Source organism: Coturnix japonica, chromosome 7 (genome assembly GCF_054131305.1).
Source record: "Coturnix japonica strain WE chromosome 7, WE-NBRP24, whole genome shotgun sequence".
NCBI lineage: Eukaryota > Metazoa > Chordata > Aves > Galliformes > Phasianidae > Coturnix > Coturnix japonica.
Window position 1 is genome coordinate 18,721,531 of NC_140669.1, and position 72,089 is coordinate 18,793,619.

Consider the following 72,089-nt stretch of genomic DNA (forward strand, 5'->3'; position numbering starts at 1 on the left):
AGAGTGCATTACTGACTTGCAAGGCAAAAGACTTTGAATTTTTGATATGATTGAAAATAGCAAGATGACACAGTACACTTTGGTGAACCATTTATCATGGAATCATTAAAGTGGGAAAAGACTGCTAAGATCATCTCATGCAACCATCAATGAGTGCGATCAGACTGGGGAAAGCAGTTCACCCTTTTCTTACAGGCATCTAATACTAAAATCAGGTGGCCAGAGGAAGCCTATATTTTGCAAGTTCCCACAGACATGAGCTCAGCCAGTTTTGATTAATGAATCTGTGTCATGAACTGCCATCCCCTTTATATTCCCACTGCCACTATAATTATTACAATTCATATGCTTCTCCTATGCTTGTAAATACACGTGTGCTTTGTTTGCTCATCTAGCTAGGCACAGCTTGTCTTATGCTAGCTATTTCTCTTGGGAGGAGAATTGTCAACTGCAAAAAACTTCACAGTGTAATTAAGAAATGAAATGTTTTTTCCAACTCGTGATGCATTTTTTGTATCATAATTCATTTTCAGCTGAAAAGTACTGCTGTAGTGGCAGAGGTAGACTGAAATTCTGATTGTATTTCAATGAGTAAAGGCAAATACCACATACTAATTTACTTTAATTTTATTTTGATATATGTAGTGATAAGGGATAGAAGCAAAGGAAATAGTTAAAAAAAACCACCTTCTAATGTCATTCTTCAAGGTGTAGGTAAAAAAGTAGAGAAAAATGAGGAAGATGTCTATAATAGGAATAGATGTCATCAGGCCCATTTCTGAGGCAGGGTGTTCAGCATGGGATGTACCCACAGTTTGAAAATGTGTTGATATATCAAAAAACCTCTCAACAACAACAAAAAATCAACAAAAAAAAACCAAACAAAAACAAACCACCTGAGAAGTGGTAGCCTGGCTTTCCACAGGAATTTGGAGATCATGTTCTGCAGTTACCAACAAAAGAAGTTTGCTACTTATAAACCAGTTAAACCAGTGACACAGATGTAGGAAAAAATGAATGGAAAAAAGACTGAAGGTCTCAGGGAGAGAAGAATGTACAAAGGCTACTTAACCACCAGAACTATTTTCCACATGACAGACTTATCTGCATCTTAATACTCCATACCACCCTCCACCTCAGTCTAAAGAAACAAAGTAGCTCACCAAGCATTTAGAGGCTGGTTTCATGGATTGCCAGGCGAATTTCTACCACCCCCTTTCATTCAGGATCCAGGATACCTGATCAGTGTAGGGTTGCTGCAGATTGTGGTCATTGTTAAGCGTGAATTCCTAGGGAATTAATTGATGACTGTCCATCCATACTAAGATTTTTAGAATGCCTATTGGCTTTTCTGAATGAGGGGCTGAATGAGTTATAGACAGTAACGCTTCTTTTTGAATCAGGAACTGGGAGAAATTCTGATCTATTCTTAGCATCAGTGTGCAAGTCTATTGGCAGAAGATAACGTCCACAAATTGCACCATATGTCCATCAATACAATAACAAAAACAAACAAACACCCCAAAAGAAGCATCATCATCAAGAACAACACAAATAATTACTTATTTATCTTCAAAATGTCACCTCCTTGCTGCTTCTCTTGTTTGGATAGAGTTTCTCCAGAGTCATCTCCTGTGACAGCTGCTTCCATATGCTGAGCTCCTAATAAATGAAAACTAAATGAGCAACATTCATTCTGGAAGCAAAGTGCACACTGTCAATTTCCAGACCTCCTTCAGTCATCTTTTAAGGCAATTTTAAAATCTTTTAGAAAGAATTAAACGCTTTAGAAATGCCCCACAGTTTGTTATTTACATGGAACTTCTCTGGGTTTGACCATCCTGCAGTACTTCCTTTAGCTTCTAATTCTGCAGTAATTTTCTGTTGTACTCTAACCAGAGTGATCAGCTGCATCCAAATTGTGAGCACATCAAATGTCCAATTCATTCACTGTTTTGTTTGAAATATCTGTGAATTAATCTTGACAGTGTTTGCTTTATGGAATCGGAGGACAACCAGGTTCATGTTTTAATAAATATAACCAATCCAAACTCTCTTTCTAGAGTGGTAGTAGCTTGCTTAGAGCTGATTTTTCCATAAATTTATTTTCACGGTGTTATTTTACCTCAGCAATGTGAATATCTGTTACAATTTTATTACCCAGGCAGTTATTATGGGACTCATTGGCAATTTCTACTTATGGCTTCGGATTTGACTACCCTGCAAAATTTTATATCATCTTCAAACTTTGTCATTTGACATGATGCATCCTTTTCCAAATTCAAGCTTCACAGAGAAAAGATGGAGAAGGGGGAAAAAAAAAAAAAAAAAAAGGATTTTTCTAACATTAGAAATGCATACATTTAAAATAAAATTCATCCTCTACTTATCTTCTTTTCATTCCTCACAGATCTTTGCTGTTTTGTGTAATAAAATTTTCAGTCTGTGGGGAAAATTAGTGACATTAAGAGTATATCTTTAATCAAATTCAGAGCAATGGTAACACTGTTTTCTAAGGTATATGCTATCTAACAAATCTTGCATTTTATTGGCTGTCTCATTTTGTTCTCCTTCATATTTCACATTTATTATATGCTCAGACATACTCCTGTTTTGTTGAGTAGGAATCTGTGTGGTCTTTGATGTAAGACATTATTTATTTGACAAGGAAATATGAGATGGTGCCCTGAATCTGCATTTAATTGATGGATAGAGAATTTTTAGCATTTCAACAAGACAGATTCTCATCCAGTGTGTCAAGGAAACAGCATTCTTTTAATCTGTCCTCCCATGAATTAAAATACACGTATATACATTTTGAGGAGTCATTTAAAATATTTTTTAGGGTAGTTAGCAGGGTTTCCATGCACGCCTGACATCCAAATGCTAAAAGTGATTGATGCTATTATCTATTTTAAGGATATTTTCAAACCTATGAGAAGTAAACACTTGATTCTGACAAGTCTTTAGTGAATATGACTTACACTATGAATGAATACTGGCTCTTGGTAGTGCACAAAGGCAAGGTATAAATACAACCCTTTTTCATCAATGCCAACTTGCTTCAAATTTGCGATTGTAATTAAACCTCTTGCCATTTAAACATCAGACAATCATCCCCATTTAAAAAACTCAAGAGGTAACTACATTATTCTTACACAACGTTTTGCACAGGACAAATCACACTGAGAGCTTTCAGAGGCTTCAGCAAAGTGTGGAGTGCCTCAACCTGATGTCTTACTCCACCTTTTGCTTGCTAGTATTTCTGTTTATTACCTGCACAGATCTTCCAGCTTACAAAGTTACAGGACGCCCTCTGTCAGAGACAGCTTTCTTTCATCACTTGTTTATCTTTGAAATCCTATACAATACCTTCCTGCTGGTGGTCCTTGCAACATTTTCATATGGAAAATAAGGACACATTTTTGGTCGCCTTTTCTGCCAGAGTTTCTGCTTCTGAAGTCGTATATTAAAAAGTTATTTTAGAGCTACAAGAATGTTGGCAAATAACCAAGTCTCTAAACAGTGCATCCAGAATTTGCCTGCTTATTTTCTTAGCAAAAGGAAGCACTAAGCATGGGAATTACACAAATGCCAGCATTTAACCTATACTTCTGCTCCCCTGGATGTCAGTAAAACTTTATCAACTTTACTGGCAGCTGGATTAGGCCACAAAACCAAAACAGAATTACTGGCAATGAGCCTAATCCTCCACCACTGAAATGACTGGGAACTGTGCCACTCAAGGCCATAGAAAACAGACTGAGATATATTATCTTCAAGCTGATGCCCTTTCTGTTTCACAGAAACAATAAACCTAGGTTATAAACAACATAGGCAACTGTAACATTTCTTTTCCGCATCACAGCAACTTCAGTAAACTCCATACAGCAGCACACAGAGTCTATTTGTTCCCAAAATATTCATACATCCATGCGTATATACATGTATTAATTTAGGAGTACTTTGATATAATTTAATCTTAAATCAGGAGATAAACTAATTTAATTTGTGCAATTCAAGTCACTGACCACACAATTTTGCTTTTGGATTTGGCTGATTTACACACTATACACCAGGAACAAGATGTCATGGCTACAACACCAACAGTTTTAGAGGACAGGTGGTATAAGATACCTATGAAATAAGAAAATAGTCCCCCAAAACTTTTGATTTCTTTCTCCACCCAGTTCAGCTACTTCCTTTCCTTCAAGAATTCAGTATAACACTCACTGACTGCAGTGGCTTCCTTCATACTTTTGTTTTTGTCTTCATCCTCACTGAATTAAGCAAATTGGATTTTTCCTAAGTAACCCTATGGATCATCACACCATTCCAGCCACTCCCATTTGCCTTTAATTCCTGCTCGGGTGCTACAGCAGGAAGGATGGTTTGAAAACTATTTATCTTTTCCTAGGACAGACCCCAAAAGACACCTATACATGTAAGTCCCTGTAGAGGCATTGGTTAATTGTAATTACCTTCTTTTTTGGGCCCTTTAGCAACGAAGTGAAATAAAACACACTCTCTTTTGCTCTGATGCTGATAAATGCCTCAGTAATTTGAATTTGTAGTACATATATAATGATAAATTCTTTTACTCTTTCATTTTCCATAATCACAGCAAGACACAAAACAGTGAAGAAACACAACCAACAGCAGTTGTATTCCTCAGAGAGTACATCATGCCAACATCTGTGTAAAACAGAACAGATAGTGCCACAGCAGCATCACAGCAGTCCTCACATAGCTCTGCCACGCTTTTGTTCAATGTCTTGATGCTGCTTGGTGAGAAGGCAGTGCAGTGCCCTAGGCTGACAATTTCAAACTTCACGGTGAACAAACAGCCATCTCCACAAGCCTAGCAGAACAGCAGCTACAGCATGGAATCTTTTTACATAGGGCCCATTGACTGCTCATTAAATGGTTAAGGGCTTTTGCCCTGTACTGATTTCAGCTCCAGTAACCCATGGAGCAACACCGTCAATAGTCAACATCAAAAGGTGCTTACTGACCAAGTCCTGAAATGTTATCTCCCTCTTCCTCTGAGTTATCTGCTAGTGAAACAAAGGTTAACAAACTCTTCCAATAACCCCTAACAAAGGTAGCCTGCGTTACAACCAGTGTCAAGACTATGCTTGTACAACTGTCTGAGAAGCAAATTCTCTCCATTTCTATGATAACTTACAGAGCTTTCAGAGATCAGACTGGAAAACCTGCTAGTCTTCATATATGCAAAGGTTGCAAAATTACAGTCCTACTCCAAAATTAAAATAAAAACGGAGAGGTAATACACAGCAACAGCCTCCTTCTGTTCTAAACAACCTCCCTCTCATTTTTACCTTGCTTGCAAATTTATGCAATAAAGTAATTTACATTTTTTATCTCCGATGTCTTTATATCTTTCAGAAGAGAACTACTCTCCTTGTTATCTTTATTCACTGCTGCAGAATAAAAAACAAAAAAGGAAAGAAAAAAGATAATGTCCATTACTTCATAAAACAATGCTGTTTTAAAGCTTTCATTTCAGAGCTAGTGTTAGGCTGTGATGAATTGCTGAATGGCTGATTTCCTGACACTCTTTCTTACTAACCTTTCCTGACAGCTTCTGGATTGCTCTACCTGGTAATTTGTACTATAGTAATGGCTACAGTGAGATGTCTCTTAACTATTTCCCTTATTTTTAACAAGATTCTTAACACCCTCTGTAGGTGACAAAATGCAATTACAGACATGAAGTGTCCCCTCGAGGCCGGCTGCTCGCAGATGCCACCAGTACTTTAATAGTGTAACTGTTACAAAAAAATATATATGAAAACAAAGAATCAGATTCTCTAAACATCCACTTCAAATAAAAATTTAATTAAAAGTTATGAAGGCATTTTATTGATTAACAATCTTAGTAATTAAATAGTGTAGCTGACATTTTTTTTTTGGTTGGATTTGTTCTTCCTTGGAGATCTCTAATTGTTGTATGGCTTTACATTTATTGATAACTCTGTTTGATGAATACAGATGCCACCTTTTATGGTAGTCGTTGACAGAGTAATCATATTGTGAGAAACACCAGGCTTATGTAGTAACAGCTGTTGCAGTTATACATGCTGATATCCACTGGGAAAATGTGTTTGCTGCTATCATGGGTACACAATAAATGGAAGGTGCAATAAAGCACAAGCTAACATTTTGAAAATCCTTACAACTCTAGGAACTTTATTGCAGATTACAAGCACTTTGATCTCTGTCCAGTACTTAAGTCTTAATTATCAGACTAATTGCACAGACTATGTTCATTTTCAGTGGTAATCCTTTTGTGATTAGCTTCTGTGTTCAATAACTGACTTATCCTTTAATTAAAAGGACTATTAACCTTAAGGCTGCTGCTGTAGCTTGGGATTAAACCTATACAGAGTTAATATTTAATATCATTGTAAAAGCCTTTGGTGAAAGGTATAGAATGAAAACAGTAATTCCCTCCTTTACTGTAACTTGCTTTAAGAGAGAGCCTCATTATATATCAGTATAACGTATTTCACTTTGACATACTACTAGCTTAAATCCATTAAGGATATGCAGGAATATGTAAGCACTTTGAGCCCTTTCCTCATTTACAGGCAGGGCATACTCACATTGGACATTACACAGTCATGATCAGTGGCTGATCTGCAAAAGAAAGATGGGAACAAGCATTTAAGGTTCTGCTTTTTGTAGCATTAAAGTATGTCTGTATTACTGAAGTAGGCAGTTCTATTACTGCTTATGTGACAGTAGGAAATCAGTTCAGGAAAAGAGAAATGCTACGTGAAATGTGCTATGTGGGAAAGGGCTTTGTTGTTTTGTCCAGGGCTTCCGCAGTCCAACAGTTTGAAAAACTAAGAAGCAAATCCAGAGTCATCAGTGCCCAAATGCACAGACTGCCAAAAAGCCAGGTGCTGCTAGGGGAAGCACTTCGAGTGTTTTCTGGTTTGGCATCTGGGTCCTGATATGAACAGCCATGCCTAACGTCTGCCTGCAACTTAAGGTTTGATTGATGCAATTAATAACATCTTCCCTTTTGCCTCTATTTATTTATTCTCATAACGTCCCCCTCATACAGCTAGTAAAATACTGCATGCAGTTCAAAAGCAGGCTAAGTGCAAAGTCCTAACATCTGCTCTCCTCAGTATTCACATTGACTCATGTCATGGTGTGGAATCTTGTTACTAAGTGATCAAATTAGTAGCATTAGAATCAGTTTTCCACTAAACTTGTTTGCTTATTCTTTATACAGTTAATTTGTTGCTAAGATGTAACAACTGACTAGATGCTATTAACGAATGGTAAGAACGATTAACCAGCTGCTCAGACAAATTGAATGGGAAAATGCATCATCTCCCACCTATATTTAGGTCGGCAACAGTATCTCTATTATTTCAGTGGGACTTTGATTTAACTTTCTAGGAACATAAAGCAACATTGCCTGCATACAAGTATGTTACTTCATATTACATATTCTTTCAGTGGGTTATTTTTCTTGTACTACTCAAATGATATAATATACAGTGAGGGTGACACAACCATACTCTTGCCTGAATGGAGATAAAATAAACACTATCTGAAATCAGTAGAGGTAACTTCTGGCCTATGATGGGGAGCATCTGGCTCTAGAATAACTATCTGGTGTTAAGTGCTGACAGTGCAATTGGATCTTTACAAGACATAAATACAAGGGACCTCCAAGCCTAACATTAGCCTGAGAAGTGAGACAGTCCAGCCTGCCTGGATGGAGTGTGATGGCATGAGAAGCACATCCACCCTTTTCCTAAGACAACTGAAGAATACAAACAGAAATTTCTCCCATTAGATATAGAACAAGAAGCCAAAGTACTCTGCACTGGATTTCCATGTATGGAGTGGTCACATACTCTGTAGATTCCAAGCCATGTTTAAGGCTACTGCATTCCAGCAACTCAGTTAAAGAATTGTGGACAGAAATGGACACGGCCACTTCACAGAGGAATCATAAGTACCATAATGGATACAAATTACTGCCAAAGGTACCTGGTGCTGGAATTAGCTAGCCACAAGAGCAAAGAGACCCATTATATCCTTCAGCTACGTAACATGAAAATAAAGCACCAGGATGCTTGCAGTCAGGGAAGCAGATTCTATTCTTCCATCTTTTTGTGATGATAAAGACAGAGCATTAGGCTACCCAAAATAACTCATTCAGTCTTGCTAATGCCGCATACACAATCCACAAGTGAAATGGGAACACAGATCAAAATAATGCTACAAAAGTTTCTAATGTACAGACAATTAGGATGGTCCCAAATAATTGCTCCCCTAAAGTCACAATACACACTGAAGGATATGCACTTTATTATTACTTCCCAAGGCAAAGTTTTGACTGTGTGCACAATTGTGCCCAAGCTCCATCCATCAGCCTGAATCTTGAGGTTAACAACAACAACAAGCTATAATGTTTTTAAGTGTAAAGGAAAAACCTTGTTTTATTATAGTTTAATTTAATTTACAGGGCTATTTACCTGTCCATGAATGGTAAAAATTCATCATTTTCAGCAGGTGTAAGACCTCTGGAAAAACAAACATACAAACCTTTTGGTACTATTATTAAGAAAACCAAAATCTACTTTTTCACCTACAGTCATCACAACATCATGAAAACATCTGCTGCAACTGACTTGTCCTCAATTAACACAGTGTAGTCTAATCACTACCCAAGAAACACCTGATAATGGATAGGAAACAACTCTGCAAACAGAAAAGTCTCCAATTTTGTTGTGAGTTGGGTGTTGTTTTTTAAATTTGTTTTGTGTGAATAGTTATACGAGAAACAATTCAATATCATTTTCATTTCTATCATAGACAATGATATTATATAAGCATTCATCTGTATGTGACCTTTCATACCTCTAAACTAGCTGACATCCATTCAACTATTTTTATCAATCTATTGCTCTGTCCTACTACATCTCCATAGTTCTTTGGACAAAATTCCATGGCAGCATGATATTAAGAACACCTTTAACATTAAACACGTATGTACTGACTAAGTAAGCCTTCTACAGGCCTAGTAGCATTACTAGAGTGAGTCACAAAGACTCAGGAATACCGGTATATTTCAGATGATAGCACAAAAGTCCTACATGCTTATTAGAAGTTTAAAAGCATTGTGAAGTACAATTAGAGCATGTCAGGGCTTACTATAAACATAGAAGTGAATAAAAGAATTAAAACAAGTGGACAGGTTGTTATCTGGAAATCATTAAGTTCAAACTAGAAAATATTGATGAGCTCTACATTTGAAACAGGAGCTAGCTGTTGCAAATACATTGCTTATCTACCAAAGTTGTAAAATACTGGCTGTACAGTAGCTTTAACTGAATGTTTTAATAGATTATAATTGGGCATTTTCATCTAGATGCTTCCACATCAACAGCGGCTCTTGGGCAAGCAGCCTTATGTTGCTGAATTCTGATTGCCAGTTTCCACTGGCTGGGATGCAGTCCCTTCACATGTACTTAAAGCAGAATCAGTTGCCTGTCAATGTTCCAGTAGCTGCCAGTACTTAGCTTTTATACACTGATAAGCATCTATTTCCATTTTTCTGATAATCTTACTGTTTCTGTGATGTCATCAGAGCAAGTCAGAACAGAAAATGTCAGTGGTACAGTGATGTACTGTATGTAAAGTAAGCCATTAAAAGAAAAATAATAATTAAACATTCAAATGAGCAAGCTTGCCAAGGCATGGGAAGAGCTATTCAGCCATCTCCAGGGATAATTATTTTGCTATTCCCATCATAAATGATGAATTTCACCCCCACCGAATTGGCCCAGAGTGGTACAGCACGTATTGCACAAGGGAGCTTAGCCATGTTTGGACAGACCAGTGGGAGTTTGGTTGAATATAGATTTAATGACTAACACTAAGCATATCTTCTGAGTACCAAATCTTGCTTATTCTGCCTTCTAATTTATCTATCATCTGTTATATAGAAATATGTACAATTTAATTATAATCTTCAGATGTTTAAGACCTTCTGAGTGAAATAAATTAAATTGTCAAAAGCATTATAACAAAACCATCAAGTACCACAAATGAAACAAAGAATAGTCTCAAGATTCAGACAAATCTTCTGAAACCAAATTCCTATGACTATTCACAATGGAAAAGAAGGGAACAGGAAAAAGAGAGAGACAACAAAACAAGCAATGATGTACTCCCACTAATTAATCAGTTAGTCAGCTGCAGTTACTGCAGAATATACCTTTAGATTAAAAGAGAAAGTCAGAGACTGAATCAGGTGAGCTTCAGCAATGAGATCCACAGTTGGGCAGGTCAGCAAGTGTCCTCTGCAGAGCAAGAGAAACATCTCCTTGTCAGATCTTGCACTTTGCTTAGGAACAGAGCAATCAGAAGTCATCCAACACTACCAGCTATATTTTCTTACATTTTTCTCCAGCCCCCCTCTTTAAAAATATAACTAATGTCCCTTCAGGTAACTTCAGAGTGTGTCAAACTGCTTCACGTGGCCTGAAGCTCTTCACAAACCAGCAGAATCAGCAGGATTCAACACACTTAGCACAGACAAACATATTGTCAGTATTTTCATTTTGTGATCACCACAGTGATTTCTGTATTTCCATCTGTGATGCTTACAAAAATAGTGATAAGAAAAATCTGGAATTTCTGCATCTCCAGCCAATACTACTCATTTCTTCATCACTACATTTTTACAGAAGTTTGGTATCTCCAACAGGTGGGGTATCAAACAACTTGCTCTTTTCAACAGCTCGGTTCCCATTCTAAAACACTGTTAGTTTCATATCACCATTTGAATTTCACAAATATAATTTATTGTTTTCTTTTTAAAATAGAGGGCGGGGGGAAGTCACGTCATTTTTTTATTAAGTCTACAATGCTGCTCTACTTGCAGTGTATTCCTAGAGACATTGTATTGATTGAAAGTGAACTGGCTAACCCGAGATGTAAACAATGACCGGCATTGGCCTTAACCCATGTGGTTAATATCACTGATTTGTCATGCTGAGTGATGTGAAAAGAGAAACAATTGGTTGTTGATTATTGAACAGCTCAACACAGGGCACATTTGGCATGTCAGACAAGAGTCTATTCTAATGAGCTAGAGCTGCAGCCAATTACTTAAGAGTCAGTGCCTCTTCTACAAGCTATTCTGTACATCTTCAAGGTGTTTAACTAAATTCCAGATCAGTAACAGATTGCAAATAAGATGTTTAGTCTTAAGAACCTGTGCGTATACACTCCTTTAACATCATCTCACATGCACCTGTCTGCTAATGGAGCCTTTCACTCTCTGGTGATAAATAATTAACGTACAGTAGAGCAGACAGCTTAAGGAATGCTACACTCTTTGTAGAGTGTGACAGACTAGTGTAGTTGAAACATCCCCTAGTAGTTTTTATTTATGGGATTTAAGAATGAACATTATCAACTGATAGAGAAGAGGTCTCTGATCTTAGGTGCCCATTGTAATGGCACTTTTTCAGCTCATGGTTCAAAAGGCCGGGACTAACACCATTACCCTCAAAGATATATTTTCAGATTTTTAGTCACTGCTGCTCAAGAATTGTTTTAACTGTGAGTACATTAATAGAACAGTTTCACTTCAAATACGTTTAGGTCATTTCAAACTTTATACAGGTTGATCTAGAACATCTAACCTGCTCATGCAATTGTGGGATCCTTGGTGATAACAGCCTATATTTTGTGTCCAGACTACAGCAAGAGAATGTTTTCCAGTTGTCTATGCGTTTTGTTAGATCAAAACAAATAACATTCAGGGGTGAAGTCATCTGATAATTTCTGAGAGAAAAGACTAACTAGAAAAAAAAACTAACATCACATTGCTGTGGGGACACATACTTCTCATAACGTTGGTAGCTATGGATTATGTTCCAAATAGATATTGAAGTAAAGCTTTGACTATCAAAGCATTTTTGATTCTTATTCTTTGACATTACAGAGTGAGAACATTTGTTCTGGAAGCTCCTTTCCCTGTAGTTTTAGTATGCCTTCCAGAGAGTCAGCGATAACAGAAAACCTCATTCAATTTGAGAAACTTTTTACCAGAAATTCTTCCTCCGGCAGTTACATTGCTTTCCACCTTACAGTTAAATTCTATAAACAGTTCTTAAATTGAATGGTGAATAAATCTGAGCCTTTGTGAGCTAGATGGATCTAAATAGGCTCTGTGACTAGGAAATTAAGGGTACATCAGTATTGTTTCTGGTTTGGGCACATATGCAAAACAGCATGCTGCTACATACAAACATGCACAAAAAATACATATCTACTTTTGTCAAAGAGAGGAGGCAATCTATATATATTTTACAACTAAAAACCTACTTTAGTTCACTTGCTGCAAACAAGTTATTTAAGGTATGCCCACACTATAACCATGTGTATTAAATTTAACACTCTTCCAATTTTCCTATCCTTTCTCTACACAAACAGCACATGAAAGACTCTTTTAAAAAACACGTTTGTAATAATATGTTTTGCATTCTGTGGTTAAAGGACCTTTATACATTTCTCCTGATGAAATATTTGCTGCCTCCAATCACCTGGGGAACATTACCTTGATGAAGCCACTGAAATATGCTCCATCAGTCTCAAAGGGCTTCCCTAGCCAACTTTTCACCCTCTTCTTGCCAATTAAGCTGCCACATTATGTATGATAGTGAGGGTCACTTGTTTTTTCCAAGTGTTATTCTGAATTGGTGAAGATGACAGAAGCATAGCAGCCTAGTGAATAATTAGAATGGATCTTAGAGCCCCAAACCCCAATCCTACACTGCCACATAGTACCTGTTTTTTACCTCAGCTTTTCTTCTTCTGGTAGAGTGCATATATTTTTGTCAGGAAAACTACTTTGGTATTCTGCACTGACTGTCATTGTTTTATATTAAAAAGTTACCAGATAAAAATCAACTAGAGAGATTTTGTTGAAAAATATATAACTAGAAGGAAATTTGTTTTTGCAAGGCTTACTTCCACAGAGTAAACACGACATCTCTCCTGGATCCTGCAACGTTAACTACACTGTATCCAGCAACTACATATGATCCTTCAAATTGATAATTTACATACTTCAGTTTATGGACAAGTTAAAATATAAAAAAAATAACAATCCTTAATAGTTTAAGATCAAGAAGTGCTACTCTATCATTCTAAAGTAGTATTCCCCACTGCAGTCAATGACACCTAATAACTTATTAAAACTTTCTTTTTTTCTTTTAATTACCAGAATTTCTGTACAGTTTGACCACTGAACAATCTCAGAATAACCACAGAAAACACAGAACTTAGTGGGAGCAAGATTTAATAGTGGCAGGCAGTGACAAATAATTGCAATTGTAAAGACTTTCCAAGAAGAAGAAAGTTACCTTAAATGCTCAGGATTCATCCACCACCTAGGACATTTAACAAGAGGGCTCAAAGGGAAAATTACTAACACTGGATGAAATTCTTAATGAAAGAGCAGAGTGCCTCAGCTCGGCTAGCTTCCCTCATGCAGCTACTAACATCTTACTGCAGCAGTGATTGCCAGAAACAGAGGAGAAAGGGGACAGTGGTGGACACCTGGGAAAGACCTTTCTCTCTCCTTCCTTCCCCTCATCTTTCAGGTTGGGACAATGCCATACCTCATGACCAAAGCCCTTAGCTGCACCTTCATTCAGTACAGGGTGAACAAACCAGAATGTTTGTCACCAAGAGCTTGCAAAATAAAAAGTACAAAAATATCAAGTCTTCAGAAAACTCTCAAGTGCCTTCTACTTCTTTCTTTTAAGATTTATCCACGCAACTTTCCCCAGACTCACATTGTTCTTCCTTACATTCTTCCTTAACCCCTACCCAATAAGATTTCCAGCTATGAGCAAATTGCTTCTTCTCAACTCTGCTGGAAACAGCATGATTCATTATGTGCAGAAGTCGATGGGAAGCACAGAGTGGATGCTGCAGACCACACACAGAGGTTCTGGACAGATTACAGTTGAATCACAGCTTAGACCTCAGGTCCATACCTGCTTCAACCTGCTGAGAGCTGCACTGACTCACCCAGCCTAAAATATACAGGAAAAGGTCCTCTTGTTAGGTGTGCTACGCTAAGGCTATTTCATTCAGTGAGTTCTCCCTTTTCCCTAAAATTTTTGATCAGCATCCTTCTGACCAGGCCATTTCAGAACTGCTTTCCATGCAGCAGATCACCCTCTCCAACTCAGGTTGCAGTTTCATTTTTGTTTCCCTCCCTTCTTAATACAATTCAATGAAATGAATGACAGCAGTACAAAAACTCAGTGCAGACAAAAAAAAAAAAAAAAAAAAACAAACCCAAAACCACAAGAATTCCAGAGCAGTATTCATATACTGGTCCTTTAAGATACTCTGAAATGGCACAGTAAGGGCAGTAGGAAGCAGGTAACTTGGATATAATGTTTATTTTAGAGTTAGTGATAAATCACTGTGAGATAATAATGGGAGCATATGTCTCCAACAGCTTTTCAGAAAAGGTGTTCTATTCTAAATGTAAACTAGTGGACCAAAGAGATAGTGAAGATTTATTTCCACTTCCCTGGCAGAAATAGATTTCTTTCCTTAGCATATTAATGGCGATACATTAAAAATGTTTACAAAATACCATCACTTGAAATTATGGAACGAATGTAATTAAATTGCATACAGGCCCTTAGGGCTGCGAACACCAGCTTAAGCATTAGTGAGACAGATTGCAAGCTAGAAGTCTGGTTGTTTCTCTCATGCTGGGGAGAAATGGAAATAGTATCACAGCTGAGAGCTCTACCACTGCACTAAATGTAGCACTGGAGTATGGCAGAGAGGAAAACTCTCAGTGATAGTGAGAACCAACTGAAAATGCTGCCAACATGAGCAGCACTGCCAATTTGTATCTCCAACCAAGGTTATCCAGGAGAACATTTGCCATCATTTTCCAAGCAGCTTATGTTGTAGTTGCTAGGGTTAGACTGAAAATGGCCTTGCTTGAAAAGGAAACAAAACCAAGAGGGTAAAAAGGATCTTTGTCTGAAACTCTCCCAGTTTGGCACACTGGACTTGTAACTGCTGGAGTGCCCCTTGGATCAAGAAGCCTGACCAAGAGCTCATGGCTCACGTTCAGAACAAATAGCTGCCACTTGTAGGCTCAGAAGCTAAAAAACATGGAAACTGGGAGAGAGAAACTGTTTATACATGATATATCTACTTCTGCATAATGTTGTTGATGGCATCTAAATTTTCTTTTGAATTTTACAGTACCTGTAATTAATGTGGCAGTTCTTATTTTCTTCAGCTCCCACCTAGAGTCTTCTGGGGAATATCATTACAGAGAAAACCTGTGAAGCAGTGTCTGAGTCTATCTAAAAAAAATATGGAAGTGTGAATGCATATGTTCTTATAGACATGACCTCTGTTAGACATCTCTGCAGAACTAGATGGTGGGCAACATTTAGAGAATGACTTACTCATACAGAATAAAAAGAAGTTTTCTGCAGAGATATTGAAGAACATGCTCTCACAATTAAGACAAAGCCATCAAACTGAAACAAAGCAGCTCAGCAACAAGTAACTCATTAAAGAAAATGCTCTCCACAAGTAAACAAATTTCTGTTAATCATTTTTCATTCTTTATAGGTTGTGAATAATGCACATTCCAAAGGTGTCAGCTACACGTACAATTGGAGCCAAAAGATCTACAAGAAGGGCAGGACGTGCCGGGAATAGGAGGCCTCAGCTTTAACTTTGAGCTTTTTGCTGCACATCTATTGTGTACTTCTCAGTAAGTTGGTGCTTTTTTGTACTCATGTATAAACTGGGAAAAGTAATGCTTATGAGCCTGTACTTCTGGACTATCTTGCTGCTTAAATAATTAATGCTCAAGCAGTGCTTTAAACAGGATGTCTTTCCAAGGTTTGCCTAGAGAGAATTGTTCCATATTGCCTAAGAATGAGCTTTCTGAAGCATCCACAATTAATTCACATTTAATCTCTCTTTTTCTGTCTATCTGCACGTACAGTAAAAGGTAATTTCAAAGCTGAATGTTTTAATGGCAGTAATCTCTGCTGAACTCCAATGGCAGTGATTCCTTCATTAAGCACTTGTCCCACTTCCTGGGAAGAATCCACCCAATGGGATTAGGGTTCAGTGTGAACATTATGTGATAATGTAGTCAAAGTTTCTACAATATAGCGTGTACCCCAAAGTCCCTAAGGCAATGATGCTTTATTCAATTCAAGATATGAACACCAGGCAGACTGGCATTGACTCACACAGTGAGCAGTGAGGCTAAAAGCTGACATTAAGTATTTCCTTTGTTCCCTGGAAGCGTCCATCCAATGAAACTGGAGTTTCATATAAAAGGTACATAAGAAAGTGTTATGAAATATAATGCAATGCAAAATTCCCTGACACAGTACAGGCTAACAAAAGGTCAAGTTTACAGTTTCATCAACTCCCAGTTGCATACACTAATATCAGGTACACGTGAACAGCTGAGTACTGCAGGCAAACACTTTATAGAGAGTGTAGATAACACCATAAGAGTTTCATAATATATAATAGGCCTTTTTACAGCCAGCCCTCATCAAGCAGTCAGTGCCTTTCTGTTTCTTTGATAAAAAGTTGCAAGTGCCCTTTCCGCCTTCTTCCCATAAGCACCCATAAAGGGTTGCAACCATGGACTGCCTTCTCCTTGGGCTGATATTACCCATGGCCAACGGTGTAATGGGCATTTCAGTGTTTTACTTCCTGGTCTAAACTCAACTTCCAAGCTACAGTTCCCTTGATATTTAATTGCTTTCCAATATGGTCTGTCAGAGTCTTCATCAGGCCAGTATACACAGACCAAACTGCAGAGGCAACAAAGGAACGGTGTATGTGAGAAACTGATCTGCCAGCACCCCTTATTTAGGGAAAGAGTGGACATATGCAACTAAACACCACACCCCAAATTCCATCTTCTTGTATCAGAGCTTTCTATGCTTGTAACCATCATTGATTTTAAATAAGTTTGTGATCCAGAAGATGCATCATACACTCAATGTCCACCAGGACAACAAAGCTCCCATCTGAAGTTATGAGCATAGGGCAGAAAAGCCAAACAGAAACATTAAAGTATGTATAAACTGCATAATTAAATCATGACAGTTTACGTATTAGAAAAACTACTATAAAGACAAAAGCTGAATGCTTCACCAGGATCCACTGACTTAAGAGAGAATCTAAAATGCTCTCCTGGAACCCACACTACCAAGTGTCTTACCAACCACTGCTCTTCCTGGATCCACAGGGAAACCTTTTGGCATGGATCAGAGGATGAACACTGAAGACCAGAACACGCTGTTCTAGACTACTTATCACCACTTTCCTGAAATGCTTTTACACTTAATGCCTCAAAATCTTTTGTATCAAGGGCAACCAGTTGGCACTCAAGTGAGAATGAGCCCCAAAGGGCTCTTTTCAATTAACAGGGGCACTTATCACAGCACTCCAAGAGGGGTAGCTTCTACTTAATAACGAATACATCAGCATACAGCTACAGAAAAGAGAATGAGAGCAACGGTAGTACATAAGAGGTTTTCCACATAAACAGCAAAACTAAGGAGGGAAAAAATCACTTTACATTTTTATATGTTCAGTACTCTCCTTTAATTGTTGTTTAAAGACTTTTAAAATTGCACACTGCAAGATCACTTACTGTTAATAACAGTACTACTTTGATTTTCCTTGTTACAGCATCAGCACCTTGATGTTGAATAGTTTTTAATGATACATTCTCATACAAGCTCATTCTTGTTTCATGATATAGCTAGCATCTGTAAGATGATAGCAAAAAATGAATAACATTCTAATGTTTTTTTAAAAAGAATATTAGATTATTTGTGGAAGTAATAAAAAACCAAAAACACCCTTACCAGTCTTAGTCCTTGGTAAATAAAACGTTTTCAGGCTTCTCCAGGTATTTTAGAAAGACGCTTAAACGCTTTCCAGGATCCTTAGAAGAACACATTCTCTTTTCTGCATACTCAGCACTGCAGAAATTGAGCAGGAAAAAGACTACTTTACACTTTCACAGCACTACTATCTCACTTTAACAGGAGGACCAAACCCTCTGACCAGCTTTTCTTATATAAGACTTTAGGACTGCTGTTCCTCATTTAGCCTTATTTCAAGGACAAAAGGTGCTAGGTGAAGTCAGGTGGCAGCACTTAACTTCTAATTAACAGGGCTCCTTCCACACCCAGGTTTTACCTCCATCAAACAAATACAAAGTGCCAATGCACTAAGTTCCATAGAATGACCATAGAAGTAAATACTTCTGTCTGTTAAAAGTATGTGTCAAATTTAGGTGTTAAGTTCTGATGCTAATCAGAGTAAAAACAGAGATCATTAAGTAAGCCCTAGCATTTGTGCTTTACAGTGGCAGTGCAGTTCAACTGACTGGGACAGAAAAAACTTAAAAATTATGGCCTCTGAGCCAGGCCTTGGACAGGTCCAGAAAGAAGGTAGATTAGCTACTCCAAAAAAAAATGAAATAAGGTCCTCTTGCAGCAATAAAAATAGAGCTGATTTCAGATAAAATAGCTTTACATTTAGGGTCAGACCCTTCTGAATGAAGTTGGGACACTCAGGGTGCAAGCACTGGAGCACACACTTTCTTGTAGTGACTCATTTCCTCTAATTCACATTTCCCAGGTCTTAGTGATTCAGCCAAGGCAGTTCTAGAATTTCAAGACTCAGCCCTAAAGCCACAGGTGGTATCTAAGGTAGGTCAGTCCAACATAGGCCAGCTGGCTTTGGAAGTCATTGCCCCCATCTCCATATGGCTGGACATATTTGGCCATCTCTTCTACCCCCAAAGCATGTCCAGTGAGAAGGTCTGGTCTGGCTGTACTATGCTCCTTAGAGCTCTGTGCACCTTTGTTGTTCTGAGCATCCTTTGTCCTGCTTTGACTGTCATTCATATTTGTTCCCTGGAGTACAAGTAGTTGGACATTACCAAATGAAATGTGGAAACATCAGACAATACTTCACTCCTGTAAAGGATGTAAATATGCTATTTGGAGTATATCCGCAGCTATAGAAAACAGTTCATCCGAGTATAAACTCACAATGGTAGATGATGCATTTCCAAAAAACACTTCATTCTTGCATGCCAACAAGGAATCCTAACTTAATCTCCAGTGATAATTTTATCTACCAGTTTATAGAATTAAAAAAGTGGAAAAAGAACTTCCTCTTCCATTTTGTGACCTTAAAACAAAAAATATTGCCAATGAGAAGTACCAGAGTACTTAAAAACTGTCACACAGAATCACAGAATCACAGAATTGTAGGGTTGGAAGGGACCTCTAGAGATCATCGAGTCCAACCCCCCTGCCAAAGCAGGCTCCCTACACCAAAGCTTTGCAGGTCAACTGAAAATGCTATTTTGAAAATAAAATTGTTTACAACAGCATAAAATGTACCCTATTTTAAGTGAGTTACATGAAGTTATGATACATCTATATCACGCTTTGGAGACTCCATAGAGAGGTGTGTGTAAGAAGACTTGTGTATTTTCTGAACATTTGGATATCTAGTTTTGATCACTGTTGTACCTTTTCTCATTCTATGTTCCAGTGCTCCTTTGAGGCTACTCATGTACCATACTGGCTTCAAGTGGTACATCTGTTCCTTCATTATGCTCTGCTCAGGTCTTTAAATACCTGGAGCAAACCCCAGACTCCAGATTTACCTATTTTAATATAGCTAAACTATCTCTTCTCTACTTGGCAGTCACTGTTATTGCACAGACTTTGTAGTTGAAGGTCATAAATTTTATTTTGTGCCCAATAAATGCACTCTTTCAATAGGTTAATGCTTGTGTGCTGCAATTATTTCAAACAGGTGGGCACTCTGACACTCTCCATTAGCCAGTCTGCAACACACAAATGTATTGATCAGGCCCAAGATGCACTCCTGACTTGTGCTAATCAATGTATCAGTTCTCCAAGGGTTTTTACAGTGTAATGAGCAGGAAATATAAACACCACGGCTAAGTTTCTCTCTCTTCAGGGAGCAACTGAGTGCACTTATAGAAGAGCTGATGTACTGATTCGCAGCAAAGTGAAATGACATCTACAAATAAAATTTTAATCTTAAGTATGCAGGTAAAGCTTTGAAGAAGACTGATATGTAAATTTGCAAAGTTTGCAGAATTACAGTGCTTAATTTACAGCTGTGGAGCTAATGTGCAATCGTACCTTTTGTTGGAAGTTTTCCAGACGTAACCAGAGCTCAATATGGCTTCAGACCCACCAAGGAAGCCAAATGATGCAACAGGAGAAAAGAAAAAGATCAGGAATTAGTAGTTTCAAGCAATAGTCATTCATATTTATAAGTCCAACACTGTTTGCTAATACTAGCAAAGCTATTCTCTGCATGTAGTCACTGAAGTGCAGCTTGCAGAAGAATCACATTATAAACATATTACATTCAAATTTAGAGTGAAGGTTGGGGATCTTTTTTTCACATTAAATATGTTGAGCCATTGTCCATTGGACCTTTCATTAAATATTACCTCCAGTCATCTGCATCATTTTCTACCTTTAGTAAAGTTCTGTGTTGTCTCTGATAAGATGGCAGGTAGAGGGCATTGACAGGCTACAGTTAGGATTCTGGGTCAGTACGAATCAGTGTTAACCCCAGGGAGGTCACAAGATGTGTCTGGGGTTACTTGAGGTTTAGGCAATGCAGGAAAAATGATGCAGAGATAAAAAGTCCTCCAAAACCTCTTGCTTATGGCGTGCCAACTAACCTGGACTAGGTGACAAAAAACATATATATTGTTATCAACCCCTTCAGTATTTACTGTATTCCCACAGTTACATCCATCTTATAATGATAGGATGAGGAGTCTATAATTCTCTTTTTCTTTTAGATCTCAAAGTACATGCACTAAATCTGACTGTTAAGCTCTTATATGTCTTTAAGCCCAAAATACCTGAATCAGGCATCTTGAGATACAGGAATCCTTATTTTGCATAAATCTACAGCTAAATGCTGTCACCAGCTGACCCATTTCTCATTGTCCACTCAATTTCATGAACAAAACTCCTTCTGAGAGGCACAAATGGAACCTAGGAATTCTTAATCCCAACATTCAATGTGTAATCCACTGGCACAGCATGAGTTGTATCTTTTAATGGCCAGTGTACATAGATACAAGTGTACAACAGCAAGCAGCTAATGGGTTTACTCTTTTAATGGAGGAAGTCCTGGTTGCTAATCTGAAGGCCCTGGGTTCAAGCCCTACTGATGACCCAACTTAAATTGTTGTTTTATTAGGCAAAGACTTAAATATGATTGATATAATTTAAGCTATTTAATCTTCCATTGTAGAATGATTAAGATTGATCCATCTGTTCTATAATCAAAGATTAATAAAGTTATGAAGCTAATAGTATAACAAGTGTTTTTGCTAATCCCAAGTTGTTGGGATAGTTCTCATCTGGAAGCAGTGAGGGACACAGCAGGAGGAACAGTCCATCTCTATTAGGAGTGATTAGTACAACTTCAAGCTATAATTACTAGGATACATTTACACAGGAGACTGCTACTCAGCCATTAAGTATCCTTAAGAGGATGATCTTTTGTACCAAAAGGTACAGCAGTTTTCACAGCAGTTGAGAAGTTTATCTCCACTGAGTGCCTCAAGGGTGACTCAGTGCTTCAGATGACCGACAACTTTTCCCCCAAAAAGTGTTTGGAAATATTAAAAATAAATAAATAAAAATAAAAAAATAAAAGAAGGCTTCTAATTAGTCCCTTAAATTTTAGATGGGCCTGAAATGGTCTTTTTCATTTAGCATCAATCTTTAAATGGAATGGCATTTTCTCTATTTATCTGCTGTATGCAAAGTTGTTATCATATACCCTTTTCAGCTTTATTATTACCAAGTTAACCAAGACTTGTGCTCCTGGAGCATGCCTATATTCTGAAATACAACAAGGTGCTGACACTAAGAGACAGCTCCAACTGTTTACCTCCTTACCATATCTGTAGCACAGGTGGCTGAAAGTTATATAAGGCAGCTGATTAAGGGATGACTTTCACTTCATCTGAGGTTTCTGATCAAATTCCAGTTAGTAGCCAGAATTCTTTTTAATGTAACACTTATTTTTAATAAAGTTCAAGCTTGCATCTTCCCACCCCTCCAAGTTATTCCTTTATAATATTCCAGCACAGTTCCAAATCAGCAATCCCTTCCAAATTTGCTTCAGCTGCAGTGTTCATTAACACACCTGTTTTCTGGCAAGGTCTTCATGAAAACATTGTTTCAGCTCCTCAGATATTCTCAGGCTTTTACCAATGCCATCTTTCCAATAACTCCCCCCGTTCACCTCACCCAATTATCTCTTGTCTAGCCAGGTTCTTGCTCAGCTCATCATCCTTTTCCAATATAATATTAACTAACATCTATGTGAGGTCTAACATAAAAGACAAATATCAAATATAGAGTCACCTAATGATTTCTTGAGTGTTTTTCCAAGCATGCTGCCTTCTGATAACTGGTAACACACCCCATTTCAACTTCTTATTCGGTTTTCTTGAGAAAGAACTGAACAGAAACCAACCCAGAACTATAGTTTGTTTTGGCATCTTGTTTACTCACCATGTGGTAACTTTCAAAGATAAAATACTGCTTTTATATTTCCTTTTGAATCGCAAGCTTTGTGTTTTCCCCACTTACCTCCTTCCCTGGCTGCAAGCTGCATCCATTTCTGCAGAACAAAAGTTTATCTTGTAAGCAAAAATCAACACTCATGTCTATGTCTACAAAGAGAAATAAAGTGGAGATAGCTCCTGTTCTTTTTCACCAATCACAGAATCATTAGTTGGGCCTTTATCACAAATTTAATCATATTTAGAATTCTGCAATTATCTTACTTTACATTTTGACTGACTTTTTCTGTTAAATGACTTCCTCCTTTACTCTGGTAACAATTTTTGTTTGTTTGTATCTGAAGAGCATTCCTAAATTGCACAGATTCTGACATAATCATTACAGTTAAGCCTTTCTGTTTATGGGGACGTAAATCCAGATAGGTTTAATTTAAGCAGAATATCCAGCACTTTCTCAGGCATCACAACAAATAGCCAGTGAGTCTCTTGTGGTATCATGCAAGTGCACACAGATCTACACGTGCATCCAATGCATCCAAGAAACAAATGTGGGTGGGTCAAAACAGGTACAATACAAAGCATGGAATGATAAGTTTCAGATTAAACAGAGATATCTTTGCGGTACAATGTTTCTCTACTACTCTGACTGAAATAGAGAGAAAAACACTGAAAAAGAGTAAAAGTTGCTACAGAAAACTTTGCAGAAAACTGTGCATCCTTCCTTCTCCTCCTTTGGAAACTGCAGCCTGCCACAAGTTCTGTCCATGAGATCTTCCATAAGCTGTCTCTGAACTCAGATTTTACTGCTGTAGAAAACCTAAGGTTTGTATCAGCATATGGGGTGCATCCCACATACTGTATCACCAACACTGACCTTCTCCAGACATTTCATCTATTTTCCTGAGTGAATATTCACGAAATATTCAAGTGTTCCCTGGATCTCTCTGCACAGTCTTACAGTTGGGATTATGGTATTAATCCAGCAGAAGAAAAGCAGTCCTGTCACCACAACTCTGTTTAGACAGAGTGAGATTGAGGACTTTTGTTTCAGCCACCCCATAAAAAAATGGAAATGAATGAAGCAGTTTATTCTGCAGAGGTTTCTATACGGTCCCCGGGGTAAGTGCTACACTGCCATGGCCACCTAGAAGTCCTTGTGTTCTTCAGACAGAAATGTCAAGGCTGAGCTGCAGCACGAAAGCTCACAGCCCAGCTCAATGGCTGAGAGTCAGCCAAGGTGGCAATTTAATGCAGGATATAAAAAGCCAACTGGTAATCTACAATGCCTATACGCTGCCAAGCCACTGAATGCCTCCTAAAGACCAAATCGCTCTCCTAACTGTGACCAGAATCATTCAGTTTGTTGTGAACTTTAGTTTCATAGAATAGGTGATGGTAGATATTGGAGTTTTAAATCTATTTTCATTTCTGCATCCAGTCTTTCAGTGGAAAGACTTTCCATGGCAGTACATTACAATATAGGAATTAAAATAGTTTATAATCACAGCTGCATAAAGATATAATCAGAGCCACTCTGAGCAGAAAAATTGCTAGTCAGCTCACATTATAAAAACTAAATATTGGATTGAGACACCAAATATTTTGCAGAGTTTTCACTTTCTTTCACAAAAGAGATTAACTGCATTCAAGGTGGGCTCACAGACAGGTTATTCTAAATTGGACCAAAAATCATCAGCCACCTACAGTCTGAATTTGACCCCATTATATTAAACAAAGAGCCCTCAGAAATAATTGAGCTGGGAGCTGCAGAACAGCCTAAACCCCTGCTGGCTGACAGTGTCCAGCAGAGAACAAATGAACCTACTACTAATGGTAGTCAACAGCTTCTTCAGAGGATTGAACTTAACAACTTCTGAAGAAAAAACAATGTTCTGTATGGTCCTTAGGCAACCAACATCGTGTAGAAACGTGGACATACTCTGAGCTACCACAGCAGCTCTGAAATCAAAAGATCAGTGAAAATTTAGATCATGATCTTGCCATCTTCATGAAAAAACAGTCCCAGTATGTTTTACCACATAGGGTCCTGCTTACTCATGCACTGGAGATGGGGGACCCTGGTGGGCCAGCAGCCCAGCAGAAAGCCCTGCACCAGGCTCTGAATTTGTCCTTCTCCAGCAATGGCCATTGCCAGAACAGATGAGGTGGGATCTGCTTTTTTCTGCTTTTCCCTTTTTAACATAGAGGAGCTTTAAGTGCCTCCTGCTCTAGAATAAATTGTGCAGGTCCGTTGCCATGTAGTCTGCAGGCATAATAAGGACTGCTGTGAATTTGCAGGCACAAAAGCCTTGATGACTTCCTGGCAGTGGTCACTGCTATCAGCTAGAGTTGTGACATCCATACCACAAGTTAATGGAATAAAAACAAGCTTCCTACCTAAATTAGTTGGGACAGGGAGCCCAGCTGCTACGCAGTAAGAGAGAATTAAACAAGGCCTGCCCCACATAGACTCTACAGCATGTGGTGATTTCTCTCTGAACACAGCATCTTTGGAAATGCAGAAGCCCCTGCTCGTCCTCCAGCCCTGAGCTGTGGGGCCTGTCCCTGAGAGATGTTGGAAGGGGTGGGCAGCACAGAGACCTCTTTGAAAAAGCCAGCTGCGTGTGCTGGAGGAGCCTTGTTCTTGTGAGAAACTCTTTTTTTGTATTTAAGTGCTACGGTGAAATTTTTTCCTTGACAAATTGATCAGTTAAGCCCTCCTCATGTTCTTCCCAGTGGCCTTCTGAGCACAGGAGCTCGTGGTTCAACCCTGCGCTCCCTCACAGCCTGGTACACAGACAGTCTATCATTGACACTGCACACGTAAGGTGCACCGATAATTCTGGTACCACGTAGCAGGTCACTCTGATTAGGGCTCTTTTGCCATACACTGTGTTTTGTCTTTTTTTCTGCAACCGATTGGGGGGATCTCAGAATTAATTAAATCTCTTGACGTACCAAGACAGCTTGTGGAGTAAATGGTATGATATTAGAGACACTGAACTTGTTCGTTTGATTTCCTCCCTGTAACCTGAGCTCCAATTTAGTGCTGTATCTTCTACCCTCTTGAAGATTAATTACTGCACCAGTTAGCAAGTCAGCTCACCTGCTTTCAGCTGTGAAGAATGTAAGTCAGGGGAAATGTAACTCAGGTACTGCTTGGGCTTTGTACATGACCACTGAATATTCAGTGGAAGATTTAGCAGTTAAATACATTTAGCACTACAGTGCTCCTTACTCACAACCACCCCAAGCCTGCAGAAGCTGGTCATGGCATGGGTAAGGCACTATGACTGACGTTTAATTCTGCTTTCAGTGTTCCCAACTCCACTCCCAATATCTGAGGAGTCTGGGGACTCTGCAGTGCCCTGGTGACTTGGCCAAGGGTGCACAAGTAGCTCTGAATCCTGCACAAAAATACCAAGGCATCCTGTTGGCAAACAACTCTGATCCAAATGCTGTAGTTTTTTTAGTAGTGCCAGTGCACAGAGAACTTGGAGAAATTCCGTGTGATGGTGCAAGACAAGCTGCTGGCAGCAGGTCTGTGCGCAAGAAATACAGCTCTGGCAGAGAGAGGAAGCACAAGTAGAAAACATAATGAGCTAGAGACTTTGAAAACCAAGAGGGATAGACTCATTCTTCCATTTAGAAATGACATGTTCAAGGAGGTTATTTTGTGCATTGGAGAGTGACTTCTTTGAAATGTTATCAACTAGAAGAATACCAATTTTAATTTCTTAGACAATGAACCAAGCATATTTAGCTATGGAAATCAGCCTTATTCATTCCCATCCACTTTCTTGTCCATAATTGGTGTAGGTCTACCCCTAAACACAGCTCAGGTTTAACAAAATCTTGGTTAAGTCCAGCAAACCCAAGTGCAAGCCACAGACAGGTCCAAGTTCTGCTATGTGGAGCCCAGGTGAACCTAAATCTGCACCACAGCTTCCCCAGAGGTCATTTCCTTGCTCTCAAGAACTCAGGCAGCTCTGCAGTCACTCCCTGCAATCTGGACACTGGATCACATGTGACACAGAACTGCAACTTAGTGCCCTGACAGGAATATGGCAACACTTGTTTTACACATGAAACACTTCACTATGATCACTGCAGTTCTTAGCATCACTGTTAATTTTGTCATTAATTTTATAGTTCCCACTGACTGTGTTCTCCTGCGTAATAGCATCAACATTCCCACTTTTGGTTTCTGAATTATGACCCTTGCACAGCCTTTTCACCACAAAGACATCAGTAGTTTCTTCCCAGACTACCTCATCCTAGGAAGGCCAGAGGTGGCTTCTTAGGGCTAATGTTTTTTTCCGCTCTCTGTTCTATAATCCAACCTCTACACTATTTTGCCTCATAGCTCCTAAGGAACTGCTTACAGCACCATCAAGACACCAAAGCAGTTGCCTCCAGGAATACTGTGAAGACTGGTATTTGTTTTCTTAAGTTCCTTTTAAGTTTCCCCAGTTATACACCCTAGAAAGTCATCCAAGCAGAAGCACTGCTGTCTGCTTTAGCAGGGCACCAGGTTGCCTGTTACAGACAACATGCAACAAGTCTTGCATTAATTCAGACGTCCATCCCTTATCTTGACATCTGAAAATGGCACCTTCTGGCAGCTTCCCCTTTGGTATTGTCTTTCTTTTAAGGATGATATATTGTAGCAATTTTGCTTTATCTGCTAAGACCACCAGCAAAGTGGCAATCCTGTTTTTTCATTGACAGTGTTTTTGATAAGTGATTTGGGCTTTTTTTATTGCACGGTAATATTATGTCTGAAAAACCCAATGCATGTCTGAGGAAAAATAGGGATCCTTGATTTGTGTTGCCTGTGTGCATTAGTAAGCATTTGTGAATTTTATATATTGATTCATGCTTTTGAAAATCTACTATATTTTTTTTTCATATGGTTAAAACAGGCTTTATCTCTGTGTTGCTGTACATTAACATCTTACATTGGAGTTGTGCATCATTTATTCATGCCAACAGATTGAGTCTGAATTTCAGAAGAAATTTTTAATTGTGATGGAAACCCTGAAAAGCAGCTCATTCTAAAACTAGCAAATGTTTTTTCTTAGAAATTTCCTGTGCTGAACAACCCAATTTGAATTCTACTTTTAATAGAATATATATATAATCTTTCTTTCTTTCTTTCTATAAAACCTATGAAAATGCACTCTCAAATCTACTAAGTTTTCATATTTCTCAGACAGACTCAAGAGGTTTCCAAATCATCTTCAAAAGGTGGTAATCTACTACCTAACACATTTGTTCTCAAAGGTAATTGAGATGTTTTAGAGAATAGGGAGGAAATTATGCAATATATTATTTATAAACCAAGAATAAGTAGTAGAAAAAGCTTGCTCTGCCCCGGCTCTGAAGGACCCAGCTGCTCTGGCTGATTTTAGTTGCCATCCTGAAGAGGAGGAGCAGGAGAGCAGCAGATCTCAGAGCTTCCCTTCCCTGGGGTGAGTGGTGGAGGCTAATTAGGCAGTCTCCGGTGCAGGGCTATAGTAGAGTAGCTAAGGTAGATACTAGTCATTGCTTACCATCTTAATAATGCACCTTCTTACTGCATCTTTCCTAACATTTCTCCATTACTGTACTTCTGTGCTTTGAGATGAAGAAAAAATACCAGCAGCCCTGCAATGTAAAATACCTCCTAATGATAAAACTGATGAGGTATTTGATTTTCCCAGTGCAGATATCTCTATGACTAGATACAAGAGATGTATTCCTTCACGGTGCTAAAAGAGGAGACTCACAGGCATTTCCCCTTAAATTACGCAGCACAGTTCAGAAGCTGGAAGCACAAATACCTGTTTACAAGACCTGCCTTCTGGTGATCAGTACAGCTTGTGCAAGCTTTCTGGTGCGAGCAAATTAGTGGGCAAAAATGAAGGAGTCCATAGCTTGTTTGAATTACAGGTGTTGGTAATTTTCAGTCTTGCACCACGTGAAAGTCATTCAGCTGCCTCTCTTGCCAGAGACACATACTCCATGAGCTTGCATGAAAAGTAATGCTCAACATGCAGTAGAAGAATGGAGTTGTACTGTGCTCTGTGAAGCAAACTTCAAAATAAAGATGTGCAGACCCTGCTTTTGTCTTTTGAACTTCACAAGGTTACTCCCACCCAGCTCCAAACCTGTCCAGGTCTCTCAATCACAGAAGAGCCCTCTGGTGTGGCAGTCACTCCTCCCAGCTTTGTGCCATCAGCAAACTTGCTGAGTGTGCACTCTGCACTTTCATCCAGGTCACCAACTAATATGTTAAATAATACTGACCCTAATCCAGTACTGACCCCTGGCAAGAACCACTAGCCTCCAACTAGACTGTGCTGCTGATCAGAACCCTCCAAGTTTTGCTGTCCATTAGTTGAAAAAGATAAATGACGTTCCTCAATGGGCTGGTGCCACCAACCACCACCAACACCATAAGCAGCTGACAGCCTTACTCACCCCACAGCACTTGTTGATCTGTCCATGCTGTTGCTGATGCAAAGTGAAAGCAGCTGGAACACTGCTGACAAAGTCATCAAGAAAGTGTTGCAAAAAGGACTGTTTCTTCAGAGAGAACCTGTGAATTTCAAAATTTAGGAAATTATCTTTCTGAGTTTAAATATGATGGTAAATGCTGATCTATGGATGCTGATAAGTTTAAGGTTATTTTAAAATAAGTTTTACCTCTCATCCTCACTCGTTATACAGCACATTATCTCCTTTTGTTCTGCAGAGTTCCTATCAGGATGACTTGGGGAAGGTGTTTTAACTTCTTCCTTTATACCAAGGGCTGAAAAACCCACACAAATCACACCCCACAAATGCATCTATACCCCTCCCCAGCTTAACAGCTCATTTGCTTCTTGGTTTGGAGCAAAGTTAGCCAGTGATTTTTTCCTCCTCAGGCTAAATGGATCGATAGTTTCATACAAGGGTCTTGTCTGATGTTTGTTATATTGATACAACAAACATATAGAGGGAAACAGTACTTACAAGGGTGAAAGTAGAAACCTGTTTAGTCACCACACACTTAGGTGATATTTCATAGAGCCATTGAATCATGAAGGTTAGAAAAGACTGCTAAGATCATCAAATCCAACCATCAACCCATGGCCACCGTGCCCACTAACCCACATTCCCAAACGCCACATCTACCCTCTTCTTGGACACCTCCAGGGATGGTGACTTCATCACCTGCCTGGGCCACCTGCTCCAATACCTTGCCACTCATTCTGAGAAGAAATTTTTCCTAATGTCCAAGCTGAGCCTCCCCTGGCACAACTTCAGGCCATTCCTTCTCATCTAATCACTGTTACCTGAGAGAAGAGGCTGATCACCACCTTGCCAGAACAATTTTCAGGGAGCTGTAGAGAGCAACAAGGTTTCCTTCAAGCTTCCTCTTCTCCAGAAGAAGTCTGGTAAAGAATAAAATGTCTGAGTTTTCCACTGAGTGGAAATTCTGGCTGCCTTTTCACACTTTAAACAGGCACTGAGCTTCACCCCTCTATTAGGAAAGTGGCTTCTGATTTTTCTGTTTAAAATTCTTATTTCATGTCTCTTACAGCTGATAACAATTAGAAGGTTTCTGCATTAGGCATTAGCACACCTGACTTCATGGGAAATTTGTGTTTTGATGTGGATCCAATCTCTGCTTGTGGTTAGTGTATTGGCAAATACAGCTGTATTGTAATGATGAACATCAAGATAGATTATCCTGGAAACTGCAGCAGTGATGACTTCAGTTCATTTAGGGAAGTGAGGTGCTCAAGTACAGACGTCAGCCAAGGCTGAGGTCAGGCATCCATCCCTACCAGGTCTGATCCAAGCAGCACGCCCAATGGAATCCCAGCCCCTGATGTCAATGAGAATGCAGATTTATTGATGGTGCAAAATGCCCCCAAACCATCATCTGACAAAAACAGAGCCTAGTAGTGAAATACAGAGGAAATACTGCTGAGAATAGCAGATGACGTGAGCTGGGTGGGAATCCCAGCCCAGCCCTGGCAGTCACCCCGGCAGTGCTCTGGAACCATGCTCCGGTTACACCCTGCTGACTGTGGGGCTGCCCAGCCCTGCAGGTCCATTCACAGATATTCCATGCTCAGACTCTTCTGCACACACAAGGCTGTGCCAGCTGTGGTGTGGGTTTTACCATCAGAATGGTGGTGCTGCTGTGCAGGAGCATGGGGGCCCGGACACACTAGGGGTGATGCTGGAAAACCACTTGTGTTTCCATCAGGGGCTGAAAACACCCTTGCTACAATGGGGCTTTTCCTGCCCTTTGAGTGACCGAGCATATTTTGCATGTTTTGCCCCACTGACAACACTTGGAGAAATTAAAACTCACAGTGTGGCTCACAGGTACAGTGGGAAAAGCTCCTGATCACCTTTCCTCCCACAGACAGATACGGTCCCCTCCTACTTCAGCGATGCAGCACAGGACTGTTTTATTATAGCTCTGTCACTTCGCACAGTCCAGTTTCATTTCAATAATAAAAATATAGAAATATAACTAGCATCTTTGTTTTGAGGTGCCGAGTTCTTGAATTGCCATGTGTGACAACAGTTATGGCAGCGAAATCGTTAAAATCATGTAAATGCTTAAACCGCGTAGGCCTGGGAGATTATAGTTTCATTAGAGAAAAGGCTATAAAGTTAGACCTAGGTAATTACCTTTCCCATTAATGCTAGAAAATTCTTTGCTCCACTGAGAAGTGATTGTGGTGCATCATGCCTTCTGTGCTTTTACATCCGAGCGGCAGGAGCCTTTATTTCATCAGCACAAACTGCAAGGAACCAGCGGCAGCCTTCCAGGTGTACTTTGCAAATTGGGGTTTAAATGTGGAACACATCAAATTAAAATTCAATATTAATTATTTTGTCTTGCTAGGAGCCTGAGTAGTTTAAAGCAGCAAGGGTAATTGTCTAACTCATTGTATGTGTCTACAGCGAACTTAATCATTATGTCAGCTTCCTAATAAAAGGTTATTATAGAAACAAAGATCCCAATTTTACATATGGTAGGCAAGGGAGAATTCGAAGAGCTAGTCTCCAAGGTAGACTTGAGGTTCTTGACAAATGATGCCCATGCTGTGATCAGATACTTAACAAGAAATCTCGTTATTAACTAGGCCTGTACAGATAATTAGCACTTGAGCTTCAAATTTTAAATCTGGCTTGAGATGTATAATTTATCAAAAGCCCTAGCTCGCTGTCAAAGTCCCATAATAAGGCAGCGTTATTGATGAATTGAGATTAAGAGCAGATTGAAGAGAAAATTAGGCCACTGGTTAGTCTGAAAGGTCTGATTTCAATATTTGCGCTACTAATTTGGTATTATTTTGGTAAATGGATGAGATCCCCAAGTGCTGCGTGGTATAAAAGAATAAACCGTGTGTCGTTATTCTAACAAAAAAAGTATTGTTTGCCGGATGGGGAGTTTTGCAGCACCAGCAGCCTGCTTAATAAGCTTCTTTACGGGATAAGCGTACCTGTTTTTATTGCATTAATTTACTGCAGCACATAGAGAGCGCTGGGCTTTTAGGCAGGGTTGGAAAACGTACCTTCTTTACATTAAAAATTATATCACATTAGGCTAATTATGACAGAGCGTGCCAAGCCCTAATTTAGCCATTCCACTTATATCCACGCATTGTCTTTCAAGCATTCTTTACCCCAGAATGCAGATAAGTACCATTTATGTATTCAAGCTACATAAAAAGCGCAATCTTGTTTTAATGATCACCAGTAGCACTTCATTGCGAATGGCTTCAAGGAAAATGAAAGAGTTACTGTATGCAATCTATCTACAGTAAACCACAGCTGCAGAGGTGTGAGATACACAATTGCGGCCCTTAGCAAGATAGATCTTTTTGATACACGTCACAAAACGTCACTTAGGGCAATATCTAACTTCCCGAATTACAGGAGGCCATGCATAAGGTTGGGATGAATTCCATTTGTTTTGCTCAGGGTTTTATTCTCAGCCCAGGCTCACAGATCATCCCAGAAAGGCACCCTACTTTACCGTATACCAGATCTCATCTACAACAAGGGCAAACACAGATCCTTGTATACATCCAAAACATCACGCCAATATCCTCCAGCAAAATAATAACGCCAGTCACCGCCGGCTTCTAGGAAACATTGCACCGAAATCCCCTGCACCGTGTTATTGGCAGCAGCTCCTTTCCTCTCAGTTTCCAGCTGTCCAGTGGGGTGTGCCAAGTCACAGCAGGACCTGAGGAGTGTTTGTATTCAACTGTGGCACTGTACTTTATGGAGATTTGCTGTGTACGTTGTGCACTTACAGACAAGTGGGATTTCCAGGCCCGGCGGGGCTCCCCGGTGCCAGTGCTGAGGTGGTTTGATACTCGGCAAATTGCTTTGGGCTGGGAGCTGGTGACAGAGCAGAATGCATTGCGTTAGGTTTTCTATCAATAACATCTGAACGCCACTTACAGTGGAATTGCTTTCATGCTGGTCTTGTCTCCTAATTTTAATTCTAGGACTGATTGGATTTTGCGTTCATGCATTTTTGGCAATTCTGGGAATCAAAGCCCTTTCCTCCTTTCTTATAAATAAGGCACTATTAAAAATATAAGGAACAAATTATAAACAACTTCAGCTCCTTTAACAAGCCATTGACTGATGTCTATTTGCACCGATTTGGAAAATACTTCATCTTTTTGATATATACGCTATAATCATTTTATACAGCTTGAGATAATTCATACTTTTAGATCTTACTCTGCCGTGCACAGCAAAGCAGCACTTCGCAGGGCTGACGGAGTCTTGCAGGATGTTCAGTAGGTCTGCAAGCCATCCAGACAACAGGAGCACACAACTCTCAGCAGACAGAGGGCCAGCTTGTACTTCTGTGGCAGTTTTCATTCAGGGATTTCCAGGTGTTATTCTGACCCTGTTTACTCTGAGTGTGCTTCTGCTCTGCAAGCTGGGGCCAGGAGACAGCTCTCCTCGAGAGTACACTTCAGTGTAAGAAGGAGGAGCTCCCAGTTTCATTTAGGATAAAAGTAACCCATAAACTACATTCTAACTTTATTTAGAAACATAATTTAAGGGCATTTCATATCTTCAAGTGACATTTTCAAGAGTGTTTAAAAATTTTAAAAAAAAATGTTTCGGTATTTCCAAATTCTGGGGGAAAAGGAATACATCTACACCAAACCAGGGTGCTGTGTGTGTAAAGCTGTGCCCTGGGCCCATTTGGAGCTCACTGATAACTGTAGTGACCCAACACCTGCCTGGCAGCCCTTACACACGGGGCACTCCCGCAGAGTGGAAGGGGAGCTGCATGTACACTGCACATTTCTATCTTTGATTGCATTCATATAAGAAACAGAGCAACCATACATTACCTCTCACGAACCAATGTAAGAAATGGCAGCTGCCCTACCGGAATTACAGGCACGCACCTAGAAATAAAGGAATTAATGAGTACATAAATAAACATTCGTTAAGGAGCATCCAAGCGGCTTTCACTGCAGCCTACCTCTCCTCTTGGACGCCCCCCCCCCCCGCTCCGGGACAGCCGCCCGCTCCCTGCCATGCCGCCGGCTGCCGACAGGGGGCGCCGGCGTAACGCGGAACCGCTCGCTCCGGGGCGCAGCCGGGGCCGGGCCGGGGCGCAGGGAGGCGGCCGAATCCGCGTCCGTTCCGCTTTAGCCTTTGTCGGACCGCGGTGCTGGGAGCTCGGGTTTGCTCTTCTGCTGGGGAAAAGGAGGGAGAACGGGCGCCTGGGAGGGAGGAAGGGACAGCTGTGGGCTGAGGCAGAGTGTGCAGCCGAACTTCAATAAAATAGAAGTTTCGTGCTACAGAACGAGCTAACATAATGCACGGCTTTTGCTTATCGTGTAGCAGCCTTTTAGTTGCAGTTTGAACGGACCTGCTATTTCTAGGAGACCTCCTGCTTTTCGGGCCTTCGGTATTCCAGCAAGAGAAGAAGGCAGAGAACTCATTTTTGTTGTAGGTGATAGTAACTGATAGCAGCACTCTGTTAGACAAATGAAACCTTTGCACTTCCCTAATTTCTATAAATGTACGTGGAATTTGGCTTCTCTCTCTCTTCCTTCTTTCCTTTTCGTTCTTTATTTTGGTATCCTTTTAATTAAATGATTCAGGAAGACGACCGTCTGGAAAGCTCCGGGCATTTTCCAAGTGGCAAATGGCTCTATAGTGTGTGACAATGCACGGTGGTTGATGAGTTAGTTCTAGAGGCTTCTGAATTTTAATGATGTTGGAGATGATATTGTGTGTCCTTCAGCTTGTTAGAGTGACACCAACACTCCATAAATCATAATACCTGTGTATTGTAAAATCAATACAAAAGTGCTATCTCAGCGCTAAACCTTAATAAGTTTTTCAGTGCTCTAACAGCTTAAACTTTGCTGTAATGCCATTGGACCTGTAGGTTAGGATCAGAGCATGCTTAATTTGTTTTGTAATAGAGACTTTTCTTTAATGAAGGACCGATTAGTAAAGCTTTGGTTGCCACTCTGGTGATCAGTTGGCAGAACAGCCTCCGCAATTAAACTCGTGTATCTCTGTCCTGAAGCAAAAAGGCAGGCTTAAACAGTCAATAAATGTTAATCCAGTCAGAACCTGTCTGTGCCTTTGAAGGCTGCTCATGAGGGGTTTTTCAAATCACATTTTTTTCATCTTGTTTTAAATATGGAGGTCCCCATAGAGCTGGGACTCAGAGTACAAGGCCTCCCACAGCTCTGTAATAAGGTCTGGCGTACTAACAGTGCTCCATGCAGATCTGTCATCTGTGTGTCCCTCCTGTCCCTGTGCACCTATCTGTGCCTTTACTGGTCAGGAAAAAAGTAATGGTGGTGGTTTAAATCTCATGCATTTGTGAGAGTGAAAAAGCTGCTAAAAAAACAGAAAAGTTGAACCTTACCGAGGTTGTTGTTGCTTTCTGGGATAGGATAGAACAGGATAGGATATGATGGGCATCTCCCCAAACACTGCCAGTTAGTTATCTGTTTTTCAGTCTTGCCTGCTTGCTTTCTTTTCCTATGGAAAGGATAAAAGGGTGAGTGAATAACTAGAAGCGGAGGGCGAGTTAGCAGAAAGTTGGCTGGTAGAACTGGGAGGGAGACATGGGTGAAAGAAAGATGCAATTCCCCATCTTTAAATGTTTTCCATTTGGTGCAACACAGCTGTGCTACAAACTTCCTGTCTTCACATTTTTCCTGCTTTCCATCTACCCATTAAGCTGCACACATAGCTGTGCACAAAGCATTAACATACATGAAGAGCACATTAAATTTAGCCTAATTATAACTGGAATCCCCTTCTTGCTTTGTGTAATTTACCTTTTGTTCATCGTTGGAAGACAGAGAGATTCAGATAATGACATGAAGGGAACTGTGTGAGTCACCCTGTCCAGCCTGTGTCAGGCTGGGTCACATCCAACCTGCAGTAGGCATTTAATAATAATTTGAAGCTGCAATATGGAATATACTTTGTCCTATCCTTTGCTCCGTTTACCTTTTCAGTCTCCATCCTACTTTCTGGTCACTGAAGACAGACCAATATATGACACAGGTACGTGCCCTGCTCACCTGTTGTGCCCCTGATGTCAGCCCAGTGCACGCACCCCTTATTCCCCCCAGCAGCCAGCAACGTGCAGCTGGGGTGCAGATTGATTCTGGTCTCCAATTACCCTCCCGTGAGCTCAGCAAAGGCATTGACAGCAGAGTTTGGGTTCCTGTGCAGGCAGTTGAGTGCAACCTTGCAGAAATCAGAGGAGATTCTTGCTGAAATACAGAAATCAGAACTGCTGTCCGCAGTCTCGGATTCATTAAAAACATGAGCAGGGCAAGTGAAAGGAAAAGGGTCAGACAGCATCTTTCAGATGGAACAGAGCAAGTGAATGGGCTCCAAACACAGAAAAGATACCTTGAAATACCTGGGGGTGCTTATCCAGTGTGCGGAGCCCCAGAAACCACACAGTCCTGGGAAGAAACAGTGCAATCAAATGGATATTAGCATCCTTGAAATCCTATTAATGCACAAAAGACTCATATATTATAGTCTTGAATTGTAACACACCAATTGCTGTAATTCTAAATCTTTTTCAAGTGGGATGTGGTGATAAAGCCTTGCATTTCTTTCATGTTTTTTCAGTATCTGCCACAAATTGCTGGGCCACCTGTCCCTAACTGCACGTAGTCAGTTGTTTCATTTAGTCAGCACATTCTAAGATCTAAGAAAGCAGGGCAGGAGCCCACAGGATGCTGAGTACTGCTGAAAGCAAATCAACACGAGCAAATACCTCTTCAAACCAAACGGCACACGAGGTGTTTGCTACCACTGAAGATTTGCTAAAGCATAAAGAAATGCACAGCACACTGGGGTTTGTTTGCTTCCCAGCCGGTGCTGGCTCTTGATGAGTAACCGTGTGGTCACAGCAAATTCCTGCAAATGGAGAAAACCCAGAAAATTCAAATGATTCCTCAAGGTCACAAATGGAGTGTGTGCCTAAATCAGCACGCTGTGTTTCCTGTGCCCCCTCACACTTTTTGCCCTGGCATGCCGTTAGGATACCCACAGCAGCTCTTCAGAGCGCTGCTCCCTCAGCAGCTGGAAGGGGTAAAAAGAAATGTGGGTATAATCCGCACAACAGCTACAGTGGTCTGGGCAGCTTCAGTAATTGCAAGACACACCAAGGCTCTCCCAGAAATCCAGAAGTCTGTTGTTTCAGTGATCTCCCAGGGCCAACCTTGGGTGGCTGCAGGAGGTGAAACTTTAAGTAGACTCCGGCCTTATAAAACATCAGCAGACACACATTTGAAAGCCTAATGATCAGTTTACCTTGGCTTAATTGGGTTTATGTGTTCAAGGATATCCTGGCAGGGAAAGAGGCTTACTGCTCTTGGAGAAAATTAAAGCTGGAACAAAATTCTGCTGATGTGATGGAGAGCCTGAGAGCATCTCTGTGTGAGAGCCAGCTCTGGCTCTTTGCACTCAAGGAGGTGGGTTGAGCCCAGCTGTCCTACTTGTTCACTTCTCTTCTTCAGGTGGCGGCAAAACTCTGTGCTCAGGAAGCTGGGGAGCTGGCTTAGGGCTGCTCTCTCCTCTTTCTCTCCTTTCAGATCTCATCTCACCCTTGCAAAAAAGAAAAAGAGTCTATGATGAATAGATTTTTGAATTGGCTTATAATTGCTTATTCTACTCTATAATATTAATTTTCATCTTCAACTGTTCATTGATTGAAGAATACTGGATGTGGATTGTTAGTTTTCTTCATGACACGTATATTGAAGAATGATTTGGAGAATATATTAGTGCGTATTGATAATATTTTCCACCTCCTATATGCTTGTAGAGAATTATTTGCTGCCCTGGGAGAAGGGAAGCCAGCCTCCATGGCTTGTATTGTTACTTTTATTCTTTAACCTTTCTGGGCATCTTTTCTAATGATCAACTATTATAAAAGTGATGAAGAAATTCAAAGCTTGCAACAAAATTTAATCCACGTTGAAATGAGGAAGACTTCCTTGAAATAAAAAGAGCCAGCTATGCCCATCTTACCCATCTTCCTGGTCTCTTTTCAAATACTTCCACTTCTCCGTCCGTGCTGCAGATGTGTATTGTAGGTATCCTGAGTTTGGGGCTCCTCTACTGACCACAGTGATGCTGAAAGAGAGCAATTTGCAACAAGGTTATTAATGTTACCCAGTTCACCTTAATTTCTGTGGGTGCAGATGGGGTACACCACACTTCTCAGCAATTCACAGTATGGAAATTTAATTCACACTGGTTGACCCACAGCTGTGAGAGGCCCCTTGGTTCAACCCATGGTAACAAGACTCAGGGAGGTGACTTTGACACCAGCATGTGCACAGCGGAGGAAGACACTGATGGCTTTCCCACCTGAGTTCCAGTGCTCCCTTCTCTTGTGGGGCCTTTCCATCAAGGCTGCTGGATGTCCCTCAGAGCCAGGACCATGCCCTGTGAAATAAGATCAATGTGCAAGTGCAGCAACTTGCTTTTAGGCTTTCTTTGGGAGGGTTTAATTTAAAGCAAAATAAAAGCATCACAAGGCTGTATGCTTCTCACCTCAGATCATCATACTTTTAACAATTAATTCACTGCAGAGACTGGCAAAGAATGTAACTGCAGTCACGTAAAAATTCATTTATTTTATTGCTGTCTTCCAAGAAGTAGCAAAACTGATCTTAATGAAAATTTGTATTTAGGAAACAATCAACAAACCACACACATAACCACATGCACAGCTCGACATGCTGCTGGGGTGAGCTGTGGCATGCCAGGCTGCAGCCTGAAGCTAATTTTTTACAGCCAAGTTATAAAGCCCTGAAAAGGGGGTTTTATTGTGGAAATGCTGACAGAACCAGAGTGGTGCTACTGGCTCCCTCTCTAATTAGTCCAAAGAATGGAAAGTTATATTTTGCAATATGTGGTAAGCACTATTGTCCTGATGTCGCTGGTTTAAGCCAGAACTGCGGGCTTAATTTGGTGTTACATATTCTATTACAAGTTTGAAAAGGCAACGTGGACCCTTTTACTGTCATGAAATGTGAGGGCTTTCAGGCAGCAATCTTGATTTGTACTTTCAATTATATAAATATTAAAAGGTGCAGTTTGGACTTGGTTTTGGTGACAGTAGTGGATTCCCGCTGTGTTCAGTCTACTTTGAAGAAGATGTGGAGTCCACATGGTGTTTCTTGCATGTTTTCCAGAGACTACTTTTAAATTCCTTCAATAAAAGTTACTTTTATTCCCGTTTAAGTGTATTGTTTACAGAGAAACATCCTGCCAGCAGATGAGAGTAAATAAAAGACAGGAGAGCAGTAACATTAAACACATCATGTTACTACTGCACCACACCACCTACACTCCCCCATCTCTGCCTGTAAGTACACCTACCTGGGCTGGTGCCCTTGGTTTTGCTGGTGATGGCAGAGGCCATTCACCTCCCCACCCAACCATTTGTTACTACAAGGTTGTTATAGTGTCCCCGTGATCAGGCAACATCTGTGCTTTGCCATCCTTTCAGCATCAGCTGATTGTTGATAAACTAAGACTGTCCTTATGCATCCTGTTGTCCTGCACTCCACTATGCTGGCCACCGATCACTTCTCCAAAGGTGGGACAACCATAAGGGAAATGGATAGCTGCAACTGTAAGATTGCACAATCATACGAAGCGTGTCTTAACACGTAATTAAAGGAAAATGGGTTGACTCTCAAATTTAAATGAGACATCTACCCGATTAAGTGCTGTGCTGTACTTTCATTGTGCTCATTTGTTTATGTTTTTCTTCTCCTAATACAATATCTATATTGTACTGAAAACTATTACCCATATTTTGCTATTGCTATATTGTGTCCATAAGGGGAGGGTCACATTAAGGTTCTAAACACCCCTGTATATTTTTTTTAAATATACCATTATTACATAAAGTGCCTACAAATCTCTGTTAGTTATAATACAGCCAGAGCAAATTCTGGTAATTACACCTGAAATCAAGCCATGGTAAACTCCTCATTTCAGGATAAAACTCCAAATTCATATCAGCATCTCCTGTCATCATCAACAGCGTTCGACCTGGTGTTACAAAACTTACTGGAGTGATGATGAGAAATTAACCTGTTCTCTTCCTTCCTGTTGCTGCTTTTTTTCCCCATCCACTTGCAAGGAATGCCTCTGACTGGAACTTGACAATACTGCAAAGGCTTCAGCACTGAATTTAGCATGACTGCTGAGATTACACTAAAGGCAACAGTGGATTATTCTGTAAGTGATAGTCCTTAACACAGTATTTTGTGCTTCTTCACTAAAGCAAGGTCTCCATTTCCTTCCTTCCTTGTGTCTCACAGGAGGTAGCCTCTCAGGAATGAACTGATGGGACGAAGCATCATGATTTAACCAGATCTGACCCAACAAACAGTGTTTAGAATTAGATAACCATCTCCACATGCATTAAGATCTCCAACCTACAGTAACTCTGTTTGTCTGCTGAGAAACCAGGCTGGCTCTGATTGAAATTACCATTTTGATGCTCTGACCTTCAGATCTCTTAATAAAGCAGAAAACGACCTGTCCACTGGTCCTTCTAGCTCTGGTGGGGCAGAGTGGCACCAGCTGCAAGCCAGCACAGTGTTTAACTTAATCCATGTTCCCAAATACAGCATCAATACAACAATAATAAAAAATACCTTCAAAGAACCCAATCCTAATTTACAAAGACACCACTGTCATGGACACATTGGTCTTCTTCTGAGGGTCAGCAGTGTCCTGACAACATGCGACACCCTCCTGTGTCAGCTCCAACACCCAGGTGCATTTTAAAATCTACCTAAAATTACGTACAGCAATGTTCACCCAAATACTCTGCCCAAAGATAAGCACATACAGATGTCTGGCCACTGTTGAATTATGAGCCACTCCTCTGAGCTTGGAGAAGATGGAAATGCAGTTTAAAGATTTCTTTCAAAGGATAAAATAGTTCTAAGGAAGGAGAATAATTATTTTTGGTGTTAATCTGCACTTCACATATGAAGTAGAATCAATAGTACTTTCTTCTAGGGCATCCTATGTCATCTCATTTACAGGAAAGAAACACCCTCATTGACAAAGTTTTTCTTAAGCACTGTACTGCCATTCAGTGTTAAGCAGTAAGTAAAAGACAATATTCTGGTATGAAAATCTCTGTGAACATAAATGGGATTATTCTGCATCAGTTTACATCAAGCTGAAATTTGGCTCTGCATTTCTGGAAATGATACATGAAAAAAATCTGAAAGTTGCAACTTAATGTGCCTAAATATCTTTAGTCTGGAAATCCCATAGGAGGAGAAGTTCATGTGAGATTCCCAGTAACTCTTGCTCTCAGCCATGTGGAAATGTGCTATAAGCAACTTTCCCATGCTATTTACTCTTCCAGATCCAACTGGTAAGAGTCATAATAATTAACATTTTTACTACAGTACATTGTTAGAGGATGATAAACGTGATTAAGTAAGCAATGAAGAATTGTATGAAACGTTGTAATACAACAAAAAAAAACACTAATCAGAATTTAAAACATGAAGAGTGAGTCCTGTTTGACTCACTTTCAACCAAGTTTCAGCCTAGCTTCTAACTAGTCCCAGCAGAATGCAGGGTGAGCCACAATGGAGATTACCTGGTTAGGTGCATGCTGACAGCACCATTTCCCAGGTAAAACTGATGTGGCAGGAACTTCTATTTGGCAGAAAAAAATAACCAGTGAAAACAAATTCTCTTTAAGGGGTTAGACTGTTAAGACAGCAGAGCTCTCATCCAGAAATGTCCCCACGGGACACCAGGAGATGTCACCAGTCTCAGCCTTCTGAAGACCTGGGGACCATTTGGTCCTTGTGAACTGCAAAGCATCAACCAGCAGTCTGAAGGTTGCAGAGAAATAAGCTGCTATTTAAAATGCTCCATTGCTTTGTTCTTGGAGATGTATTTTCTATTTCATTGGTATCAATCACACACAGCAAGATGCTTTTGTGGACACAAAATTAAAGCAAAGCAAGGCAGGTTACATGCTTTTTTTTCTTCCTTGAAAATTCATTTTATACTTGCTACTTCTCAGGAAGAGTGTGAGCTATAAAATTTTTATGTGTGTATTAGAATGTTAAAAGCACTGTAGTAACAAGCCCTGAGTTTTAAATAAAATATAAGTACTGAATCCTCTATTAGGAATGGTGTAGCAGAACCTCAAAGGCTCACTCTAAAAATTAAGGACCAGTAGCCATAAACTCAAATAAAACACTGGGAGCTGGGAATACCAGAGGAATTGCCAATAGTAGCACTGCACATATGAGCTCCAGTGATAATGGATGAGGGATTCAACCAATACAAGTCTGATTTGGAAGTTACATATGGCTGTGCACAGGGCCAATTGAGGCCTTCAAGACCCTGGGGAAACAGGGACAGCACAAAACAGGAGATGCTGCATAAAGGTACCTAAAAATGACCCCTTCCTGCCCTGCAAATGGAGCCAGAGTTGTCCAGAGTACATACTGGTTTTACAATGTGACTCTCCCAGCCTACCCTTTCCCTTTCCCTACCACTTATCCCTTTGCAAAGGAAGCACTAGAAGAACACCACTCTTATCTAATGGACTTCCATCTCCATTTCATGCACAACCTCCACCTCTGTAACAAGCACAAACAAAAAATGTAAACGCCACAATTCCCAGGAGTACATACTGAGTGCCACACACAGACTGATATGGTAACTGTTCTAGCTCTGTATTAATCAACAAAGAAAGAACAGCAGACAAAATATGCTACGATAAGCAGAAAATTAATTGCTCCAAAAATGAGTAGAAAGAAGCAAATACTACTGTACATTCCTTCTGTTAAAATTTTAATGACACGTTCCAAATGTTTAAAACATAAAAAAAAAAAAAAAAAGAAGAAAGAAAAAAAGAAAAAAAAAAGAAAAAAAAAAGGAAAATGTGGAAGGCTGTAATCTACACACTTTTCTTTTAGGGCCCTTTAACAAATCTTCTAAGGAGTCCCAGAGATGTTAGCTAAGCCATTATACGTAATGAATCTTGGCATAAAAGAACAGCACAGCAGCAGCTACACATGAAGCAGCATGTACAATAAATTATCTCAAATGCAAACCAAATTCCCCTTGTTTATCATGTATATAAAGCACCAGTGCTCAAGATTCCCTCCAGAAGTGCTGGACTCTGTGTAATATTACTCATAGCATAACAAGGTCTCGTACTGTCACTGCAATTGCATCTTTCCTCAGATGATGAAGTGCAGATGTGTGGAGATGGAAAGGCTGTCCAAAGAAATAAAAATATCAACAGGTAGACCGTAGACTAGGTGATCTTTCCTGTGCTGAAGTACAAGGTTATGCACCCTCTTCCCAATGCAATGGTAAGCTGGAGCTCAACCAGCTCAGGGAGGAGAGCTCCCTGCTCCGGGAGTGAGGTGAAACCAATGTTACTTGAGAAATGTATGGCTCTGCAGCCATCAGCTCTGCTGCCCTGAGGTGCTCAGAGCAACACACTTGGGCTGCACGTTACACTTCTGATGACTGAGGAGTTAATGAGAGGCACTGAGTGTGAAACCCATCATCAAAATGGGATCTCCTCTGTAGTCAGTTTGACATCACGGGGAAAGCAGAAGCATCTCTTTACCAGCTTAATGTAGAGTGAAAATGATAATTAATTGAAAGCTCTCAGAGGTTTGAAATTTTGGAAACAATTCCAAGAGAGCGAGAAAAAAGTTGCTGAATTGTGTAAGGTATCTATTGCATCTTTCCACAACATGTCACATCCACTAGCAGACCCATGATTTGTGCTTTGCTTAGAGGAAAAACAGTCAGTCATTATTGTGCACGTTAATAAGTACAGTGTATCCTGCTCCTCGTATCTGACATCTGCTTGCACAATCACGTGTAGATGACAACCTGCTATCATTTTAATTAGTCACATTTGAGCATCTATGGCAACCTTCCTGTTAACATATACCTCCTTTTTTGAAAATAATTCTTCAGTATAGATGCTGCTGCCAAGCAACAAATACAAACACAGAAAAAAAACCTAAATATTTTCACAAGACCCACCTTGTTTGGGTACATGTTACTCCTTGAAGCTGAAAGATCCTGTGAGAATTTGTGTATCAGCCATGTTTGTTTCCAGCGGTGGGATTTGTACATAGCAGCAAGCCTCTGGATCTTGTTAGCTCAGGGCAAAAAGTCATGCTTTGGAGCAGTTGCCCCAGCAGGAGGATAAAAGATGATGGTTGGTAATTACATCAGTTTTGCACTGTTGAGCAGATGTTCTTGCAGATAGATTTTGGCTGGCATTTACAGAACATCACCACTGAATCTCATGATAGCACTGGAGGAATGCTGCTACAAGTGGATGGAGCTGCACGCCTGTAATAAAAAAGATTACAAGCAGAGGAAATAAATGGAAAGAAGAAACAAGAAAAAAGTGTCTGAGGAGCTAAACTACTTCAGAAACTGTTTTTCATTTGTAACTTAAAAAAAATAATAATTGACATAATAGATTTACTCTTGACCAACATGAATATGGCCCAGGAGATTTATTTAGACCTAAGTTTAATATTGGGATTAAGGAGGATGTGATCCCAATTTTCATTATCCAGAGAGGACATAGTAGTCTGTACAGGGCCACAATTAGAACCATGGAAGGAGACTGAGGGCTGGAGAGCAGCAAAGTAATAGAAAGCTAAGCCTATCCCTTACCCTCACGTGGCTGGCAGCAGTTTGAAGAAAATGGGACAGTGGGCAGAAATACACGGTAAGTTTTCCTAGAAAACTCAGCTTGACTCCTATGGCTGACTTTACAATGGATAGAAAATAGTACAGTGAGGAAAAAGACAGTGTTTACCTCTTCATAGCTTGATCCAAATACGTAAAAATATGAAATAATTATGAACGAATGCTACTTCTTGGGATGGAGAAGCATAATTTCCTTCAGTACATAACTGGAAAGTGTCCTGCCCAAACCCACCCAGAACTCAGTGACAAAAGAAGTGTAACCGTGTCTCTACTATATAGCAATCTCTAGTTAAGCTTCTGGATAGGATCCCTTTTAGGTGTTGAGCTTGACATAAAAGGCAGAATGGTGAAAACATGCCACAGCCTATGAAACCCTATGTATTTCTACCAACATGAGCTCTTGAAAACTGAACATGTTTTTACATCAGATAAGTCATTGTGTTACTTTCTGCATTTTTTTGCACATTGAGAGGTGAAAATGTATCACAACTGGAGGCAATCTCCTGATTTGACCATACTTTGGGATGTCAGCATGTCTGTTAAATGAAGGATTTATTGACAAGAAGTGCTTTAAAAAACAGAGCATTTACAATTAGATTAGAATCCATTCCCCTTCAATTTACCTATCTGCAGGAATGCTGACTTTCAGATTCCTCTCTTCCTTGTGCTGGATGGCAGATGCTAAAAAAAGCCACAAACCTGTCTCCATTGGCAGGCACCAGTCTGCAGAGCTGATCTGTGCTACCTGCTCATCCCTTTCTAAGTCAGGAATTGGGCTCTGCACAGCGTCAGGCAAAGTTTCCTGAGCAGTGCCAAGGCTGTCTGAAGTTAAAGACACTGTGCTTCTACCATACACCTTTTGTGAGCCTCAGGGCTCACAGTGGGACTACGCTGATGCAGAGGGCTCTAGAAGGAGAAAACAAGCAGACTGTTAGCATCCCTGAGCTGATAGCACTGATCAGATGGCCACTGCCACCTACTAGCTGCACCCGATGACTGCAACTCCTTTCCTCTCGAATCTCTGAGGTAGGTATGCAGTTATCACCTGTGGCACTCAGACATCAAAAGATTTTAGTGTTCCTTTCAAGGCATCAGGAAGGCTGGAAGACAATTGTCATGTATTTCTAAGCACGGCCCATGATAAATATTTGACCCAGCAGCTGGAAGAAAACAGAAAAGATTTGCTCTCCAGTTTATACTCTTGCATTACTCACTTATTTTCCTATAATGTTGGAATTCTCCATGTAGGGCATAGGTTAATTATTCTTCAAAATGGATAACAGTCATTAGCATATATGATATAATAACAAATTCAGCAATTTGCATGGGTGCTGTCTAATACCACTGTGTTTTCCTCATGGTCTCTTCAATTCATAGGCAATTGCAACAAGCTAAATTGATACTGGTTTTTTGTTGATGTTTTCCTGGAAATCTGCAGTCTGAAAAGAGTGCAAAAGTTTGGTGGTAACTATGACCTAATGAAAGGTACCCCAAGAAAACAAGCAGCTAAAGAACCAAAAAGAAAAGGATAAAGAGCAGGTTGAAGATTGCTTGTCCTGAAAAGAAAAAATCTGGTCACCTTTATTATACTGTGATCCAAAGGAAGGTCTTAAGTATATTCATGACCTTTTTTGAAGAAATAGTGCTTGATATTCCATACCGTCACCTGTATTTGCAATAAATCAAGTAACAGAAAAACAAATGTCACTTATTAGAACATTGAGGTTTACTGTTCAAGTGATTAACTGAGAATCATTTGTATGATTAAATGCTGGAAAATAATCTGCTTTCACTCTGAACCTATAGCATAGATCTCATTACACAGAAGTGCTGCATATTAGTTGAAGCAAATTAACATTCAAAGACTTTCTAGAGTGGCTGCTAATCACAGGCTGTTAATTACTGTCATTACATTCGACTGCTGAGGAGACTAACCACAGAATCATTCTCATGATCTTGGTATTTGAAAGTGATCTTCGCCAATAAAAACACGTCAGACATACAGAAATTGCAAATTGCTGAATTTGCTGATGCAGTTGAAAATTCCGCTGACTATAAGTACCCGTCTAGTGATAGATGCATTCTTGACACAGTTTCAGTGTTTGGACTTAGAAAATAATGAGTATCAATGTCCTAGCAGGGGAATATGCAAAGATGAAGGAGCCCTTTGTATCCTTAATTAAGGAAAGTACTAGCAGAGCTCGTTCACAGATAAGTGACTGCACATAATAATCATGTATTTATGTGGGGGACTGTTATGCTATAGTACTGTAGCAGCAATTAGATTTTCACAAAGCAGTTTTAATAAAAGACATACTTACATAATAAATAAACAACTAATTTCCATGGCAGATCAATTACACACTGCTTTAAGTGGTCACCATTCTAAGTGAAACCTATAGAGACAGATTTGTACAAATGCAAATATACAGCTACATGCTTACAAATGGGCGTATTATTTACTTGTAAACCAGGAACATACACGTGTGAATTTTGGGAAAGATACCTCTGTAAAAAGCAGTCTGATCTATGATTTGCTAGAAAGAAAGATCCAAGCTTCCTTTGCCTGAGGGACTTGGTAGGCCAACCTAGAAACAATCTCACCAAGAGAGAGGAAAGGACTCTCTGGAGAAGATCAGTGCCCTGCTCAGATACCTGTAACCTGAAGATGTGAGACCATGCCCGTGAGGTCTTCCAGCATCTTTTCTTAGCTGGTCTGCTAAAGACCAAGCTAAGAGCTTTACTGTAAAAAGTGCAGGGAGAGCCCAGCTCCATTTCCAGCTGTATGATGCAAGAAAAAAAAAAAACCACCACAAAACATTATTACACTTTCTGTAATAACATAATTAGTCTAAAGAATTTAGAACTAGTATATGATCTCTACTTTTTTTTTTTTTTTTCACATAACTAAATTGTGCTCAAAGCACTATTATTCCATTGAAAAGCCATAATACTGCTAATGTTTCTTAACAAAACTACGGTTCAACTCTTTTTCAATGAATGGGAATTAAAAAACTCGATTGCATTTTAGAGAAATGCAGCTTCTTGTTGGATGTTATCAGCAACCTTCACAGGATGGGGTACATTGGGAACAAAGGCTTATGAAAATGCATGCCAAGCAGCATATGTATTCAGCAAGTCCTTCACACTAAATGAATGTTCTGTATTGTCCGTGCCCCGCTGATGGACAAATACAGGTTGTGATCCAAATCCTGCCCTTGGATGTGCACATGCAGCAGCTCCTGTTGTGCCTTAATTAAATAAACACCATTTATTTTAGTTAAAGCCAGTGAGGTAAATTCAGACCACATGTTCAATTCAGCTGACGCAGATGACACTATAACATAAAAGTTAATAAAATACAAAAAATAGGAAAACACAAAAGATACATATAGATACCTTTTTTTTCTTCAGATGCCTTATAAACTGAGGATTAGCTGTGACATTAATTCATACAAAGGTCAATGATTAGACAGCACATATTAAGAAAGTGTATATTAAGAATGTGTACTTATGATACTCATATGAAGTGAGTGAAAGGCTGAGTTCAGAATCCCTCAGGAAGTAAAAACGATCTGGCCCTGGAAAAGATGCAAAAGTGGTAATGTCAGTCCACTGTAATTATTATAGACTTGGACAGTAGATCTCAATTGTCAGACTTCTGGGGGCTTACACCACAGCCACAGTATTATCTTCATTAAAAAATAACAGAAATCTCTCTGAAAAATGATATGTTCTTTTGTGTTTGTTCACTTCCCCCAGGTTCACTGGAGTAGCACTTTTGAGGTCCAGCAAGTCAGTGTTAAGAGGTTAAAAATATTGATTGCATCTTTGGACAAAAATGGAATAGCTTAAAGCAAAGTTTTTCCCATTCTCAGGCTGCTCTATCTACTAAATTCATTTCTGTGAGCTTGTCTTGTAAGTTGCCATTAGGTTTCAAAGGCAACAGCCTAGGCGTCTGTGGCAAGAAGTCATACATGGCAAGCCCTTTGGCATTTCACATGCTTAAACAACCTCTTCCACTCTCTTTTCACCTCCTCGAGATCTACAAACCTCATCCTGAAGGGTGCTAGGATAAACTTCCCACCTGCTGAGTTTCCATGATCAAGCCATGTCAGTTAATACTCGTGGACTCACATGATCTGAACTACCTCCAGAGACTTTCTGCTACCACAGAAGATGCCATTCCAGATACCTGAGCTGTCCTGGCTGTTTTTCAGTGATAGTTGCCTGTGGCTATTCCCCTGCTTCACTCCCTCTTGAGAAGTGAGTTACCTGTAGTCCCACTTACTGCTCTACCAGTTTCTGAGCATCCAATGGATGTTTCAGGCCAGCTCTGCACCTGGAGGCTCAAGCCAGCCATTCTGTTCTTTACTGCCTTCAGCCAGACCACCACCTGTGAGCACAGGGCTGGCACTGCGGATTCCATATATAGCTGTTATGAGATGGTCTCGTCAAAATGCTCTGTTGCCCCTCAGCTTACTCAGACAAGGTGTAAACTGAGTTCTAGCCATTTCACACAGCCAAAGCAAGCTGTAAATTCTGACAGACCTCAGTGCAGGGCACACGCTCCAGACACGGCCAAGAGGAAGGACTTCCTGGCTTTGTAATCACAGCGAAATGCAGTTTTCTCTGGAGCGATTTACACCCCTGAAGCAGGATAAGACCTGTGACTCTCATTTGCTACAGCAGATGAAGAAGAAACATTATGAACAAAGGACCTTTGGCAAGAAGCACTGGCAACCATGTGAAAAATCTTCAAAGATTAAAAAGAATTTTACCACAGAGAGAAAACTTACATATCTGTGGAGAAATAAAATGAAAATGCACTCATGTCACTACTTGAAGTGTTTATTAGAACAAGAGCCCCAAATGTCCAGCACCCCCAACTACACGATCCTTTTGCTCCTAGCTTTCTACAGCTCACCTGGTTCCCATCTTCCTGCCTCATGTTGTGCAAAGCTTATCCTCACCGAGATCTACTGGGGGCAATGGTCCTTCTTTTGAAACTAGTGTGGTGGAAGTGTGCTCCACCAGACTGGCATGTGACACTACTCCACCTGATACTCAACCTGCATGATCACCATGATATTTAGAAGAAAATAACCTTGTTGTCCTTTTGACCCATCCTTTATACTAATGGAAATCTTGTCTGCTACCTTATTTTCACTGACAATTCTATTTTGAAGTACAAACTTAAGAAATTTCTTCTTAAGTGTAAAATTGTGTATTATTCAAATGCTCAGTACCTTATCTGGAAATTATAGCAGAGTGTTTCAAGCTTTTGAAAGGTACAGAACATGAAATATATTTTCATGTGTTAAATTGTTTCTTGATCTCGTTGGAGACTCCATTAGAGTAGTCTCCTCACAGAGTTCAAGCAATTAAACACTATTTCTCTCTGCATAACAGTAAGTAATATGTCTTTTCGGTTAAATGTGATTTCTGTGTGATGTAGTTATACAGATTGTTCTCAGCAATAAATCTGCTCCTGCATAATTGATTAAATAACCCTTTGCTAGTTCATCTAGGTAAAATATGTTCGAGTATTTTTTGTTAGAGTAGATGCCCTTGGAGAATGGAAGTCAGAAGGAAGGTATCAAGGCGGCAGCTGATAGTGCACACAGAAGGGATCTGCCTGGTATAATCCTTCAATTGCAAACAAAATCTTGTCTGGAAAACACCGAGGTCTTGCTCGAGATAGGCTCTCAGCAAGTCTCTGGATAGAGTAGTTAGGGACTGCAGAGCAGGCAGTCAGCCACGGTCATGCACAAAACACTTCAGCCAGCTCAGATTGCTTTCTGAGCATCCAAATCAATGACAATTAAAGTGGATTATGAAAAAGCAATAGCAGATAGTTAAGTCTTTATTGGATTTAAGGGAGCTAAAGATGCAGGGCAAGAATCTTCCAGCATTCACATTGGTTGGAGATGATAGCACTAAATGAGGCATATTCTCTTATTTCCAGGGAACCTCAGGTCTGTTCCTGACAGAAGATCACTCTAATAACTGGTAGGGGGTTTAGGCTATCAAACTCCTTTGTTACTGTGTTTACAACAACTCAACTTCCCATATAGATAGGACATATCACTGTGGCAACTCTTCTGACTTTTTAGGATAGGTTGAGTCAGATTGAATGTGCCCTTGGTTAGCCTTTTCTGGGAATGATTTTACAAGAATCTGAATGCCACAAGCATTGCCCGAGGGCACAAAGTAGGTTAAGACAAACATCCACCTACAATTACTTTATCTCCAAAGGCTTTCATTCTTTAAGAAGGGAGTGTAAGATATATGCAGAACCATTTTTCCTCAGATATATTAACCTACATTCCTGTAATCAGCTCGTTATGGACTCGCTGTATGGAGTGTTTCTCTGGATCACTGCATTTAATCTCTACCAAATTGCTCAAGTATCTATGAATTTGTCTAATCATTTTTAAAACTCATTTATAATTTTGGCTTCCAGCATATCCTATGTCAGTGAGTTCCTTGGGATCATGAGGCTCAGCCAGCACAAAAATTCTGACCCATTGGCTTGAAATCAAACCACAAGAACAATGACAATCTTAGGGAACCCATCATATATTAGCAGTGAATTTAAAGAAGGTAACATGCATAAGGAGCTAAAAATAACCAGACTGTTTGCAGATGATTTCCAGCAGAAGATTTATAAGCACATTTTAGGAAGTAGGAGAAGTGAGTTTTCACATTTATGAATGAATGCAACTGTGCAAAGCCACATATAAAAGCAAATTGATTTAAAGGTTCCCTGCTGCAGCATGGCAAAATTAGTGAAGTGCTTTCAGCACAGAAATAATGAACGTGCTGAGGGCTCTTGGCTGCAGGGAGAATTCTGGTTCTGGAGGTCTGCACATGCTGCAAATGCTTGAAAAATATCATAGGGAAAAGAATGGTAATTAACCAGCTAGAGATTATTTTAAAGCAAAAAAGGTCCGAGGTGTTCCATAAAGATACTGAAAAAAATCTTGAGAGTGACAGAGGAGGCAACATTTGAAGAGACCACTGTGAGAGATTAAGAACTTCAAAATAAATCAGATCCTCAGCCAGATATTTGGACTCAACAATGTCTTCCCAAACATAACTCTAGAAACTGAAATAGCAGAAATAACCTACAAATCACATAGATGTAAGAAGGGGCTGTTACTTCTGCCTGCTGCAGTCAATAACTACTCCCTCTTATCAGCGATCAAAGTATTTAGCAATGCAAATAGTGACATTAGGGAACAACATCACTGAATGGATGCTGAGTTCACTAACAGCTACATCATTTTCCACTGGTACATAGAATAACAAACCTGAAAAAGCATTGTGCTACAAAAGGAAAACTGGATCTGATGTTTTCTTATGTGCAGTTGAAGCATTTAATCCTTGAGACAAAAACTTTAAAAAAGAACCAACATCATATCAAACCAGTGTGAGCACAGAATTAGAGATTAGGAATCAGAGTTGCATTCACTGTATCTCAGTACAGAACTATTGGAAATTGATGCCAGGAGAACTCAGAAATCAAATGGAGCATGAGGACTTGAGCACACTGTTTTATGGCACCTGACTGCCCTGTGCAAGTACTTCATATAAGCAAGAATCTCCAAAAGCTAGTAAACTACCTCAGTATCACAGCTACAACATGTTGTGTATGAAAATGAGAGAAAGACCTTTGTTGCTAAGAATTAGCACTGGTTCCTAAATCACCCAGTCTTCAGAGCTGAGTGACAATGGCACTGAACTATGGCAGCAGCTAGGAATGGTGGGAGATGGAAAAGCCAAAGCAGGGGACAAAGGGAAATGCAAGTTTAGAGGATGCAGCAACAGTTTGTCAATATCTCTGTCAACTTCTCGAGATGCAATTCTTCATCTTCATAATGAGAAGCAACCTCAAAGCATGGCATTTTCTCTGTGGTGGGCTCACTCTTTCTCCCCAAATACTTCAGCGACCCTTCGTTTGTCACTGGAAAGCTACCAATCTGTCAGTCACAACCTCTGATGTCTCACCAGTAATTCTTCCTCTCACTATCCAAAAGCAATTGCTGCCTTCACACCACTTGCAGCAAATCAATCTGAGCTCAGTGCAACTCACCAGCTGCTTCCACCTTCCCCAGCTCAGCTCCTCCTCCCAGGCCACCCCTCCGTTGGCTGTGATGGCTTCAGGGAACCCTGTCAGTGCTGCTCTGCCCTCAGGCTCTCTGGAGGAGCTTAATAAAGCTCTCTCCCATTCACTGTGATCCAAACAATCCAATGGGACACCTGAACAACTTCAAAGCCCATGTGAAGATGACATTTCAAAGCCTACAGCAAGTATTTGTATGACAGATGCCTCACAGCTCAGAATCTCCCTCACTGTGCAATGCAATAATAGCATTTTCATGTAATTATTGAAAGCAATTCCATATGGTTTTGTTGCCTGCAGAGCGCAGCAAACCCCAAGCTGCCTGGAGATAAGCTGGCCTAGCCTTTGCTCACTGCCATGCTCTGCGGTCACCACAAACAGGGAAGAGAACTTGGCTCACCTCACTTTCCCTGCTGTTTTCCCTTCATTTTCACTCATCTCTGCAAGCCGATATGGTAGGTGGAGCAGCACTCCCCCCTACACACAGGACAGCTTAACTCAACGGACCAATGTCAGGGCTGCCTAATTGGAGACTGAATCCACATCACGGGGACAAGAGGAGCCTGAATGGCCACAAGGGTGGTGGTGCCATAACTCAATCCCACCGCTCCAGGCAGCCCATGGGTATTCCCTAGGACCCCCAGGGGCACCATCGGACCTGCCTTCTTGCAGCACCCCAGCACACATACACGAGTGAAGGGACAGCAGCAGGGAGGTGCAAGAGAGTTCTGTGCTCCTTGTTAAACCCAATGCACATTTAGGGTAATATTTATCATACTACTAAATAAGATTTTTACAAAGGTTTGTGTCCACAGAAATATGCAAGAAATAAATATGTGTGAAAGATACATTCTGCTTGGAACTGTGGGCCTGCAGTACCAAGCGGCTAAACGCTTTCTACTCAGAGCAGTATTTTTCCTGTGGCTGCGTGCTGCTGGAATGTTTATCTTTGCTCGAGTTGCCTGGCTATCGCAGAGCTACTTGAAATGATTCATGGGTCTGACAGATGTCTGGTACAGCTGGATGTGTCCTTGATTATCCCAAAAGTCTGGACAACGCTGTCATTCACCATTGCCCAAATTATCTCTGTATTGACTGCAGAAGCCTCTGTGACAGTACCGTAATGGCTAATTACCCAGGATACCTTTGATACTTACTTTATAACGGTTTAGGAGAGTTTAAAAAAAATAAAAAATAAAAAAAATAAAGAAAATAAAACACACACACAAAAAAAAGGAGAGAGAAAAAAAAGAAAGAAAGAATTGGAGCAAAATCATACTGATAAAAGTTATATCCTCCCATGTTTCAAAACAATATATACCTTAGTCTACATGAGAATATGCTGTATAGGCTAATTAAATCTAAGCTTTCTATTTAAAGTGGACAACAAAAGGGATAAAGAGGAAAATGTAAAGAATCCTGACAATGATAAATCATGGACAATAGAAGGAGCTATTAGCCAGGAGAGAATTGTACGTAGAACATTCTTGGGGGAAAAAATAAAAAGAAGATGAGCAGCCATTTGGCTGCTTTATACATTGCTGTGAAAAAAAAAAAAAGAAAAAAAAAAGAAAAAAAAATTTGCATAGCAGATAACAAAGGGTAGCATGGGCAATGATGCTAAATATGTATATGGCTATCTCCTGAAACTGCCCATAAGGAGCTCTGAAAGCAGAAATCTCCCTTCCTCACATGCTCATTTATTGCATTTTGAAAAAATACAGTTTCTGCAAAGTAGAAGTGTTTTAAGAAAAGGAGTAAAGGAAGGTAGGTTACAAAAATCTCATTTCAGTGAAGATGAGGTGTTCCCAGGGGAGCACAAGCAAAGCCTTTTTCAACAAGCCGCATGGTATTTAGCCACATCTTGTCCAAGTCTACCAGAGTGCAACTCTGCTCTTAACTGCAAGACTTACCAAGTCATTTCTGACTGCTCAGGACTTTCCCTACTTTGATTTCCCCTTATACCCTTCCAATCAATCTAGCACTCAAAGTCATATTGCTGACTAACGGTTCTTCAGGCTAACTCAGACACTGCGTTTTTTCATAGTGTTCAACAAAACATCAGACATTTACAAGAGAAGTGCCATGTCACCCCATCCACTGAAGAGATGCGAAAGGGGGATGTGGTGTGCTAACCTGAGGGAAGCCCAGGCCAGCAAGCTAGACTTGTTCAACAGACAGACAAGCTCTTAATGACAACACCTGTGGAAAATTACAGCAAATCCCTCATATATAGAACTCTCTCTCTCCTTTTCTCTTTGTAACTCAACCTAGATACAGATGGGATAAACACATCCTGCTTTTCCCCCTAGGTCTCAAATATTTCAGAAATTATCCCAAAACCATAAGTTTCAGAAATTATCCCAAAACCATAATGGCAGTTGCTCCCATGAAGCCAGGGATGAAATTTTCATTGACTTTAGCAGACTGAGGACTATGATAAGTTCTAGTTCAGCCCTACATGCCAAGTACACTGAACAAGAAAAAGCCAACCCAGTGCCTCTGCAATGGGGAACAGTTAATTCAGTCCTGATACCAAACCAGAACTTGGTGACCCTAATGCATCAGCTTGATGCTACCTTAGTGATATCAGTACCAAAAAAGGAACCTCAGCAAATGAAATACTTAGTGAACGTCATATTATCTTTGTTCAGAAAGTTCTTCAAAGAGTTTATGAGTTACAATTATTGCGGGTGCATCTTATATGAAGTGATTCGCTAAAGAATATCTATGCATGAACAAAAATGACACGTAAAACATCTGCTGTTTAAAATAAAATATCTATTCATTCTTCTTACCTGGACAGCAGATCACCCACTGCGATGGAACAATTTTTACAAATAGAGTTCTGCTACTCCCACTTAAATTTCAAAAAACTTTCTTTTATGACTCAATTTACTTACCACTCACTAATACAGAAGCATGTCTATTTGTCAATCTGCTTAAATAACTGTAAAAATAAAGAAAAAAAATAATTTCAGTATTGGAGGAAATAAACAGTCCTGGGAAAGAATATCATACATAGTTCTAGCACTATAAAAGGAAAACAGCCCATGCTAAATATGGAATAAAACTGTGACAGCTTTTCTAGTCCCAATGTTCAAGTTTTGGAGACTCAGGAGAAATTGAGGGTGAGTAAATTAAATTTCTAATTCTTGCAGTTTGAACTAAATCCCGACTACTGCAAAATCTTACAAAAGTAAGTCTGTTACATATATTTATTTGCAGGACAAATATTTGGTAATGTAGACCTACTGACGGTGTGCAGTAAATTATATGCCAGCGAAGAACCTGACAACATATATTTGAAAGTAAGGGTTAGAAAGGTTTGGCTAGAATTAGAGTCCAATCCAAAGAATTACTTGTGTTGATTTGTTTTTGCAAAATTAGCACTCAAACAATGAGGTTTCTAAAAGATTGTTCGGTTCCCCTCTGCTGTCCGCTGTATATGGTGCATCAACAGACACATATCTGTGTTAAACCAAGAGCTGCCTTCAGGCGGTTCACAAGATGCCCCAGCCTGTGTGTACCTAGGGGAGCTGGGTTGGTAGGTAGGCAGGCTGGAGGTGTGCTAGCTGTGAAGCTATATTAACCCACAGGTAATTGCAGTCTGAGTTTGGTACTGGCAGCCCAGGCACGCACATGCTGTCTATTGCATGTTCATTTCTTTCAGTCATTGGTTTGGATTCAACTTAGGTTCTAGTCTAAGTTCTAGTCTACAAACTAGTCCACATGCAAAAAAGGTTCTCATAATAAATGCAAAGACTTGCCGAGAAGAGATCTTTTTCCTCTTTTCATTAGTTCAATTTTGAATTTGCAGCATATCAATACATTAGAGTTAAATAGAGTGGCTAAGCATATAAATGAAAACTATCAGGGAAACAACACACAAAAATTCAAATACTACTACTGCCTGCTAGAAGTACAGACACTTTCCCAAGTGCTCCTTTCAAGTTGAGAGATTGGGAACAGATTAATTTCTGATATTTGCTCTGATACCACCTAGCTAAACAACAAATGAATTATGCAGAGAATAGGGGGAAAATAACAGAAAATGTATAATATAATGATATTTGATGACTTCATGGTGCCTCAGATTTCAGCTCTGACTCCCTTGATGTTTTTAGAACAAATTGCCTGGTATAATGGCCATGTAGTTTCGGATTACACATACCTCATATAACTGTGTGTGAGATAAGATCCCATCTTGCAAGCTGTCGTTGAACAGAACATGTTGGATCAAGGCACTGACTGTTGATGTCTTGATGTGGAAATGCAGAAGCTGCATCTGAAAATGAGAAAGTTTTTTTTCTGGAAATTTTATGACATATTTAAAAATAAAACAACAACTAAAAGCACTTGTACTTTATGCAATCCATGAAGAGGTTTGAGAACTTAAATGAGAAATACTCATGGTCTGAAATACTGATTTCCTCACATGGTTGAGCTGCAGATTTTTGACACTGCTTTGTAAGGGGTAAGCTAGGGCCACAGGATGCAGTTTTCTGTTGAGAGTCCAGCATTCCTTCATCCCAAGAGATAAGTGAAGTCTTTGAGTTTCAATCTGCCTGCTGGTACCTTCTGGGGATGACAAATTCCCTTTGCCTGAGAAGCATCTGTGGCCATGACTGGGGTTAGAAGGACGAGGAGAGGCTGGCACAGAGCAGCACCTAGTACATCCTTAGCCCTTGAGCTCACTCTTAGTCTCACACACGCCAGTGGGATGGAGGAGCTGAGATACCTCCATGGCAGGTACTGCCCCTCATGTTTCACTACCTTTTGCTTTAGGTTATTACTTATATTCAAGATGGACTTGGTTGTTAAATCCCATGCCCCCCGTACTGGGGAAGAACTGCTTGACAGAATCACCAGCTAAGTATCCAAGAAGAGCACAGGCTCTGCTCTGACTGTTTTGCTGCTGAATTATTGAGTGAAGGTTTTCAAGAGACAACATGCTTTAATTTTTGCATCTGAAGCATTTTAGCTGGGTTTTCAAGAGAAGGTCCACAACACTTTCTAAGAAGATTGTGTCCAGAACCCCCAAACTCCTCTCAAAAAACCTAGTCCTCAAGAAAGGGGCAGTGTGATCCAGAATTTGGAGACAACAATCATTCTTGTTTTCACTATTTCAGGTAATGACATCAAGGCAACATCTTCCTAGTAGTTCCAATTCTGAGAAGAATCTTTCTCTAACAAACCCTCATGGCCCTCATTGCCCTGTAAACGGGCAACATCAACATATTCCCCCCTCTTACCTTGTGTCCCATTGCAGATAATGAAGCTAATTGTCGTGCCACAGTCACTGAAGGCTGAGAAGAAATGCAGACTGAAATGCATGACAGGTTGTAAGCGTAACCAAAATAATTCATATCTCCAGTAACTTCTGTTTCAGGAACATAGAAAAGAGGAAAATGTTTTCAAAATGAGCAAGAACCCGAGCTCTGCAAGGAAGCGCCGTGCCCTGGTCACATCCCACGGCAGCGGCTGGAGACAAGCGGTGTGAAATTTCGCCAGTGCTTCCTGCAAAAAAGATGCAGAATGTGAACTGCAGTGCCTGAATTCACTCTGCAATAAAGCAGGAGATTAGAAACGTTAATTTTAATAAAATCTTCCCTTAGCATGCAGGAAATACGCTGCTTACCATTGACTTAAAGTTTCATTACAGTTTTAATATCTTAAGTATTTAGCAAAGATATCTGCATTGGATGAGTATATAATGTTTGTCATTACTGAATCCTAGTAAACATGGCTCTGCTGCTCATCAATTTTGAAGACTATTTTTCCTAATATAATAGGAAAGGTCCTTTTCAATGAGCACTGCACAGGTTTTGTTTGCTCAGAACATTCATTTTTTCCCCTATTTGCTTCTGAAAGCTTTTCTGTGAAGGGCAAAACTAAAATTCCATATGGAAAATGTTCACAGGTCCCCACATATCTCAGCACTACAGCCTCTAACAAGGTAGCTGCAACTTTCTTAATAGCTGTCAGACATTTACAATTCCGATGATTAAAAGTTGCAAATATAAACTTCACCACATGATATTTTCCAATAATGCAAACAGCCCTAGCAGCAAGGGTAACATGAAATTCAAAGGAGACTTTGATTACATCTAATCTGGTAAAGAAATGAAATCATAAGCGTGCTTATTTCTTCCAACAAGCAAAGAAAGTGAAATAATACATCAAATCCCTGAGTAAGCAGTCACAAAAGACCTTTAAATAACTCAACTTTCTACCATATTTTATTATCCTTTCCTAGCTTTATAGCATTATCTGCTACAGAAATGCAAGGAGATTTGTAAAACACTATAGCATTTAAGTCATTACATTTTATAGCTAATTTCTAATGTGGATTTGATTTTTTACGAGCACAAAAAGAATCTAATTTGCATTAGTGACAGTAACTAGAGAAATTTAACACCTGGCACTGGTTGTACCAGAAATTGAATATTAGCTACTTGGGTGCTAAAAAGCACATTCATATCTTCAAGGGGGATTTTTCATTTATTTATGCTGTACTCTCATGTTTATCATTACAAAAGTGTTCTTACATCATGATAGAGGAAAACTCTCAGGGATGTAAAAATACTGTGCACTCGATAAAGGCAGTTTGCTGCAGCAGCAGCAGCAAAATGAATCATTTATACACTAAAGAACGTGCAAACCCAGGAATAAATCTCCAATGAGATATTAAATTAGAACAGCAGCAATGTAAGGACAATTCATTTTCGCTAGTGACTTTTATTTATTTATTTTTCTGTGGATGCTACTGCATCCTTGGAGCAAAGCATTAAACCTAAATTAAACCTCTATTTAAAAAGCAAAACAAGACAAAAAAAAAACAAAAACAAAAAACCAAACAAACAACAAAAAAACCCACGACCCATAGCTGACATGAAAAAGAACCACGTTTCTACACGAACAATCCACGTATTCATAAAGTGTGGAAAATTAGGAGCTGTGAAATAGGCAAAGCTGCTGTAAAATGATATGGGAAGTGACATTTTACATAGCCAGCTACAATTAACACATTGATGGCATTTTGCTGGGCTCCTTGCAGTGATAATGCTGTTGTCAAATGTGTTTAGTGCACCAAATCTCCTGGAGCCTTCAGCTAGGCAGCAAGCTTTTGACAGATTGAAGGTTCGGAGATAGGCTATCATGACAGATGGAAACTGGCACCGATGTTCAGCTTTCGCCGATCACAGGGGACCTGCCCCCCTTATTCTTCAGGGCTCAGCTCTGCAACCTTCCCCCTTCTGATGAAAGCAGGGGATGGCATTGTTAAATAGTGCATCTGTGTGAGTTAGACTACTCTGATGAAAGCATAAGGCAGACGCTCTGTGAAGCAAAAGACAGCCTCTGCTCTAACTGCATTTTAGATAGGCTTGGGGAAGGCTCCAGGGAGCTGGGATAAAACTTTGGTAAATTTCAGACAAAAAGAAAAAGCCCACACTAGCCATTAAACGTTACTTCTTTGAGATCTGCATTCCGAGGCTGGGGGAGCCCACGTGTACAGCTGCCACCAGCTATTGTGCCAGACTCTCCGTAGGACCCTCTATTATTGTTTTGGTCATTTAGGGAGAGCTGTTGCTAAAAAACACACATTACAGAAGCCCATCCAAATAGGAGGTGCATAGCAGGGGCAGGAAGCAGCGTGAGAGCAAGGCTGTGCGCTGTGTACCTCCAGATCGCTCAGAGGCTAATTCAATTATTAGGAGAGGTTGTTCTTGCAACTGGTCTGGATTCTCAGATGCAATGTTAAAACCAGGGTGGGAGCTTGTGTTATTGAGCTTTACACAGCTGGGCATAAACAGGCAGATAATACAGTTAATTAACCTTTCACCTCCCCACACCTTTTGAAGGAAGGAGTTTGTTATTTTTTGTAATCAGCCTCTAGATATTTCAAAGGCTCTTGTCCCAACTATATTCACTTCCTTCTATCCCCAACAAATTCCTGTTTGATTTCTTTAAACTGGGCTGTAGAGCCTTCTTTTTGCTGTCTTAATCTTCAATTCCGCTCTTGCTGATGTAGTATTTGGAGCAGCATACTGCAGCCCATTTGAGGTATGATAATCAGCTGATTAGCTAGTGAAGTCGTTTTCCCTGAGGCTCTTTTGTGTGCAAAATCCTCACACTCAATTGACATGTGGACATCATAAAGCTGATGAAATGCAATTGTAATGAACAAGAGGGAGAGGCATCTGCAGCAGTGTAAATGAAAGACCTTTCCCTCTCGACATGCTAATTCAGAAAATCTGCTCTTAACTTGTACTCCCTCCGGATCCCAGTGGATGTGAATCTCCATGAATGCATATTCAAAACAGTGTATTAGCCTCAGTAGCAAGTGAAATTCGAGCCTGGATGGACCAGCTCTAATTTCAAGACAGATTATGCTGCATCAAACGTAGTAATGATTTGACAGTTCATTTGTGACGAGAGTCCCACAGTCAAGGTTTAATGCGCGGACAGGCGCAGGTGTGCTGCAAGCACCAACACCATCCAAAGGCTGCTGCTTACAAAGCACCACACATGAGGAAAGGTGAAACGTGGTTAAGAAACTGATACCACCTTCTTTAAAACTTCTCTAGCCATACCTTTCTTACTATGCCCTCAAGCTCCTGTGAGAAGGGACCAGGGAGAGCAGCCCAGTGTGCTGTGGTTGGTTCAAACCAGCCCCAGAATAGAACCATGTAGGAAACAAGACCACAGGTTTTTTCTTCCTAATCATGCTTTCTGAGATTATTTTTTTTAATTCCTCCCTATGAAATTTCTTTAAGGGAAAGAGAGAAATTTAACCCCATATATTCCCGCTGGTTGTACATTTTTAAGTAAAATGCATCTCTGGAGCTTGAAAATTCTAGAAACAATATCAAATGCACTCTCATTAGTTAAAAATGCACACAATAATTTAAGCATAAAATAGTCATTCACATATGGCCTTTGCTACACAGAGGTTTAAGTACTAATTAGCTGACATTCTGGGAGCCTACAGTCTCCACCCAAGCTCAAGAAGTTTTGCCACTTGACAGATGGTCACATCATCTAATATACCTTGTGCTATAGGACAGGAGATTGAACCTAAAAGAGGCTGTCCCTCAGCTTCCCCACCTTCCCTCATGCTGACTACAGGTGTAATACACAGGCACAAGGAGGGGCAGGGAGCAGGTTTCCATTCAGAGAGATCTGATCTAAATCCAAACTACATCGGGCACAACAGAATGCTGGTGCCCATACTATGAGAAACATTTGCTGCAACAGAGATGAAAAGCACCCTGGCCCCAACAGCCCTTCCACTGCAAATGTTTGGTTGTGGTTTTATACCCCCAATGAATGGAGGAAAAGTATTACTGGGAGGAGCTGTTATGAACCTTCTTAGCTTACACAAAAGTTGTAGTAACATGAATGAAGTAGCAGATCAATATTTATAACCTTAATTTCTTACTTAGACTGAGTTCTGTTTCACTAAAATGGGGAGAATATAAAGCCTTTAAGGTACTAAAGTGACAAGGAACAACCGTTATTGCAAGCAGACTATCCAAGACCATAAACATCATAGACATTGGTCAGACGCACACTCAGATCGTAACTGTATATAAATATATATATATGTACATCAGAATTTTTAGAAACTCCCTTCCCCTTCCCAGTGCAGTATGTACTTGGAAATAATCATGGCTTGGATGTCACCCACTTCCTCTCCACAATGTATTTTGAATGATGAGGGAGATGAGGGAAGACAAAAGCCTACAGAATAGAGTTAAATTTCCTACTTTATTTTTACTTACAGATCCCCAAATTTGTCACAGCGGTGATTTAAAATCAAGCCGTTCTTTTCTTCCTGGCTTCTGCTGTGCATGTTCACTGAGTCTTAGAAAGAAAACTTTCATTTTCTATTCCCGTCATCTGGAAGAATAAATATGAAGTCATTAATTACAAAAATTTGAATCACTGTAAACATCAAAGTCTGTTCAGGTAATAAATATAATTCATACATACATGTATGTCACAAGTTTTGTTCATAGACAATACTCTCTTCAAGCCTACTTAAACAGAACACAAACAAGCGTCACACCTATTAAGTTACTACAAGGAGAAGACCAGGTCCTTGCTGACTGTAGCTTCAAAAAGCACCAGGTTATGTCTGTGATGTTTAACTTTTTTCTTTTCTTTTTTTTTTTTTTCTTTCTTCATTTTTCCACAAATGCTTCAAAGCAGTTTGGCAATCCTTAAAAGGTTAATGAGTACTATCTGCTACAGAATGCCAAACTGATTTAATTCAGAAAATGAGAAAACATCCCTAAAACGTAATCAGCTGTCACTTTAAAAAAATGACATACAACAAGATAGGGATGTTTTACATTTTGTTTCCCCTTCTAAGGTATCTGAAGAAAATGTCAGGTGATCCCCACCAAGATGCGTTTCTCTCTGAAATTACTTAGCTGCAGCCTCAGTCCTTGCTTGCTCAGTCCATGCCAGCCTCTCTTACTTTGCACATCTCTTGTTGAGTGCCCCAGCATTTCTCCAGCATCTCAGGCTGAATGCCACAGTGCCTTGAGCACACCTGCAGGACATCTGCAGCACAAGGAATTGGGACAGAGCAGAAGGACCCAGCAGCTTGGGTACATCCATGTGGGTCTGGAGCAAACCTTTCTCTTCTGAGAGAAAAATGGAGAAAAATAAAAATAAAAATAAAAATAATAAAAATAAAAATAAAAATAAAAGAGAGAGACTGGGTGCTTGGATCAGAGCAGTAAGGAGCAGAGAGCACCTCTGTTCCACACAACTCACACACCTGGAAGTTAACAGTCCACCTTTTTTTTTTTTTTAACACGATGGACCAATTGAAAATGCTGTTGTCCATCAGAAGTCTTTTCTTTCTGAGGATGGATTTATGCATTTATGGAAAATTATTCATGCCCACATGCACTACAGAGCTTCAGGATGCCCTACTCTCTTCTTCCCTTACCAACAGGTGCCACAGTATGATTGGTACATTCCACAGTTCTGGCGAGTCTTAGGAAGAGTTGCAGAAATGACTTTCACTTTCTGAGTTGAAAGGCTAACTAACTTTACATTGTTAACAGGATTAAGATCATAAGTTAAATCAGTATGATCTCCAGCCAGAAGTGGTGTATTTTACAAGAGCAATACTACGCTCTACACTGTACAGTGGTTGAATAGATATCATCTACATTACCATCAGAATTTTGTAAGTTTTTCTTCCTGGCTCTATTTAGTGTGTCGCTGCTGTTGACAGAAAGACCCCTTTCTTGCTTGATCTCCATGTGCACAGAAAGAGTACGTGTTTCCTTCTTGGTGGTTAACATAAAAAAAAAAAACCCTTTCATATATTCTGCGTGTATCAAGAATGCTGTAAACTTTAAATTGGGCAATCTGTAATTAACTATGTTTTTAAGAGTTTGTAGGCAATTTCAGAGCAGAGCCCTACCATATTAACAGCTTCACAAGGAGGAAGCAGAATTTAAACAGAGGAAGCAAACACAAACATGTTCTTTATTTGATGGCAATGAAATTCATTTGAAAAAAGTGGGATTGCAGTAAAGTCCATTCTCTTTTTTTTTTTTTTTTTCTCTCTCTGAATGACAGATTCCTACAGACAGTATCTAATTAACTACATGATTAATTAAAATAGCAAATCCCCCACTAAATCATTCACGGTTATTTCTCAGTAAACTGTCACTAAAAATATTCACTCTATTGTTATCAAATTTCTAATCCACGTCAAGTTTATTTTACCCAGAGCAATGACTGTTTGCTTAATAGTCTTCCATGTAAAAAATAAAGAGAAAGCAGCCAAGTGACTCTGGCCTCAGCCAGAGTCCTGGATCTTGAAGGTAGGCATCACTTGATTTGCCACACTACCTGAGAGGTTTTCCTACAGTGCAAAGAGTAACTATAAAGTACTTTGGTTCCGAGTTACTTGCAGAGAAATCCTGTTATTGGATATATTTCCTCAAGAAAGGCACCTTGCAAAGCTATAGGATGCCTACTAAGGCTCTACACCCTAACTTGTTGCCAATGCAGACCGTGATGCCCATGTAAGTCTTGGGAGAGACCCAGCAGCTCCCCTCTGTCCTAGAAGCCAGAAACTGGTGGGGCTGGTGCACATCTGGTGTTACCACTCAACATGAGGTCTCTCAGGCATACAGTTAACAGTGGTCTGTGCCACTTTAAAATACTATTTGTGCTGCAATATAAAAGTAGCTACACTATTGAATAGCTTACAGCTCTGCAACAGCTTGCTGGCTGGGAATAATCGTTTTCTAATGAATCGGCTGATGCTTTGTTCAAGATCAACATCTCATCCCATCACACTGGGGATGTGGGCATGATGATGAAACACATCAGCTCCCACCAATACCACAGAGGTCCTGGGTCAGGCGATCGACAGGAGGGCTCCTGTCTTTCTTGCCTTCCATCACCTCGTTAATGTCTTTATTGATATAGTACTTAAGATTTGTCATTAGCTTGCACATATTCCTAAATCCTCTCTCTTCTGCAGATTAAAGTACCATGCCAGCAGTAGGAGACAAAACACTGCTTTTCCAATCAGGAAAAAATACTTAAAAATTATTTCACAGTATGGCTTAATACAAACCTGTTGACTGTTTGGGAGCAGTACTTCAGATCATGAGGAAACTGCACACTTAGACAAGGACTTCTATATTTCTGAGGGATTTCAAAGTGATTTACAATCACCCATTTCAAAGGTGACCAGAAATAATGAAGACAGACCACAAAGAGAGGCGAAGAGTGATGGCAAGAGGCTGTGCCAGCTTCCATGGCCCTCCCTTTATCCATCCCAGGCTGCCGAGCCCACCCCACAGTGCCTGGACTATTTGCAGTTTGGTTGCCAGACTTTAATTTAGCTATACAACTTAGAATCATAAAATCACAAGTGAAGGTTGGAAAGGACCTCTAAGATCTTTTACTCCAGCTATCAAGTCATTATTAAGATGCACACTGACCATGTTCTTTCAGTGCAACCTCTGGATATACGCTTTTGGTACTTACCTGAAATTTAGAGATAAATCTAGGTAGATGAAATGAGGTATAGGTGAAAAAGCAAAAAGAGAGACTGATAGGAAAGATTTCAAAGTAAATTAGCATTTCATTAAAGTAATTTCTTTACCCATTTGCCTGGCCTGGGCAAAATTTCATTTTGCCAAGATTTCAGAAATCATTCAAAGAAGCATTTCTTTTCTGTGCTACCAAAGTCAGAGAACAACCAAGCAGACATAATGTCCTTTCCTTCCTCCTCTAGTGTCTCAGGGAATCAAGGTCAAGAGTATTACCAGTGCCAAGCCACTATCATCTGAAAGCTGAGGAGAGGGGGATTCATCTGAGAGGGTCATTTCTAACAAGATAATTTAATCTGAGTTCTTCATCATTTCTTCCTTGCCTCTATAAACTTCAGCTCATCTCAATCATACCTTCTGTTATTGTGTTGAAAACTGCTTTCATCCCATTTTCACAGGTAGTTTTTTTCCTGTCAGTAGAAGTTGAAGAAGGGAAGGTAGATCACTGCCTCACCAACAGGGAGTCATCCAGATGTGAACCTGGATTCCAGGTGCTGCAATGCAAGCCATGTATGGTGACAGCAAAATCTCTGCATTCCAATAATTAGATGAGCATGCTTAACCAGGCTAAAATGCGATTATGCCTTTTGTTTTTCAGGACAAACAACAACACAAAGGAGTAACACTACCTTCCAGACAAACATGTAATAACCTGCTTAGAAACCCCCAGCTTATTTCTGGTTTTCTATGATGAACTGTCCTGTCCAAACTCTCCTGTAATTGATCATGGACCCAGAAGTTGCTAACTACCACCTGAACATCCCTGCAGTTTAACAGATCCAAAACTGCTCTCTGCCATCTTGACCGCTCTCCTTATGTGAAGATCAGCATCAGACCCCTTTGACCTACACCTCTAATAAGGAAGCACTGCTTTCTGTAGATGCTGTTGCTGCTGGTAAATAGCTCCACGAAGACAACGATAATGGAAAATGTTTCCTACGGTTTTGTTTTTGATGCAATGAACCACTGTCTTGATGTATTTTTATTCTCTAGCCTAAAATATCATTGTGCGTTCTGCAGTGTTGCTTTTACAGATGGTAATTTTGCCTCTCAGCACTTTGATTAATATGGTTCCCCTTACTCCCCAGGACTACCCAGCATAAAATTCCCTGATGCTGAAATTGAGGAGTCCCTTCCCAGGCGAGGCACCCTACCATAATCAGTGGCTTAAGGGAATTGTTGTAGAAAAATCATTGAAATCATCAACCTAGTGCACAACAGCTGAAAGAGAGGCAAACAAGAAATAAAGTGGCATTAGCAAGGGGATAGAATGGTGAAGAAAGGGTGACACTCTTCCTGTATGGAAAGATCCTAAATAGCTATAACGCGTGTAGAGTATACTTAGGTCTTTTTGCAGGGCTGAGTACAGCCATGCAGAAAGCACAGCACTGCCTTGAAGAGGATATACTGTAGGGCAACAAAGATAATATCAGGTCTCCAAAATCTAAGCTGTAAGAAAAGGTTGAGGGAGCTGAGTTATTCTCCCTGGAAAATAACTGCCACAGCTGTGACCTAAAAGAAGTTTTAAAAATTATGGAGAGGCTGTGATAAAATTCTTAGCAATACCTTGGCTTACAGTGGTTAGACATTCACAAAAAGAGAATCAGAGGGTAAATAGTATTAAAAAAAGAGGTAAAAAGAGGAGGGTAAATAGCATAAAAATGGGATTCAGGAAAAAAAAAAAATCAGGGAATTGAACTATTTCATGCATAGATAATAGAAAATACATATACTAATCACTCCCACTTAGGTCAACAAATGTCATTACTCTGGAGGAAGTAGAGCTACTCTGGAGAAATCCCTCAGACAAATAAAAACATATTGCCCAGGAATAAAAATGATGCTTCACCCAGTTGTTCACTCCCGATCGAAGAACAGCAACACAAGAGAAGCACCCCAAAGGCAGAATTACAGTGGAGAGGCTGGGTGACATTTCTTCTTTCTGCCTTTGGAGATCACATCTTGAATTAAGTTCTTAGGTCCCAGTTTCCCTGATCAGACACAGAGCTGAATGTGCCCCAGATGAGAGGCAGAAGGTTGTAAACCTCTACTGCTCTGCATCCCTTATCCGTGCATTCATAAATGGGGAGGAGAAATCATTGGAAGTTGTCACATTGACATGAAACCAATGCCATGAGCAGAGGAATCAGCAAGCTGTAAATCCAGTAACTGATCTGGCTTGGGTGAAAAGGGGACAGTAACGGAGACAAAGCATCTGCACTTCTGCCCAGGATCTGATGTGGGGAGAGGAGGAGCCTTTGTGATCCCCAGGCAAGGATAGGTACCAAGAGCCATCAATCCTGTCTGAAATGGGAAAGAAGAGAACGCATCCAAGAGACTCTGCAGGGAGGGAACTGCTTCCCAGAGCTCTGGCAGAAATGCTGGACAAGCAGCTAAATTCCTTCCCAGAAACTGGTCTGATGACAACGCAATGCCTCCTGACTCCCTCCAGCCCACCTCTCACTATAAATGTCAGCCTGCAGCCGTATTGGGCATAATTAGCCTATGATAATAAATTACCCACATTTTCAGGAAAATATTAGAGACCATCATTATTTGGAACAGAGCTGCATTCAGCTGCACAACCCTACCTAATATGATGGATGGAGCAGTCATAGCACTGAATACATTTATCTAGAATGAAGTGATTATTTCTAAGATGAACACAGTCAGAAATAAGTGCATATGAATCATATACTACTGCACACTGGAGAGTAGTGGAGTAGCAGAGGTTGTAGGTCAGCTGACCAGCCCATAGCTTTTAGTTGATAGATTATTTCACACATATACCCTAGGATTTTAAGGCTCAGTCTCAAAATCCCTCTGAATTTAAAAACGATTCCATGTTTTCTACTGAAAAAAAAAAAAAAAAAAAAAAAGAAGCATTTTTTTCCTTTACCTTAAAGATTTTGCTGTTATCCAACTCTACTGTATACTCACAAATAAAAGCATACTGCCCAAATAACCACAGGCAAGCACATTTAAGAGATAATTTTTGTAGCAGCTAACTACTGTATGAAAGAGAACATAAGCAATGAGAGACTTTAATGTAAAGACTTCTTCATGTCCAACTGTCTGCTAGAGAAAACAGAAGGCACTGCTGAGAAATTCCAACAGCTCTACAACAAATCTATGCAGTCCTTTTTTCATCTCAGTTCCCATAAATTCTTTGGCCTTTGCCAACCATTTCAGTAAAGTGACAGAAACCAACCAGAATCATGAGCAAAGCTTACAGCTGTGTTCTGTAACAATAGCCCAGCACTGGCAGCGTTTGGCCTTTTTTCCCTATGTCACATTAGACATCAAGCTCGCGTGCCTACATATGAAGATAAGCCTTCTGTATGGAGTCCCAGCAGACTCTGAACAAAGTTAGTTGCTTCAAACAAGGTGTACGAAGCAGCTTTTTGCAGCTTTGTCTTTCTAAGATGCAGAAACATAAACATCATCTCCACAGATTCTGAATTCTGAGCATGCTTTAGGATGCATGTGGTACAGCACAGAGACTGTTAACTCAAAGGGACCACAGCTTGTAACTCAAAAAAACTACTTAATCCAATTAATTTTCCAGTCATATTCCATGTTCTCATCATCCCTGGAAGACAGAGCATTTTCATAACCCACAACCCAAAGGTGACCCCTCTGAAATTTTGTCCCCTAGAAACATCTAGATTTCTGCTGATGGGATAAGTGTAATCAACTTGTGCAAAAATTTATTTGCCAACAGTATTAAAGCTAATATGGCAGTCCCATCTGTAAAATACTAGAAAATACAAGTGGCTTTTCCTTCATTCTCAGACTGGAATAAGTAATCCAGATGTGATTTTTAAAAGCTGAAATTACATAAGACTAAATGCATATTATTGGTCCAAATAAAAAATTATTTATAATTATATATATATATATATATATATATATATATACACACACACGAAAACTATTTTTGGTGTTGCTTGGTTGTTTTTTATTATTACTTTTTATTTTGTTGTGGGTTATTTTTTTTAAATTTGACCAAAGTATTTTAATACATTCTGAACTAAGTAGATGTTTCAAGGTAGAAATCAATGCTACCCCTACCAGCATCCATCCTAGTAATTGCAAGTTTCAGATACATATATATAAAATTTGCAAACACACAGCAAAAATTCAGAGAAGTTCAATATTTTTCAGACAATCTGAATTTTTGTTTTCAATGCTCAATGTGTTTAGGAAGCAATGCCTACTGAAAGCAGGATGTTAATAAAGCGTAAAGCTGTCTGGCACTAGGATGCATCACCTACATGGTGAATAAAAGATGGAGTGAGAAGGGAGGAGCCTTTTATGGCTCAGTCTTTAAGTGACTTTAAGAGCTTTCATGTTTCGTGTTTGATGCTCAAAGAGAATGAAAAAGAGAGCAGCACACCTTTCCATTGCCATACTTGCTTCTTGGTGTTTGTCAGTGAGAAGAAAACTAACTCAGGACTGAGAGCATGAGAAAAGGCAGAAGAGGGCAGATAATAAGAGCAGGATAGGAAAAAGAAAATAAAGAGGTGGTTTATTTTGTTTTGTTTTTTATCATCTACACATTTAGAGTTGATAATTCCTTGAGTTTTTCTTTTCTGTGACATTGATATCTTGAGCTATCTGCTCTTGTTCCAGCCCGAGTTAAAATTAACATTGAAACATCTTAGTCTGGAAGATCCGAAGCATAGAAATGACAGAAATTTCTATGTAAGTGCTCTTATGTGAGATGTGGAGTTACAGAGGATCCAGGGTATTGATAGGATGGAGGCTGCCTGTGTAGTCTCTTTACTCTTGAAAACCGGCCTTCCTCCATTCATTTATTTGTTGTTTTCTGCCACAGCAAGACCTACACATCAAGAACTACACTGCTTGGTGCATGCAGATAGAGCACCCCAAGTGGGCAATGTTCCTTCTTCATTTGGATTTTTTTAACTGCCGTAAATGTAAATACAGCTCCGTCAGCCAGCACATCAGCAGGACTTCATGTTCCTTCAGCCACCAGAAGTGATACCACAAGTAGTCCATGACTGTGGTGGGGAGGTACGGCCCTCTGGGTTTGGTCAGTGTGTTAATACAGAAAGGATAAATGGAGTAATGAGAAGATTACAGATTGCACAACTCAGCAGCTAAAAATATTAGAGAGAATTTGACAAAATACCTTCTATATAAAACAATAGTTTCAGAGAGTGCTTTTCAGACACAACCAGAAGGCACTATATATTGCCTGTGCTCAGCTTACCTACTGCAGCATGCACATTTACAAACACACATCCATGCATTATGATGCCAAAATAGACTCCTGAATAGAACTTGATGGTTAGGAGGTAGGTTGTCAGGTCAGTTACAGCAGTGAACGTTTCCTCTGTCACTGTAGAGTTAAGTCCAAATTGTTTTAAAAGTGCTCAAAACCTTCCTTCATAAACTTCATTAAAATGAACTGAAATATGCAATAGAGATGTAATGATCAGCTGCTTTGCTTTTCTGATAGGAGTTTGACTCAAATCCCAAACCTCTGAAGGTATAGACAAATGGGAGACTTACTCAAATTAATTTGCCAAAAGAACAGGTAATCATGAAAATTATCCCAACACTTGATGACAGGGAAGCCCATGGTCATGCACGCCCAGTCACCCACACATCCTGTCACTGAAAACAAAGGATGCATATCAGAGCAGAATTGCTAGGAAACCACTGCAAAAGAGCTATTCGTACACAGGTAAATTAATTAGTAAATAAGAAGCAGCTTATATGATGCTGCTGCATCCTCAACAAACTCACAACAAAGCCACTAGAGGCAGCAGGTCAAAGACATAATTTTTTTCCTTGTCAT

General features: G+C 39.9%; 4 long non-coding RNA genes across 4 annotated transcripts; all 4 read right to left on the reverse strand.

Moving 5' to 3' along the window:
* Positions 1-1,524: 1,524 nt before the first annotated feature.
* LOC146760100 (uncharacterized) lies at positions 1,525-10,362 on the reverse strand. Its single transcript, XR_014947990.1, has 3 exons — positions 10,274-10,362; positions 8,529-8,576; positions 1,525-1,662 (listed from the first exon to the last, which is right to left on the reverse strand). It is a non-coding gene; the product is annotated as an uncharacterized LOC146760100 (long non-coding RNA).
* A 12,376-nt stretch (positions 10,363-22,738) lies between these two features.
* On the reverse strand, positions 22,739-30,147 carry LOC107316645 (uncharacterized). Its single transcript, XR_004308045.2, has 3 exons — positions 30,049-30,147; positions 29,192-29,309; positions 22,739-22,824 (listed from the first exon to the last, which is right to left on the reverse strand). It is a non-coding gene; the product is annotated as an uncharacterized LOC107316645 (long non-coding RNA).
* Positions 30,148-33,038: 2,891 nt separating this feature from the next.
* On the reverse strand, positions 33,039-35,770 carry LOC146760101 (uncharacterized). The gene is made up of 3 exons (XR_014947992.1): positions 35,655-35,770; positions 34,111-34,167; positions 33,039-33,130 (listed from the first exon to the last, which is right to left on the reverse strand). It is a non-coding gene; the product is annotated as an uncharacterized LOC146760101 (long non-coding RNA).
* A 1,803-nt stretch (positions 35,771-37,573) lies between these two features.
* On the reverse strand, positions 37,574-44,659 carry LOC146760102 (uncharacterized). Its single transcript, XR_014947991.1, has 3 exons — positions 44,345-44,659; positions 38,294-38,398; positions 37,574-37,867 (listed from the first exon to the last, which is right to left on the reverse strand). It is a non-coding gene; the product is annotated as an uncharacterized LOC146760102 (long non-coding RNA).
* Positions 44,660-72,089: the final 27,430 nt, after the last annotated feature.